Source organism: Diplotaxodon limnothrissa, linkage group LG5, assembly GCF_057381915.1.
Source record: "Diplotaxodon limnothrissa isolate DT_005_m linkage group LG5, D_limnothrissa_male_GT1.1, whole genome shotgun sequence".
NCBI classification, from domain to species: Eukaryota; Metazoa; Chordata; class Actinopteri; order Cichliformes; family Cichlidae; genus Diplotaxodon; species Diplotaxodon limnothrissa.
The window spans coordinates 33,437,197-33,509,285 of NC_140600.1; the positions used below are offsets into that span (position 1 = coordinate 33,437,197).

Consider the following 72,089-nt stretch of genomic DNA (forward strand, 5'->3'; position numbering starts at 1 on the left):
TCATGTGATTCTGGTGAAAGTGTCATTCTTATCTTACTCGATTTAACTGCTGCATCTGACACCGTAAACCAGGAAATTTCAATCTCACGTTTGGAGCAGTGTGTATAACAGGTGTGGCTCTGAAATGGTTCAGGTCTTACTTAACAGATTGAACCTTTTCAGTTCGCTTAGTGAGTCCTCCTGTGCTCCGTTGCCCTATCCTGTTTTCGCTTTATTTACTTTCCTTGGGCTCAATTATTAGGAGACATGGACTCTCTTTTCACCGTTATGCGGATAACTGCCAGTTTTATGTTCCTCTTAAAAAGAAAGATGGGTTGCCTGTAAATCGCCTGCAAACATGTCTGGAGGACATCAAGTCGTGGTTGGCGCTAAACTTTCTTTGTTTTAATGATTCTAAAGCTGAAGTAATGGTGTTCAGACCTGCCACCACTGGTGTTCCATGTGTTGATTTGCAATCCCTGAAATCATTCTGTAAACCAGAGATTGTAAATCTGGGTTTTAAAATGGATCTTGAACTTAAGCTTGAAAGCCAGATCTGGTCGGTTGTAAGGTCTAGTTTCTTTCATCTGAGGCAGCTGGTCAAAATTAAGCACTTTCTTGCATGACAGCAGTTTGAAACAGTAATCCATGCCTTTCTAACTGTTCGGCTGGATTACTGTAATTCTCTTTATTATGGGGTGAGGCGGTCTTCTGCTTTTCGACTGCAGCTAGTTCAGAATGCTGCTGCACGTCTTTTAACTGGCACTCGTAGATGCGAGCATATCACCCCAGTTATATATTCACTTCATTGGCTCCCCGTGCATTTTAGGATCCATTTTAAGCTGCTTTTATTTGTTTTTAAATGTTTGTCCAATGCTGCCCCTCTGTACCTCTCTGAGCTTCTTCATCCATACATACCTTCCCGGTCCCTCAGGTCGGCAGACCAGCTCCTCCTGAGTGTGCCCAGGACTAATCGTAAGCTCAGAGGGGATCGGGCATTTGCTGTGGCAGCACCAAAATTGTGGAATGAGTTGGCTTTACATGTTAGACAGGCACCTTCCTTATCTGTTTTTAAATCATGTCTTAAAGCATCTTTATTTACCTTGGCTTTCAGCACAGCAGGACTTGTTGATGTCTCTTAATCTGTTTGTTATTAATCATATTAATTTTTTCTTTTTAAGGTATTCTATATGTAATTTAACTGTTTTCTCTTGTTTTATATTTGTAGCACTTTGGCCAACATTGTTGGATGTAAACTGCGTTATAAATAAAGATGCTATGCTATGCTATTCGACTTTTAAATATGCTAGGAACCACAAGTAAGCCTGCAGTGTAAGAGCTCTAATGAGGTGATGTGGTACTATAAGGTCATTAAGGTAAGATGGGGCCTGGTTATTCAAGACCTTGTATGTGAGGAGCAGGATTTTAAATTAGATTCTGCATTGAGCCAATCAAGAGAAGCCAAATTAGGAGAAATATGCTATCTCTTTCTAGTAAACACATTAAATTAGGAAACCCATTCTATATAGAGTTCTGCACACTGTTCTTAAACTAATCTGAAGGCCACACAAAGTTTGGAGGTCTGTAGCAATTGACTTGGTAGGAAATTGATGCCGGAGCATCAGCGCTGTGATTTTTTGTGGCCATTTCCTGACTGAGTTGCTGCTGTTCTCAATAGAATCCACTTTGTTATATTACCACTAACAGCTGACTGTTATTCAACTTAAAAAATAGATTAATTGTTGCCTCTGAAATCCAGTTTTTGCAAGCATCTGCAGAGACAGGTCAGACAGAACAGACAGCATGCTAACCCAAAGCTAGAAAGCTGAGTTCATGCTGGCCCTAGCCCAGCAGCCAGAGCATGATGTTCAACAGGTAACGGAGTAAGTGATGAGAGGTTAGGTTTGCATTTCTACTAATACATGTTTGTGCAGAAGAATCATTGTGAAGTCCTTTTAGGCTGGTTATCAACTTTGTTTTGTGTTTTAACACCATAGAAAGATTGCATGTATGTCCTCATTATGATATGGATTTGCATTTCAGTTTGTTCTACGGAGTAATGAGAAAGCAATGTATCAAGTAGTGTAACAAATCACTTTACTATCCATTACTATCAAAACACTTTGATAGTAATGTAATGTACTGTCATGTAAGTGATACTTTTAAGGAAAAAAGTAATGGCTAATACACAACTTTTTAAACGAACAACCCCATCACCATACCATTATGAAGCCTACACCTGAACATTTTATATACTGTCACATTGGTGTTTTGATGAGCAAAGGGTCAGTGTGATTATGAAGGTTTAAAATGAAATGTATAATTAAGAATTGCTCTTTTACGGTGTTGGTTATGAAAGAAATTGTTTGAAGTTGTTTGATCAACTAACAGAGGACTGAACTCAAAGACACCCTGAAAACGAAAGTGAAAACCAGACAAGATGGTAAATGCTTTGCTGACATTTTATTGCAGCAATTCAAAATTGTATTCAGTAGTTTGCATGGCTCATGCCTGCTTGTATGCATTCCTGATAAATGTCCTTATGAGACAATGGAAGGTGTCCTGGGGGATTGCCTCCCACTTCTGGACTGAGCTTCTGGACAGTCTAACCTTACAGCATAGACGGAATCATCCCAGAGGTGTTGTACTGGATTTAGGTCAGGAAAGCGTGGTGGCCTAAATCCAATACAACACGTCTGAGATGTGGTATCAATTTCTTCATTCTCCAGGAACGGTCCCCATACTCTCGCCACAAGAGGCTGGGTATTGTTGCACACTAGGAAGAACCAAGGACCCACTGCAGCACTGTAGGGCCAGACAATGGGTCTAAGGATTAAATTGTGATACCTAATGGCAGTCAGGGTTTTGTTGCCTAGCACATAGAGGCCTATGTCTCTGTTCATGGTAATGTCTCATCAGATTATCATTGATCCACCCCCAAATGTGATGAGCAATGTTACTGGCATCTCTGAACTATGAAAAGCACATGGTACCATTGGTGAACCTGCCAATTCTGGTATTCTATGGCAATGCCAGTTGGGTTCCACAGTGCTAGACAGTGTGCACAGGGCCAACTTAGGGAGTTGGGTCCTTAGGCCACAGTGCATGGAGGAGGAATCTCTGGCAATGGCACACATTGATATGCCAGGCTGGAGGAGTTGGACTAACTGTGCAACCTCTGTAGGATCCAAGTATCGCCTGATGTTGCCAATAGTGAAACCAACACTAGCCAAATACAAAACCAGTGAAAAAAAAAAAAAAAACAGACAGAGAAGATGAGGAGGGAAAAAATGCCAGCGACCTCCCCTTGTAAAACCAGTCCTGTTTTCATGGTTGTCTCATTGCTGCCCCTCAAATGAACCTGTTGTTAATTTCATTTCATCTTCTCACTGCAGCTAATGTATTTTGCAAAAACTTTAGGCCTGCCTGAAGAATTTAAAGGCCTTGATACACTTCCACTAAAGCATGTCCATTGTGTTCTTTCTCATTAATAGCTCTTACACTTCTATAATGAAATGATTACATAACGTTCCACACCAAATCACCTTAAATCAGTTGGGTTTTGCACAAAGTCAGCATCAGGCATGTCCCTGCAGGTCCAAGTAATTTACAGGCTGCACAGCACCTTGGCAGGCTGCCAGTTTGCAGTAGATCTCTAGGAAGTGTCTACAGATCTACTGCGTAGCTCGGTGAATAAATCTCTCTATTTTTAAGAAGTAGTCACTAAATAAGCCCATACACTAATAATGAGGCTTCGGGATGCTTCATTTTTCCAATGTGAAATTCGTTTTTCAGCTTACTAAGCTCCCACACAGTTGAAAGACAACTGACTTTGTATTCATGACAGTATGAAGCAAATTCATGCAACAAAGATTACACTGAGGCCAACTACAGGGGTTTATTGACACTGCTAAGACAACTTAGGTGGGTCATTGGCACCTGTTTACAGTAAGGACACCTGCACAATCATTAGTCATATCAAGATCATCATGGACCGATTGTGGCTTTGTGTTTGACATTTAGTCTGTTAGTTTCTTTTAGCTCATTGTCTTTCAACCATGAGAATATTGTTCTAGAGCCAAGGAAAAAAGCAAACGCTAGTTAGAGAAACTGCCATGCAAATTTTGCTCATGGAATGGATGTGGGCAAAGCCAAAAGCAAACAAATATTTTTCTTCCTGCAAATCTCCAATCATTTCCATTTAATGAAAGAATTTTTTTAAAATGTTATCTTTTAGAATAATGTTGCAAATTTAACTTCAACTATAAGCCAGTTTTTAATTAGTAAAATGCAGCTTTGTATTATCGTGTGCATACACAGGTTTGCACTCGTATACTAGGTAATTAAATGCACGTTTGCACATTTATGCCCATGCACAAATGCACATGTTCCTATTTAGTTTCAAAGTGAGCTGTCTTATGAATGGTGGCTGTCATCTCTCACAGTTTGATTTGGTGTGTCTACAAACACTTGGTTGCTGAGAAGCCTTGACGCCGTTTGTGCACACCCTCTCCATATCTCACAATCAATCCATTCAAACTGTTTGGCTCACCATATCAAACTCAGAGCTCTTGCATTCTGAATCAAAGAATAGAAAATGTGTTCGGGGATTGAAAAAGAACAGAAATCTTTAGAATTTCCTGGGTGCTATCAGAGGACGGGCCATTTAGCGACGATAAATTAAAAGCAAGATTAGTTGGGAAAGATTAGATATAAAGTAGTACTTTTATTGTTGTGGGTTACCACTGTTCTGCTAATAACAAGCTTTCATTGAATGCCCTTTCACAAACACCTGTTTCTATGGTTTTGACAGATCCACATTGTTCAAACAGGCTAAAATTACACAAAACACTCCTCCAGCAGAAAGAGGTTTTATTTTTAATTACAGTCACTTTGCAGTTAAAGCAAACACAATTACACAAAGAGTTTTCTGAATTTTGGTTGAGATTCACAGATTCTAAATAAATTAAGTGCATGTTTAAAAGCAGCGATATGGTGCTTCAGGTAAGTACAGTTTGGGAATATATGTTTGTTTTCTGCAATTGTTATCGATGTTCATAATATCACTTTGTTGTCTATGTTGCTGCAAACCCTTTTCTGTGTGAAATGTCTATATTTCATATTTCTCTGACAATATTTTGGGAGCCTTTTCGGGTCAAGGTACAACAAGTGTGCTAATATTATTTTCAAGCCAGGATTTGCATAAGAAATCATAAAATACTCATATTAGTGCAAAGTATTATGTAAAAGCTTAATAAAACCTGTGCAATGTTAACACTTAACACATAGCTGTCAAGTAATCAAAATAGGAATTATTTGGGGGATTGTTTCACCTTGTGTTTTTTCTATGCATGAACTATAAAAACAGAGTCCATGCAGTCATCCATATGAAAACATTTTATTTATTTTTTATTTGTTTATCTTGTCTGTGCAGTAGGAAACAAAAGTGGACTAACTTCACCAGGTTATTTATTTGTTCAGAGAAGTTGTTGATGTTGCTATTCAGCAGTATGTAGTGAATGCAATGTAGTGTCACTTCAAATTGTGAAATGGATAATTTAATGCACTGATTTGTGTTCATGAAAAAAAAAAGGATCTCAGTTTGAACTTAAATATAGTGTTTATGGAGTTCCCTGGGTCATGATTTACATCTGGGACTGTCATAAAATACAAAAATATGATTGCTCCATATGTAGCTACTTAGTGAATTTTAAGGCCTGCACTACTCTGGGCCAGCAGTAGTTCAATTACTTGGAATTGTTAGTCTGTCATTGATCCCGCTTATCGGTTCCACTTGCACCTGCGCACAGCTGATTTCAGTTCTTGTGGCAGTCTGCAGAGTGGATATGGACACTTTTATTACTTTTATTTTTATTGCACAAAAGGAAGAGAGTGGGGTGGTTAAGTGCAAACTGCATCCAGGACAGAAACAATCACTTTATGTTGCTAACACAACTTCAGCTCTTTGCAAGCACCTGCACAGACAGCATGCTAATGTTAAGCCATCCAAGAAGCCAAAGTAATGCCAAACCTGAGTGAATGCCGACCCCTGCCCAGCAGCCAGACCCTGAACCTCAACAGGTAACAAATTGATAAGCAGTCAGGCTGCAGCCGCTTTTTCTACCTGTTCATGTTTCTAAAGCAGAATCACTGTGGTGAGCGCCAAGAAGCCTCTTTGTGCTGGTTTCCATCTTTGCTTTGTGCTGTCGGCTTCATCCCTAAATACTAAGAGAAAGATCATATGTGTACCTCATTGGGATAGGAATTTGTGTTGACCAGTGGGATTGTAGCTTATATGTTTATATTGTTTAATGGTAATAATGAGACAATACATTGTCAATTAATGTAAAGAGTAGTTACTTTCTCCTGGGAGTAATTAATTACTCCAGTACTTTTAAGAAAACTGTTCTGTGTAGTATGTGCAATGCATTACTTTGTACATGCAGTTAATTTGCATGAATGTAATGTCTGACATGCTCCTTAGCGATGGTGGTGGCTTTCAAAGTGGAGGCAATGCAAACCCAATGAGAATCGATAAGTGATATTGATAATAGAATTGAAATTGCTAAATTCTTATTAATTACCATCCCTACTTGGTATGAGCTCTTTGTGGTGCATTTTCATCTGCATTTTGGTTATTTCTACCCAAAGGACATTTTACAGAAACCTTGTAGTTTATTCTGATGCAACTATGCACACCAAAGCTGTGCTGTCATGTTCTTTAGAGAGAGAAAACGCTTTCTTCTGACAGCCTCTCCAAACAACTCATACTTGTTCAGTCTTTTTCTGATTGTACTGTCTTTAACATTTAGCAAGTGAGTCCTGCAGATTCTGAGATATAGCTCTTGGGCTTTTTGCAGTTTCTCTGATTGTTGCATGATCTGATCTTGAGTTAAATTTGCTTTTACGTCCAAACCTGGGAAGAGAGTCATGTGATTTGATTCTTTTCCACTTGCGAATAATCTCTCTCAGTGCAGAATGACGGAGGTCAAATTGTTTGGAAATTACCTTCTTGGATTGATGGGAAGTAACAGATGTTTGTTTATGCTCACTGCTAAAACCTTTCCCCCTCAGCACTGTGTTAACAGACATCTGAATGTCCCACACCAGCAAACTGCCAACATTTCTGCTTTTATGGAGGTGCTCACACTTGCTGATCGTCAGTTAATCATGTGAATGTGATTATCAGCAACTGGCTGCTACTTACCCTCTTAATTCTAATGGAAGCAGTAAGGCTTTACTGAGGCTTTTACTAACTGCTTTTGTATTTTAGCTTAGTCTTTGTTAAATAAGACAGTTTAGTATGTCATATGTCGTAGTTCCTCTAAGGTTTTACCTAATGTAAGAAATAAAACAGGTGTACCTTCTTTTTCAAGTGACTGTACTTTGGTGATTGCCATTTAATAATATAATAATAAGGGGAAAAAACGTGATGGTAATGATAAACAGTGTTCAGCAGTTAAAAAATGACCTCCAGCTCTGTCGGTTATATTGTGAAAGCCCGGCACACCCACACAGGTGTTATGAATTATTTGGGTTTCATGATATCTAAGCTGAGAAACCACTGTTGAAACTAAGCACATTATCACAAAGGAATAATAAGTAAATTGTTAAGAAAAACAAAGTTTAACTGGATTATAAATTACAACATGGCATTAAAGAAGAAGAATGACTTGCAAATAAACTCGGGTGAGTAAGAGTGATGTCATGTCCACGCAACAATGGTGTTAATGTGCAGAATCTTTAAATTGCTGCTTATGGGGGCAGTAATAATAATACAAAGTAAATCTGCTTTTGAGAGGTTATTCTCAACAGGTTCGTATTTTTTAGGTGCAACCCTCCCATATGACAGCTAAAACCACTTTAATTATTCATTCCTTTTAAACAAGCCACAAGAAGACCCTGTCTCAAAGAAAGTAGGTTTTGGGAGGAAAGCATCAGTAATTTTTTGCAAATAGTTGTTCAAATGGAAAAACCAGACATGTAGTGAAGAGCAGTCTGAGTTAGACAAATGCGTAAGCCAGAATTATTTTACTATTCAATATCTCCCTTTTTGCAGCTCAGTGGAGAAACACAAGCAAACACTAACTGTAGGTAATATTAAATTTCATTCTGCTGAAGCATCATATTACTTCAGTGGATGCCTGTGCAAATATTCTTAACACAGAAAAGAGTCTATGGTTTCTCTTGGGGTTCTTACACGGAAATCCTTTTAGAAGCAAAATGAAATATTACACCAGCTTTGTATGTGAGCACACCGGAACGCTAACATGTTAACATCAAACTGTGACTTTAATGGTATATACAAACATTATTATCTTAAGTGTTTAGTAATTAATGTTTTTGTTTAAACAGCATCTCCTTCCATGTTCTTGAGTAGACAGTGATGGAAATACGCAGATTAGTGGTTTACGTTAAAGTGACACACATTTAAAATCTCACTTAATTCGTGGTGACTAACATATTAGATTAAAAATGTTCTTACAGCATAACCAATAACAGCAGTGCTGTAGAAAACAATGAGTCATTAAGTATGGCATTATTAGATTTTTGAGAAGAAGCAGCTGTTTATTATCATCCATACTGGGGACAGGGGTTTGCTAATATACTTTATATCAAAGATCGGCATAGCTACCATGTTCTGCAAAGTCTGGTTTTGAAACCTAGAGCCCAGTATTTTTCCTCTCATTGTCATTGCTGTTTAAAACTAGATGTCACAAGTGAGGCGTGAATCTGCATGGTGCACTTATGTTGGTGACTTATCACTTACCTCCAACTCTAACTTCCTTGTGATGACAATCAGGACTACAATGTACAAAATGAACAGCATGTTGTTTTCAGTCAGCCTTTGAGCTTGCATTCAGGAAAGTGCTCATTAAAGTCATGGGTAACAGAAGCCAATGACTGTTTATATTTATAGACTTCACTACAAATGGACATGTTTTGAAGCTACATTTATCATTTAAACTCTGTGAGTTTGAGGGATAAATTTGATCTGTTACATCCACTTTTTTTTAGCACTATGTGAGAAGTTACTACTCACAGCTCAGACATCAATAATAATATGTTTCCTATTTTTAACATAAACGGCATAAAAATGGTACGTTTGTAATTATAGTCTTCAAATGGTAGTGAAGTAAAAAGTAGGAGTACAAACAAAAACCAGCAACACATGGAAACGTGATAAGAAAAGTATTCCTAACTAAAATTTTGTATTTGGCTACATAATCACTTACTTTAAACAGCAATTTTTATTTATTTAATCTGATCGCTTTGAATTCTCTCTCACCTAAACACTAAGGTTGGCTTGCAGTGTTTGAGGAGGTCTGAGCTAATCAGCAAAGACACACACACACACACACACACACACACACACACACACACAGAGAGAGAGAGAGGGAGAGCGAGAGAGAGAGAGAGAGAGAGAGTTGTCTGCATAAGTAAACATGGCTGCCTTATAAATATAAATTGCAGTCAATGGAGGTGGAATTCCTTTGCACTCACTCACCCAGCCACTAGTCCTCTTGGCTTCACTTTGAACACACCCGTAGCAGGTGCTTCCACTTGAACTAAGTGTGCAGTTGTGTTTTAGTCTGTGACTTTCAGGTTAAGTATAATTCTGCCAAAACCAAAAACCAACCAACCAAACAAACAAAAAAGCCTGAGAAGATTTGAGGAGACCTGGGTTTGGGGCTCAGTGACAGTCACCAGCAAGAAGCCGACTGAAGGTTGCCCGCTGCCTGTTGCGCCTCACCTTCAGGCAGCAACCGGCCACTGGCTGGAAACAACACTGCATCTGCCAGCATCCAGTCAAGTCATTGACTCAAGAACATCAGAGCATCATTGCTGGGGTAAGACGTTGCTCTCTGTTAAACAGGGTCTTGGATGTTTCTGTAGCACAATCTTATTATAGGCCCATTATTTATAGGACATAAGCTGTATATCTGAGATATATATGTGTGTGTGTCTATAGTTTTCTTAGTAGTCTTGAACAGGTCGTGTAACCTAATTAGTGAAGTCCAGAGATTTTGACTCTGTTAAAAAGCAACAGTTATTAAAGGGAAAGGTTTAATTATTAAATACATTCCCTGTTCATAATATGAAAGTTAAGAGTAAAAATATTAAAAAGAAACATTCAAACATTCCTGAACCAACTGCAGGTTAGATTAAGCAAATAAATAAATACCCAGTCAAATATAAAAGGAAAAAAGAGACTGAGACCTGTTCTTCTTCTTTCATAAATCTCATGCAAATCTGAAAGTTTCCATTCAGAAAGGAAATATGCAAAATGTGGTCAGATAAAATGCTGTTGTCAGTTAGATGCCATAAACCACAGCAATAGACTGACTTTGAAACAAACACAAAAAACCCAACAGATTTCTTTCTGCTGTCACTGCGGGATGAGACGGGGGATTTCACTGTGGTTTTACTCAAAGGTGGAAATCAAATACGACTGCAACTACCTGAGACAGAAAGAAGAGAAATTCCAAAGAGGAATAACAGAAGGATTGTCTGCTCTGTTTCTTCCAAGGGTACAGGTGCATTTATATTCCTTTTCATGCCAAGCTAATCGATTATTTCTCAGAGGCCTTGTGACCTTGTTAGTATAGAAGTGTATGAAATTATTTTTGTCTCTGTTTAAAGCCACAGTTTAAATGTAGAATCTATATAAATCTTAACATCTCTTTTTAATTCATGGCACAGATAACAAGATAGCACAGATAATCACACGTAATAACATTGTACAAACAGTGGGGTAAGAAAAACAGAAAAGACCTTTCTATTCCCCCCCCAAAATTTGCTATTCTCCCTTTATCAAAATATATAAACCACATCTCCTGATAATTTCATGCAATACTTGGTTACTTGATTCAGGAGGTTTGGTGTGAAATACTGGGGCAGGTTTTTACACAATCAAATAGTAGTTCTTTCCTGGTTGTCAGACCAGGTCTGAAGTCAAAAGTGTTTTTAAAGCTTTGAAACAGATATCATATCATATAAACACAGAAATAATGGCACGCAATTTCATAGCTTTGCAATCAGTACACGTGAAAGGTAACAGTGATGATTGTGTAAAGAGTGAACAAACCCTAGCTCCTTTTTCACTTCCATTGAGGAGGGTGAGACTTGACTTCTCATGAACAATCTGCTGCCTCTGATCGCTCGGGAGACTGAAAATGATCCGGGATTCTCTTCTAAAGAAGCACGCTGACAGTTTGCTGACAGCTATTTCAGATTTGCAATAAGTTTCAAACCCACACAAGTTTAAAAATTACATTAAATAAACAAAAAGTAAAAGATTCATGTTTCCATGAACTGGTCATATGCAAATATGAACTAGTTGCATCTAGTTGCATCTAGAAAAAACAAGTTGATGGTTCAACCAAATCCTCTACATATGCCCTGTTATACATAGAGATTTGTTCCTTGTTCCTTCTTACATGTTTTTCTCTTCAGTGGCTTCACAGCCCATTTCCCTCAGACTTGCAGGATTTCAGTTATGTTGGGTCAAGTGCGAAATTGTCCGATAGATTCTGTATTTTTTTCTTTGTTTGTTTTGTTTTTAATTTTTATTTCTAGCATTTAAAGGTTAACCAGAGTGCCTGTTTGCCAGTGTGTGCTATGATCTGATAAAGTTATGAGTTGTGAATTGTGTCTCAAATAACATATATCATCACACTTTGTAAGGCAGCTGATGAAAAGGGTCATCCTTGTGTTTAAAATTTAAAAAACTGTTGTTTTTTTTGCTTATTTGGGTTTTTTTTTTCTTTCTTTAATCTTGTGATGATTTACAATTTAAACCCAGCGCTCAAGAAAACGCCCGAGGCCACGTCACGGCTGCCCTTATATCTGTCTTTGCTAGAACAGTGACAGGTTTATTTTTTTATCCCATTTTCAAGTTTTCCAATCTTTAGGTCCAACCCCAATTAAATGAGGTTTATTACCAGCATAATTAGCTCTAAGTAGACTCTTTGTCAAGATTAATTTAGACCAACATCAAAGCCATTTTCCTTTGATATTGGCTTAATGCCTGCACACCTGACTAACAGCAGATATGAATCACCATACATCCCCTAGCAGTGTTGGTGGTTGGAAAAATTTGTTAAAAACAGAGTTTAATGGGATCAGTATTATAAGGCAATGTAAGTACAAGCACGCGAAATAAACCTTTATTGCATTTCATAAAATAAGCACATAAACTGAAGCTAATTTATAACGTGAACAGAGCACCTGCACATGTCACTGCTGCAATAAAAAATCCCCTAAGGGAGCAATCTGCAGATCTAAATCTCCTCTTCCAACCAGCAGGCGTTTCTTTCAGAGCAACAGTCATATTAAGTAAGAAGAAGATGAAATTCCTTCCGTTTTTCTCTGAACAATGACTTCATGAGCAGGACCAAATTTCCCATGAGGAACAGGGAAAAAAAAAAAAAAAAAAGGGGGGGGGGGGGGTGTCACATGGCAAACAGTCACTCTTGGCTGTATACGCTTCTTTAATACCAGACTGAAACGCTACCAGCATAACACTCAGTGTGTTTTGATTATGCCTTGATAGATGGCATCAGATCTAATCGCTGACCTTTTCTCTTTTTTTGATGCTTGAATGGATTCATCCAAGTTAAACAAGACCGGACATTTAGAGTTGTTTTAATCACTACTCATTAACTATAAATTAAACACTTACCTGTCTTCTTTCACAAAACTGTTCAACAATGCTGAATTGGCTCGCAGGTTAATATTTAGCTAGATTGGCTCCACTGGTTTGGAAATTTCACCACTTTCATTTTAGGAAAAGAATTTTTCCACATAAAAATAGGGCAATTTGGATAAAAAAAACAAAAATCTCTTTGCGCAGCTATAACCATACAAAACTTAAGACAGTGATACAAACTTCACCTCACATAATCATCGTATTTATGTTAAATAAGACCAAGCAGGTGGAAAAAATATGGTTCCCAGGGAGGGCGCCAGCATGGATGGAGTCCCATTCCTTCTGATTCCAAGGCTGACTTTGCTGAGTAAATGGAGCAAACTAATGCTCCTGAAATGAATATCAGCGTCTTGACCAAACTCATTTAGAGATCAGTCAGGGCCTTAATCCCTCTCTGCAGGGGTGGGTGTTTGTGTCTTTCTCTGGTGTCCCCGCTTCCTTTTGGAAGAAGGTAATATGGCTAAATTTGCTTTGCTAATGGGCTTAGCGCAAGCTGTTACAGAGCAGAGTTGACACACAGCAGCAGGCTTGGATACCAGTGGCTTTTAATCTGACAGACTGATGGAGTAAAAGGCATTGTGGGTGATATTTACGAGAAGTTTAGAGATAAAAAGAAGACTGTGGAGGCTATTTATCAATGGCATGCTGAGGTCCAAGAGCTAGAAGGGGGTTTTGTTTTCTTTTTGCAGTTGAAATTTCATTTAGTTGTGTTTGGCAATAGTGGAAATACAGTTTTAGCTTGTTCAGATTTTACATTTCTTTTTAGGTGAATATAGCCACGCAATCCAGGTTTTCCTATTGCAGGCTGATGCGCCTGACCTCAATAGGAGACCTGTTCATACAGCAGCTTCAGGTAGTGTGTAATCTGAAATCCCACATAACAGACAATAATTCTCCACTGAGTTGGTTTATTTTGATAATGGAAGGAGAGAATAGTTTCTGAGCTCGTATTGTGTGTGTGTGGTGATAAAATGACGACAGGTTAAACTGGGAAAACCTTACACGGAACAACAAAAATCTATTTAAAATAAGAGAACTGATAATGCCAAGTAAAAGCATTTTAACAAGAACAAGAGCAGGAAAAAAATCAAAGGTACAAACAGCATAAACAACATAACAGATAAGACCGCGGTCAGTGCAGCACGGCTGAGAAATTCACGTTTGTTAAAGCTTTGCAAACTAATGGATTCTTTTTCTTTCGAGAGCTCTCATGTCTTTGTGGTTTATTTCAAAGTTACCCTTATTGTTGGTTTTGACTCGGTGGATGCCATATATCACTTTTGCAAATTTTACGAGACTTTAATTGTTTGCACTTTGACAATTTACATGGTGACTCTCCCTGAACATGTACTCTGTGGGAGTTTACTTCCTTTACTGTGGCATCAGCCACAGCTGCTGATAACCTGCTGCTATGTCCTCCCATTTACCAGCTGTGGCAGGTAAGCATTATGGGTGTCATAATCAAGATTACACTTGTGCTACAGCTTACAAACCTTCATAGGTGTACACTTTTAAAGGCCACCTCCTATTAAAGGGCTGTTTTCATAAAGCCTGCTCTTCATAAAACAGACATTTTGGCTGGGCAGATTTTATGCACGCTCTTCTCTCCACATTATCTAACTTCGATTTGATTAAAATCTCCAGCTGACAGTGGAGACAGAGGGCTGCAGAGACGGCACCTTGAAAGCCCGGGCAGACAGCAGAGCTGTTTCGGGTCTCAATACAAGTCACCTACCCCCATGAAACGAATCATTCTGGGCCAGTGACCCTCAAATAAGACTCAGTCAGATCCATTTTGCCCCACGCCTGTCAGCGCTGTGTGTGTTTTAACTGTTTTGAGGGTCAGTATCTCCATTAGACTTATAGAGCTTCTTATAGAGCCTACACCAGCACAGTCTAACCTCGGTTCTCTGCACATTCATGCACAACTCTGATGGAGATCATTGCAAAACTAAAGCAGCTGTCATTTTAGTATCTTGAGAAACAAAGGAGAGGAACTGTTTGAAAAGGTAACCATGACTTAAATCGTGATTTTTTTTTGCATATTTTTTTGATTAAATTACTTAAAATGAACTAATGTCTGCTGCAGATTTAAGTGGCATGCACACCTGTTACCATGGGCTTATGTGACAGAGAGATCTTTCAGATTTTATGCTGCGCCGAATAGTTACAAACTTTTAAATCACGTCTCACTTCATTTGCAGTTCACAGGATAGAAGTTTAATGTGGCTTTTTGTGTTTCTTTTTCTCTCTCTCTCTCAGGACCAGTTATGTCAAACCCAGTGGGCAGCGTACCAGAAACCACATCGTATGGGTCTCGGATTGGGATGACAGAGGACTCCCTCTCCATCCTGGAGCAAAGCAGAGGCTGCGAAGACCCCTGGGAGATGGGGGAAACCAAACCAAATGTGGAAGCCCTGGAGCGGGGCATGCCAGGCGTCTACCTCTCCTGCTTCGACATGCTCCTCACAGAAGATGCTACTTGGCTGGTGAAAGTTTCAGAGGCCTCTTCAGCACTGGCTTTACCCATGAACCGCGTAGAACCCCGGGAGGAACCGGAGCAGTGCCCGGTCATTGATAGCCAGGAACAGGGGATCTCTCCTGGCCTGGAGGGGCAGGAGGAGGAGCGATCCCTGGAGCAGGTGCAGAGCATGGTTGTGGGAGAAGTACTGAAGGACATTGAAACAGCCTGCAAACTGCTCAACATCACCCCAGGTAGGCTGCTTTCCAGCACACCTGCAGCTGTGGCGAGTGTATTACAGCATATAACTGACAAAGAAACTGACGTTAAACAAAACATATTTCATCTCCCCAAAATGCTGAAGTGTTTCTCTGTATTTGCAAATATAGAAGTATTGATTCAGATACTTAAGCTACTGGATCTTACTCGCAAAATCAACACATATTTGTGTGGACACAAGATGACAGAACTCCTAAATCATATCCTTACTGACGCAAAGCTGTGTTTGCCTGCTCCAGGATCTGTTTAATCCTGACCTTTGCAAAGGTACTCCTGGATTGTAATAGTGATGGTTCTTGCCTGCCAGTAGACGTGTACACAGTCTTAAGGGCGAGGCCTCTCCTGCTCATAAAGCAAACAGAGGAAGCGTTTTTCATGTATTGTATGGCTTCTAGCTGTTATAAACCTATGCAATCCCCAATCGTCTGTTCTACTGATTAAAACTGTTGTGGCATAAAAGCTTGATTATCTTGTGGTTTCAGCAGATTTATTATGAGTCAAAGGCAAACAAAATACAGACAGGGTAAAGGTGAAAACAATATTGATATATAAATGACTTATCTTGATCCATATGACATTAGTGTCACTAAAGAAATGGTCCAAGATAAGGTCATTTATTGCATTGGCAGCTGGAAGTTTTCTCACTGATTTCATATCTATTTCCGCCTGCAGATCCGATAGAGTGGAACACTGGGAATGTCCAGAAGTGGCTGCTCTGGACTGAACATCTCTACAGATTGCCCCATGCGGGAAAGGCCTTCCAGGAGCTGACGGGAAAGGATCTGTGCGCCATGAGCGAGGAGGAGTTTCACCAGCGTTCCCCGCAGTGTGGAGACACGCTGCACGCACACCTGGACATATGGAAGTCAGGTAATATTTATTTAACACGTTCAACATGTGCAACCTGCTGCACCCCCTGTGATGATTTTATTATCGGATATTTGGCTGCTGTGAACTTTTGAGCGGGTGCAAATTTTATTACTGCGTTCATGTGTGTTTGGGTGGGATTATTTGAAGTTCTAGCCTTTTCTTAGCTTGAACTTCTGCATCTGTTTACTTTCCAGCTGCATGGATGAAAGAGCGGTTTTCCATTGGAGACACTAAAACTACAGGTAAGATTCTTATGTTTGCATTAGCTGTCATGCAAGTTGCATTCACACAAAAAATCCAACGCACAGTATAATTTTAACACTGTATTTTACATAGACGCCAATAACTATATGCTGCAGAATTTCAGTGAAAAATCAGGCTTTTGCATTGTGTATTTTCAGTGTCCTGATTAAAGGGCTCCTTGATCTTTTGGTCCCTCACGGTACAGAGCTTTTTCATTGAAACAATGCACAATGACCCTAAGGACTGAATGGTTTTGTTTTGCTGTGCAGGCAGTGAGGAGCTTTGGTCTGAGGCAGATTCATCTTGCTCAGGTCAACCTATTCATCTGTGGCAGTTTCTCAGAGAGCTCCTGCTCAAACCCCACAACTATGGACGTTGCATTCGCTGGCTCAATAAAGAAAAGGGTACTTTCATTTTCATTTCAGTTATTCTTTATTTGCTCTATTTAGTCCTTGAGCACATGAATAAAACTTAATTTACCTGGTGTTTTTAAATAAAAGCAGAAGAATGTGTATGACATTGTGCTATTACAATTTAAGTGATTTCTTCTTTTATTCTTCAGCTTAAAACAAAATGTATTTTTTTTACATTTCAATTTTTGTCGCAACTGCTTTTATCTCTTATTAGTTCATCTACTGTTTTATGGGCTCATCATACTGCTTTGAAGCTCCAAAATCATGACACATTAATTTTAAAAAATCAAAAAACAAACAGGAAATTTTGAATGAGAGTAAAGTTTTTCAATAAATTTGCATTATTACAATTTAAAAGTAATAATTGTAGGACAACACTATATAAAGGGGCCATGTGTATGCAAAATTAGTAAATAGAACAAATATAGTTATTTCATTCACTGTTCTTATTTTAAGGCAGATTTAAATCAGAACCTAAGAGTGTGCGCGCCTCCCTCCTTTTTTTCACACCCTGTAGTGCAATGGTACAAATTGGTACAAACACTACACAATAAAAATCAGCCACACACAATAAGAATACACCGTTAAAACGTATTTAAAGTGAAACCGCAATGGAATGAATGCCGGATGTATGTCAGGGTTTCGCTTATTGGGTTTGTTAATGCCTGAAAGGCAAAAAGCATGCCAAATGAAATATGAGTCCAAGTGGCGGACTTTTTATGTGTGCACATAAAGTGTAATCATCCACTGTTTTGCACGTGTTGTGTTGTGTGGTAATAACTGCTTTTGATTCCCACCAGGTATTTTCAAAATCGAAGACTCTGCTCACGTGGCGAGACTGTGGGGACAACGAAAGAATCGACCTGCAATGAACTACGACAAGCTGAGCCGTTCCATACGTCAGTACTACAAGAAAGGCATCATCCGCAAGCCCGACGTGTCTCAGAGACTGGTCTACCAGTTTGTTCACCCAGTATGAGACTGCAAGCAAAGTGGGAGGAGAAGACAGAGGATGATGAGATGGGAACTCGGAAAATTACAAAGACAAATTGTGTCACCATGCACCTGAACACCTAATTCCTGAGACGAAAAGGTGACATGGAACATGTGCACTGAATTACCCCGATGGTACACACCTGACTGCCAACACTGAAGTAACAGCTGGCAGCTGCTGCAGTCTTATCTGTGCAAAGCCAGCCAGGAAGAGACAAAAACAGTGTAGCTGTTGAGGCTTTTTCCTGCTGCAAAATTAAAAAGAGAACAGAATAAAAAAACAAAGACAAAGCAAAACAGAAAAACAGTACATGAACTGCCTTATTATTTGCATGATCTGCCTGTTTATGTTTCCCTATTGTGATTTCCAAATATCTTGAGCTCAAATCAAAGCATTCCAACTGATGGCTCTTCGGTAAAAGCGTCTACAGCTGCACTGGCTTTGTCTGAACAGGAAACTCTTCTTATCTCATCTTGAAGCACCTGAGAAATGGACTTCCTCTTTTTAGGAATTGCCTCAAATCCTGCTGTGGAAGTGTAATAGGGACCCTTGTATATATGTTTGTTTTCTAATGTATAACTTCTGAAGTGTGATGCATTCCTCTTCGAATACCTTTATATAGTTTACCCTGCCTGGTCCATTTACACAGCCGTATACTGCAATTAATGCTGTGAGTCTTTGAAACCCAAAGTTTTCAAAATTTAATAAACCAAAAAGACTTGAAATGAATAATCATATACAAATGGAGACAAAATATGCAATAAAAATAAAGTTTTACCTGAGAATTGACGTGACATGTTGCACAAATTCATCATTCCTGGAATATGAAATGATTTTTTTCAGTCATTGCACTAGTTGGCAACTTGAAACACGGGATAAATTATTAAAACTTTTTTTTTCTCCATTCTGTTTTATTAGTTGTTTATGCAACTTTGGATGGCAGAGGGCTGGAGCTCCCAGCTGTCATAGGATCAGAGAACACCCTGGACAGGTTGCCAGTCTGTCACCAACTAGTCATACTCATTCACACCTGCAGCCAAGTTAGGATCACCAGTTAACTCAGTAGTATATCCTCAAACACAGAGCCTCTTTAGCTGAGACCTAGACTAGCAGGGCAAAAATATGAAGTGAAAAATAAGCTGAATGAACATTTTGCTGGTTCTATTATGATAACCCATGATGCACTTTTAATAAGTTGGGTTTTTTTTACTTATAAAGTTAGGCAAGTACAGGGCGAACATGCAAATGAAACACAGAGAGGTCCCAGGCAACTACTAGAAACCGCTGCGAGTCACGGGTTAACTTTTGTTTTTAAATGCTCAATTGTCAAACGATGTCACGATCTCAGTGTCAACTTACTGCTGCACCTGTTAAACAATCAAAAAAGTCAAGATAAAAAATAATTCAACTGCACCATGACAACAAAACTGTAGGTAAACTTTTGAAATGAAAATTTCAAAAGTTTAGCATGTCATTCTTGCCATAAAGTCTGGACACAGAGTTTAATAATCTCACATAATCTCACTGGAGTTTTAGTAGCGGTTTGTTCTGTTGTTGCGGACGGCAGCAGGGTGAAAAGATTGTGGCTGTGGCGAGTATTTCTTTATAGGGTCCATTGGGATCTGCACAAAAACCTAACCTTCAAAACGGTCCTGGGAAGCCGATCTCTACAAACTAATGTGGCACAAAGAATACATTTGTGAAGGACAAGATGCGGCTTGAGCTAAAGCTGCGCATGGTCCCAAAGTATTGATGCAGCTGTTTTTTGTTTTTCTTGTATTCTTACACCACTCTCTCCCCTTTTATGTCCCAATAACTGTAAAAACAGTTAACTGCTCTTCCACAGATTGGCAGTGTTTTGAGCCAAAGGTGCCTTGTGACTCACATGTTGACTTTGCAAACAGGAGCAAATTACACTAGAGCCAAGAGAGAAAAACAAAATGTGCAATACAATAGGACACCGGGTCACCCTGCTCATGCCAGATGCTTTCTGTTGCTCCTGAGGGAACAAGAATGTAGCACATGAACTTACGGTGTGTTCACACCGAACGCGATGGACGCGAATAGAGCGTCAGGTTTACATGTAAAGTCAATGGAAAGGCGCGAAGACGCGCGATTGCGGGTCCCGCGAAAATTCGGAAGCAGATTTGCGTCGCGAAAACGCCAAAACGCGTGAAACGCGCGTCAGTGTAGCGCGTCTGGCGCGTTTGACTCGCGAATAAAACCACGCGCGTGAGTTTTTGTGTTGCATTTTGTGCATACGCGCGTTTCGCGTCTACCGCTCAAGTTGGAAAAATCTGAACTCCAGCGTCAAATCGCGCCGCGACAACCAATCAGGAGCCTGGTGACGTGGCTGTTACCTAGGTCAAAGGGGCAGATCCAGCCAAAGCCTTTCATACTTCAATGGAGGGGAAGGCTAATCAATGCGGTAGCAAACAACTCGGAGCTGTACAACACCAGCTGCTTTCAGTACCGAGACAGGAATAAAAAGGACCGAGCTTGGAGGAAGATATGTGAAGAGATCGGGCAACCTGGTAAGTTCATTCATTTCTCTTTTGAAAGTTTTCACTGACCCGGGAAGCCGCACAAAAGCTAGCAAGCCACCGCTATTTTCCCACTGACGTACAAATACCGTTCTGCTTTTATGCATGTTGTCATTTAGGAATATATTTTATTGTTTATTAATAAACAGCACACAGTGGTCCCGCTGTTCATCCGTCACTGCTTTGCTTTTTCGCTGATTTTTTATTGCAGAGTACAGCATTGCATTCTGCAGCCTGATTGACAAATCTCCTGCGCTTGCCAAATTTATCACGTTTGGTTTTGATAACCATCGCGTCCAATAGAAAAAACAGCACAAAAACACCCATAACTATGAGCCTCATTCGGAAATAGACACCTGCACCGTGAGGGAAAAAGGCGCACGAAAGTGGCGGGCAGATGAAGACAAACCGCGGCATAATAATACTTTTACGTTGTGCAATCTACAAAGGTTTGCACTTTGAGAATCAATTGTGAGAACTGTGACCAGGGGCTAGTTATTCTGAGAACCCCTGCAATAAATGAGGGACCACTGTCTACTCTACGATTATTATATCCAACCTGTTAACATTTAATACTGTATTGATAGAACGAACTGATTCTGCAGCAGAGCATCCCCAGTCCCTGAGCTCCTGCTGCTGCACCCACAGATATGTACAGCAAGCACTGATACCTTTTTAGTCGGTGGGATTCCCTTGTGATCACCTTTACTAAATATCTACAACCAATCTGATTATATCCTGTTATTGTTTTTTTTTTTTTTCAATGTTGAAATTAAAATCTAGTAGCAGCCTTCTCATTTCTTTGTGTTTTGTGCTGTTTTACAGGCCCACAGAGGAGGACGGCTCCGAGGCAGATGAGGGACGGGTCCCAGGACGGTCCATCGGCGGTGGAGCTGGCCATCCTGGAGTCCCTGAAGAGGCCACACCAGTCTCCAATGGAGCATTTCCTCCTCAGCCTTGTTCCTGCTCTGGAGAGCAGCTGGTCCTTTTTATTCCTGTCTCTCTGTAAATTCTTATATTTTATATATTTATGTTTAATGTTTTTCTGTTTGAGACTTTTAATATTATTTCAAATAAATGTTTATAATGACTAATGTCTCAGTTCTACTACACAGCAAATGTTGGCACACAACTTGACACATGTAGAATTTATTTCATATTATACTAATGACAAAATATACTGATACAGTGGGATGCAGAAGTTTGGGCAACCTTGTTAATAGACATTATTTTCCTGTATAAATCGTTGGTTGTTACAATAAAAAATGTCAGTTAAATATCATACAGGAGACACACACAGTGATATTTGAGAAGTGAAAAGAAGTTTACTGGATTTACAGAAAGTGCAATAATTGTTTAAACAAAATCAAGCAGGTGCATCAATTTGGGCACCACAAAAAAGAAATGAAATGAATATTTAGTGTATATCAATGTGTGTGTCTCCTATATGATATATGGGGTGCCTTTGTCTGGATGTGCTTCCCATCCAGAGCTGCACAGCACAGAGGAAAGTTCCAGCGCTCCTGGAATCCCTCTGTGATGGACCGCCAGTCTCCAGGTGAAGGCACAGCCATGAAGTCGTCCACTAGACAGTCCCAGATGGACGTCGCTGCCTGGGGGGTGATCTGGCTCACCGTGGACACACCGACTCTGAAACTGAACGCGATGGTCCTGAAGGAGTCCCCGGTGACAAGGAACCTGGACAAAATTGTTCAAAATCAGTATTATGTGTACTGCAGTTACAAAATACATTATTCAAATTCCAAAATACTTTTGTGATGTCAGATATAAATCACAAAACTTAAATCTTACATAAAACATTTTGTAATTATAAGGATAATTACAAAATGTATATTAGATAATATCTAAAACAGTTGTGTTTTGTTTTAACTTTAACATATCATAATTTGATTGGTAGCAACTTTCACAACTACAGTGAGCCAATCACTCATAATTCCTAAACATGTCAATCAGGTAGGAATGAAGTAAGACATTAATAGAAATAAAGAGTTGTGTGTTGACATGTAGCCCTTTCCTTGCTTAAATCATTAATATTTTTGAAAAATTAATCTGTGATAAGACAGCTTATCAAGATAGAACCATGTAACTAGAGATGAACCAAACTGTTCACAGTTTTATCTAACTCTGTTTTAATAAAGGCTGGTGACCCCTGCTATAGAGTCTGACAGCTGCAGGGATTATATACAAACATTCAACTATCCCAGAATTAAACCAGGTCTAAATAAAAAGGAGTGAGTATCACTACAAAGGTTAACTCAGTGGTCCTAATGCTACAGTTTGATATCAGCAAACACCGAGCGCATACATTGATGTGACACCACAGCCATGCTATCATTCAAACACTGATAACAGCATAAATCGAATTAAATCGGGACTTGATGAGAGCTTCTGAGTATCACTAGAAATATTATAAAGAGTCGTCTCTGTACCACAGTTTGCTTTCAGTAAACACCGACAGCATTCACTGTTAGCATAGCACATCCATGTTAGCAGTGTATAACTGGATGGATTAGCATATTAGCACAGATATCAATAAAGGACTACCGTATTAAATAGTTTTACTAACCTCAGGCAGACGGACAGGCGCTCTGCAGGTGGGATTGAGCGTCTGTAGTTGGTGTCTAGGCGGGCGATGCTGGGACCGACGAGGGAAAGCAGGTCCTCAAACTGGCCGACGGTGATAGCGCTGGAATCGGCCGTCATCCAGGTGCAGCTCCTGGAGCAAGTGGTGAAACTCACCAAACTGCTCATGCCTCTGGAGGACCTGATGGACCCAGGTACGGCGAGGACGTCTTTTACGCTGCTGCTCTGCTCTCCACAGTACATAGAGAAGGGAGACTCTCTCTTCAAGCGCTAGCTCGATAGCTGCCATCTTGCAAAGATACCGGTCTGGCACAACTCCCTCCCACATTCCTCCTACATTTCCGGTTCACGCGCGTCAAAATTTTGACGCGCGATGGATTTTTCTTGGACACGCGTTGAGACGCGAATGTACACGCGTCAAATTAGGGGCATTTGGGGCGTTTTATTCGCGTCCATCGCGTTCGGTGTGAACACACCGTTAGCCTTCCTTAGAGCACTTAAAAAAACAATGTGTAATTTTTCTGAGTTTTCTTTACCAGAACATAGATGTGTGATGACTGGCCAAATGGTTGATAAAAACCAAGGCTAGGCCCATGGCAGCAGATATGGTGCAGGCCTGCTTTTGTTTAATCTACAAATGAATTTGCCAGGCATTACATTTACACAGCTCTCGTGGTTTCCACCAGCAACAATCACTAATTGGGAAACACCTGCTAATGAGTCTCACTTTGCTTGTATCATGTTTCCTTTTTTCACAAAAGCGATGTAAAAATGTCTTATATTATAAACTATAATGAAAGCTGTCACCAACACCAGACATAAATAATTAATTTACACTTAAGTAAAACACTAGTAGAACACTAAAAAGGCCAAGCAACTCCCCCATACGATTTCATACTTGGTCTCTGCCAGAACCTTTCAATGATGTTCAAACCCCCAGAGACACAATGTCCATATGTCATAACACAGATGATTCATTTTGCACACATAACCTATGCAAATGTGCTTGCATGTGGTGATCAATGACATTCCTGTTGCCAATATTGTGTTTTTCTGAAAGTGCAATATCGCCTAAATAAGAAGCAGTAATGACATACCGTTTATTTACAGGCAGCTTCTGTATTAGTCATCAGCTTTGGTAGGCCTTTACCCAATAAGCATATCCTTGATTATCCTCCTCACTGACTCTGAGAATGATCGGGCATTGCAAGATAAATTTCATATTTTATTCAGCAGGATGTGAAACTAGTGACTGAACCCAGATTGTTACGAGAAAAGGTTTTGGTTTTTTTTAGTTTTTTTTTATTAAGGTCAACCAAAGAACTCGCCCTTTGATGACTTCACTTTTCAGACTTGAATTTGATTTGATTTCTTTTTCATTCAGTGGGAGGGGATACAAATCCCTGGGTGGCTGGGGGAGGGGTGGGGGGGGGTTGCACCAGGAACCGTGTCAAAATCTACCAAATCAAATATTTGGAGCTACATACCACGATGACCCCTTGTGACTCGATGAGCAGCCGAAAGCAATTTTTTACTGTAGAAAAAAGAACAAATTGTTTTGAAACGGCCTTACAAGCCCTCCCAAATTGATCGACAGCAACGATATCTGCTCTGACATCATTCTTGATGTCTCTCCTCCTCTGCGTTGTGTTAGCACACACATACCTGTAAACTCTAGAGGGCACACATCACATCTGTCTGATACAAATTCACAGGAGACTAAAAGCTGCTCCACCCCACAACTATGTTCATGTGAACATTACTTGAAGTTTATGTTAGTTCCATGTACTCTGATTTAGCTCTTTCACACCAGTTTAACACATCTAGTTCCCAAACGTTTTTTGCTGGGCCCCCCTTTGTTTTACAAGAAAAATATTCCCCCCCCCCCCCCCCCCCCCCCCCCCCCTCCGCGCGCACGCACAAACACATCCTCTAACCACACACACCCATATTTTGCTCCATTGCGGCTTATTTCACACCTCAAACATTTAATAAACAATTAAGCAAATACAAGTAATCTGCAGGTAGTAATAAAATAAACTACTAAGTCTTTTACGCTGCGTCCCCACGTACACGGGTGATTTTGAAAACGCAGCTGTTTCGTCCACACGTAAACGGCGTTTGGAATCACCGAAAACTGAGATTTTTTAAAACTCCTTTTGGGGGTTTATGTGTGGAGAGGAATACAGAGTTCATCACACAATGTTAAAGGTGCCTTTTTCCACGTCACGCTGTGCGCCACGTTATTGTTTACATGAGAGGAATTGCAGAATGGCAGATAGTCAGATTAACAGTATTTTGTCTCTATCTTCAGGTTTTACACGCTTACATTTACACGCAGTTACTGTCCCTCTATTTAGAAAGGCAGAGGCGTCATGGTGTAATTATTTTACATGTAGTTGTTTTTTCCCTGTGTAATAATATTCAACATTGCTATCAATACATTTTTCAAAAAATGCCTCTCTGTGCAAAATGGGTTTAAAAACACTAACAACTGTGGGATACTGTTTGTCCGTGATTTGAACCGAGGGAACAAATCCTGGCAGGATCAGCCTGATATTATTTGTATCCCACTGTAACTTTACTGCAAGGCTGGAACTGGGACAAAAAATCGGCCCGGGCATTTTGACTAGAGACGGCCCACCAGGATAAAGATTGAATATGTGACGTCATTCAGGGGTAAAACCGCAAAGGATTCTGGGAACTTGTGGCAAGAGGTACTAAAAAGAAACCCAAAAAATGGCAAGACGCTGTTGTATTATTAACTGCAATAGCCGGTCGCATGACAGCCACGGGAAGCCGACGGGTAAAGAGATCGTTTTGTTTTTTTATCCGATTACGTCGTTGAAGAGAAATTTTTTAAGCCATGTTTCCGAAGTAAGAGCCGACGGATGGTCTGGATATACCAAATATAACGTCTCAGAACACTCCAGCTCACAGGTTAGTCTGCTCCAAGCATTCCCACAAAGGTCAGAGTTTTGTAGTAGTTAATGCGTCATTTTTCTTAACATAATTGGTGATATAGGTTACAAGCAAGTCTGACGCTGAACAGAAATTGTCGCGCTATGCTCCTTTATTTATTGTACATAAATAGTAAATTGTCCTGACACAATATTACGTTTCGCTTCTGTTATTACCATGGTACACTGACAAAAACATATATTTTTATTCACAGGATAAAAAAGTTGTTTTGTATCACTAATTGTCCAGTGCGATTACAACATACAATATTATTGTTACTGCTACATTTCTGTAATGCTACCAGAAATTATTTCCACTACTAATTAATTACGGTTGAGCTCAAAGGTCCTATTAATAAACGGTTAACGGATGTGTATTTATGACGACGATATGTGAGACTGGTAAACTTACCTTTGTTCATACGATGGTCTTTCGTTCTACACGGTGCATTTCAAGGTCCTGTACCCATCCGTCGGTAAACTGTACCTGGGCTTGTTGCAGTGACCTGAAGTTACTAAACTTCATGAGTGTATGCGCTCACTCCAAGAACCGTGAAAGTTGGGCAGCACGCTAACGTCTTTTGTCCACTCTGTGTGCTAGTAAGGGTCTGACCCTTTCACTCCTTTGATTTTTTCCTCGTATCTTTTCTTTGTCTTTTCGTCGAGTCTGTCTTTGTACGGACCAGCATTGTTCTCCTTTTGTTTTGTACATTCCTTTTTTGTGCGGCAAAGAAAAACAAGAAGGTATTGGAACCGGAGAATGAACGTTTTGCGGTGCTGCAAATTCTTGCATTTGATGCAGTACTTGGATTGTTTTGCCACGAGTTCCCGGCATGCCTTGCGCGAAAATCACGTGATTGCTAAACAAGGGGGAGGGTGCATCCGGCCTCCTCGGCTGTAATAGGTCCAGCCCAGAGTCGATCATGACCAATTGGCCAATCCAACACCTTTTATTATATATACCCTTCCTAAAAAAAAACCCAAATCCATCGGCCCATAAAAACAAAAAATCGCCAGCGGCCCACCGGGCAAATGCCCGGTATGCCCGATGGCCAGTCTAGCTATGCTTTACTGTATAAAGAGCTAATATTTCCAAAATGTCAGGAGTAGTTATTTATTACAACAAGTGTTTGTGAACTAAAATCAAGAATGTGGGATACTGTTTGTCAGTGATTTGAAGAGCCCAGCACCTGCAGGGAAAACCAATTCTGCAGGGGAGACCTACCTTGGCACTTGTGCAGGTGAAGCCAAAGGGAAGATATGCTTCACCATATTTTCTAGTCTTTGGCTTAGAATGAAGTTGGTTTGGAAACATATTCAGCGATGCTTCATCTCCTGCTTTGCGTTTGTGTGGGCGCCCCGTGCTAGCAGTGTCCAAGCGTTGTTTTTTCCCTTTTCATGCCCCCCGCAATGACTCTGCGCCCCCCTTAGGGGGCGGGCCCCACACTTTGGGAAGATCTGGTCTAAGCAAACATCTGTGGGATCAGAACTCTTTGTTCAAACCTTTTTTTTGTTGTTGACTGGATCTGTTTGCTGTGTCTAAGTAAATGAAGTGAATGTAAAATCAGCTTTGTGACGTTCCTAAAAGGCTCAACTCTTATCATCTAATTACTTTTTATGTATATTCTTTTCCGGTTCATGTCCTTAGTGTCATGTTAACTTTTCCCACCTCCAACTGTGCTCTCGAGAAGTCCAACAGGTTTTGAGAGATTTCACAATTGCACTCAATCTTGCAGCGAGTCAGAGGGAGAACATCTGCCAAAACGAGGTGGCCCGGAGCTATGCGGACCAGTTTACTGTTGTAGATGAAAAGCGGTTCTTTTGATGAATAAGAGGTGAGCCTCTTGATCCATGTTTCCCTCTGGGTAGTTTGACACATAGGGACACATGTTTTAAAAGGCTTAAGTGGAATTACGATGTCATCCTTTCAGTCAAAAGCTATGACTGTGTGATATCTGTGATTACTTTAGTCATCTTCACCATGCTGAAGTGACAGATAGGTAATGTAAAGCTTCAGAAAATTACAGTATTTGTTTTTTTAACCCTTCTGACAAGATATAAGATCAAATACAAGATAAACCTATGTTTGGTAGGTGTTAGGACTACCAATAAGATGTGCTGTTGTCTGTTTAGAAACATCCACCCAACCACAAAAGACAGAGACTAGTTTTGTAGCAGGTTTTTTTCCATTGCTGAATTTCCCTGTAAGTCATGTGACAACTGTAATGTGAAAAAGCATAACCACAAATTTGATCAGTAGCTCCATCAGCGAACTGACTTCGGCGCAGTGGTTAGCACCTTTGCCTGACATTAAGAGGGCTCTGTGTTTGAATGTTCTCATCTCCTGTCCCTTCTGTGTGGAGTCTGCATTGATTTCCTCTGGGCACTCCGAGCTCTCCCCACAGTGATATAGATTACTTTAGGTTAACTGGTGATTCGGACTTGGCCATAGGTTTAATGCAAGGTGGATGAAGAGTTTAATAACACAGACAAAAGTGCTGCATGAATATATATGAAAAGGCCAAATATGGCTTGGAGCATAATGTTGTCAGTAAGACTAGAAAGTGCTGTATAAGTGATTGCAGAATAAACAAGCGACAAACAACTACTTTCCTCTACATCATGAATCACTTGGCTTGGAAGTGCTGTTTTACTTTTTGTTTTTTTCACTGCTGCTTTTGTTGGGTATATGAAAATTAGAATATATGTTCTATGACTATTTGTTGGAACATCTTTAGTGAGTCTTGGGTTATGCTGCCCTCTTGTGGCAGGCTGCAGATTTTTTGTGAAATCATATTAAATGATGAAAATCATTATTAAATACACTGCTAGTTGCGGTTTATAAACGAGCCCCTCTCATTAAAGATATTTAGATTTTTTTCCCCTTTTGGTTTGGATTTTTTTTTATTACCGTGTGTCAACAATGCAAAAGCAGAAAACTAATCCCACTTTGTTCATCACAGCTGACCACACTGTGGTCACAAAGGGTTTGACGTGGTCGGCAACAATACCCAGGTACACTGCATGCCACGAAAATAAAGTATTTGTGATGACTGATCATAAATGGTTTGAGCATCTCCCAAAACAAATAATTGGTGTGAAGCCAACCTGTAATTTTGTCCTCCCCTTAATTCATCTGACAGCCAGATAGAGTATAAAAACATGACGCTTTAACACCAACATATAATTTTTGTTCAAAGTGGCTAAACTTTAATTTCCACATTCACAGTAATCAATCTCTTTATGCTAACAGAGGCCATTTTTCTGCACACTAGACAATTTAACCTTTATACCTCTCTATAATGCCACGTCACTTTGAATGCTGGACCTTTCCCTGCAGGGTATTTCCGCTTTCTCATTCATATCAAATTGCACCATAATATCCATGTTTATGTGCAGCATCACTTGTTTTGGTCCGGCGATGAATCTAACCTTTGCGATTAATCTTTGACTCAGACTCTGTGTGTGCCTCAGTTTTCCGATGACATCTTTTATTTTTGCTTGAACAGGCACTACAGTTGGAAAATTACAGCACTATGCTAAATGAAAAAAGAAAAAATCAAGAAAGCCCTCTAATTCGCAGCATGAGCACTAAACAGAGAGACAAAAAGAGGAGTTGGAGGTGCTTGAGCGTTTTAAAATATGCTTTCCCATCCTTCAGGAGTTTCACAGTGGATGCTGCATCTGTAGCTTTTCCTTTTTCCTTTTCATTAAACTTGTAAATAGTCCCATTCAGCTTCAAATATAAAGATACATTGAGACAGTAAAGATGCTGTAGTGTTTAAATTTATATAATCTTCAATCAGTCAAAGAGCGTCTGTGTGTCATGTTGGTGTAAAGTGATCTTCATAAGCTGGAGTCAGATTCTCTGGTGATGAGCTCTCTTTCACTTCATTGAAGGCGGCGGCTGAGAGTTTTTGGAGTGGCAAGATGGTAGATTTTGGTAAGGCAGTACATATTTCACTCTGAATCCAGTGTTAACAGAGGCAACGCTTAAAAAAATAGTACACAGAGGCATTAATACGACAACAAGAGACATTTCCCTTCTGGATCCCGTGGAAATGAATTTAGTTCATGCAGCAGAAAAGGCGACTGTCTCATCAATATTTCAGAGACGGATCCTCTTTCCGCTTTTCACATTGGAGCTTTCTCTAGCTGCATCAGTAAAAGAACACCTGCCTTCCTCACTGACAAGAGAGCAGTCTTCACCAGTAGTAAAGCAATCAAAACCACGTATCGCGGGGCCACACACACACTCTGAATTCAAAATATTTAAACAGAAAGACACAAAACTGAATACAGTCTGCACAGGTGCTAATAATGCCCACAGCCTAGGAGTATTAATTTAATCAAAATTCAGTTGATAATTTGGTGGAAACTCATAAAGGCCATGCACTGCTTCAGTTCAGACAAGATGAGCAAGCAGTGTGTGAGAGCATCAGCATGCACCTAATCACGGAGCTGATAATGCCAAAACACTCACATTCACTCAAATCTCCGCACAAAACAGCTGCAGCTTTATATCTCCAGACAGGTTTTAGCTCGTGCTGTTGACGTTATTAACACACGTAGATGAAGAGAAACTTGGTGGAAGGTAAAAGTCTTAAACAGACACACTGCTGTTGAAGGGCGGGACAGCGGAGGTTAATGTAAACAATCCTCGCAGTGTCTGGTAGAGCACATATTTCCATTTCAAAGACAAGCTCGGCTTAGAGTGGCTGTGGTGTGCATGTGTGTTTTTGTACTGATGGGGAGCAGTCTTTTATCTGGTTTCAAAATGCTAATTCAGAGACATGCTGCAGAGTGGAGCACGAAAACAAGTCAAGGCATTAAAGAATCAGTTCAGCATTCTGGGAAAATATGCTTCTCGCTTTCTTGCAAACAGTAAGATGAGAAGATTGACACATCTCTCGTGTTTGTATTCTACATTAACTCAAAACCTCTAAATAACCTCTTGTGCTATTGCAGCTGGTTTGATTCCAGCCAGAGAAACAAATCCTCTTCGAGGTTGCGTAAAATCTGCCAAATCATGCTTACAGAGCAGCCTGCTGTGGCGACCCCTTGTGACAAGCCAGCCGAAAGTAGCTTTTACTTTTTTTGTCTGTGGTTTGAGGAACTGGACGTATTGCATGTATAAGCTGTGTGTTAAACCATTGTAAACTTTCACGGGTGAAATATGAAGCCACTGCTTCTATATTGCTCAAGCCTTTAAATCATATAAGGGCTTAAATTCATACTATCCAGCTGTTTGTTAGGTGGCATCTCTTGGTGCCTTTTGGAGCATTTAATGAAATTATCTGTTGAACATGGCTCACTATGTGGTTAAGTGCACTAATAGCCTGTCGAAGAAGACTGGATTCTAGTTTTTCTCAGGTTTTTATAGGTAAGCAACAGGTTAACCTGCCAACCAAGGTAGCTAGTGTTAATTCCAGGAGAGCAGTAACCACTGAAACAGCCATTAGTATGTTGTTAAAAAGCACTAAGCTGAGATGAACACTTTATGTTTGTAGCCTTCACTTTGTTCCAACTTAAAAAGATGCAATTTGGAAGAACTAACTTCCACCAGAGAAGAGAGTATTTGTGGAGTAAAGGGGCAAAGGTTGACAGAGTGGTTGCAATTGCTGACAGTTGCCAAGGGTTCAGTCACACTAGAGTAAAAACAGGACAGCAACCTACTTTTCACTAGGAAAAAGCAGTGGTTGCCTGGTGGTTGCATTTCATTTTTCAGGTGTCAGAAACCAACTGAAAGTACAGTGACCAACTGGTTGTATGCAACGCCGCCAACTCCAGTAGCTGGCCACTTTCGATTGCATGTAGACTGCACAGGTTGAATGGTGGAGGCAACCTGACTTCACAGTCAGACTCAGACTGACTGCAGTCACTCTGAGAAAGTTTAGTGAATTTTACAAATAACTATCATCTAATTAATAAATCCAGCCACACTGCAACAATGTTGCAATCAATCTGAATCTGGTCTTTAAAACAACCACTTCAAAGGCGACAAGATCACAAGTTCACTGCAGTCGCAAAACCTTTTGGGAGGCTTAAACCACTGCTTTCCCTAGTGTGACTGTAACATAACTATATATCTAATTTGCTGAGATTTTAGCCAAAAGATATACCTATCTTTTTTGAGTTTGAACAACGAGCTGTTTTCAGACTCACATTCAAGCAGCATAAATCTTCTCATCTTGTCAGTCAGGACGAAAGCGAACATGCGCATTTCCCAAAATGTCAAATTATTCCTCAAAGGCTAAATGTGTAAATACTGAGAATGAAAACACTGTACTCAGTGAGGAAAAAAACTGTACAAGCATCCCAACTGTTAAAAAAATATACACATGAAATGCGCAACGCACAGCTCATTCTCGCTATCCAGGCACAGCTGACGTTACCACATCAATAATACAATGAGAGAACATCTTGTATGGCGTGTTAGCGTCACAACCGGTGTCAAACACAGCTACACACGAAAGACACAATAATATTTTGCTTCAGTTGCAGTATCTGGAGGTGAAGTGATCCTGAACAGATTGAGCTGTCAGTCTTCTCCACCATGAGTGCAGAGATGAAGACAGCTCACTGTGCCTGACAGGAAGAGAAGGCTTTGATTTGATTTCAGGTCTCTGGCAATGTGCAGTTATGACCGGACGGTTCAGTCTGGGTTTGATGAGGAAACGTCCTCAGCTGGAACTTCTAAATTGTCTCCACGTAATTGGCTGGGTAAAGACCGAGCTTGCCGTTGTCCAGGCGACCTTTACACCAGCCCTGATCATCCTCATCCTCCAGTTTCGTCAGCTCATCACCTTTAACAGAGGAAGAGAGTCTGAGAAACAACGCCAAAGTGCAATAAAATTACATAAACACTGCTGATCTCAGATAAAATAAAAACTTGCGGCGTCACGCAGGATCCTCAAAAGCTTTTCCAGTGGTTTTCATAACATTAACCATTTTGTCTCACTCACCAACTCTGAAGCTGAGCTCGTCCTGCTCTTGGCCATCATAGTCATACAGCGCTCTCACTCTCACACCTGTGCCCACATCTTCATCGAAGGGGTTCATCCCTCCGTTGGTGTCGTTGCCTGAGTTCGGGGCTGTCTGGTCCTCATCTGACCACTCTGTGGAGGCTGTGTACGGCTGGTTTTTATCGTAGCTGCTTACACTGAAAGAAATTTTTTTCACAAACAATACAAAAGGCACTCAGAGGATGATGTGGATTAGGATATGCATTAAAGCACTGATAACTGGTAAGCTGTTACCTTCCTCGGTCTACAGCGTGGTCTCCTGCTGTTGTAACATGAGTTAGCATGACTACATCATTTCCTTTCTTTGACTTTTCTTTCTTAGAGATGTTATGGACAAGGTCTGGGTTGTATTCCTGCAAAAAAACAAAACAGAAAAAGATGGAAAAACGGTTTAGATTTGGATGTAATAGATTTAGAGTTGGATTTCATATTAATCATATACATCTTTTTTATTATACAATCTCATATATATTCAGGGATATGCTGAATATAAACATAACTATATATAGTATTGTTTTTTCTAATATGTAATAAATATTTAACACCCTGCTTCATCCATATACCGGTACTGCTTTATAAATCGTTATTTCTCTGTAATGGTCCACCCGCACACGTGCAGCCTGTTCTAGTGTTTAATTACCTCAAACTGTGGCCAGTTCATGTGCATGCCGGGGCCGTGAGCGTTGCTGAACCACTTCAGATCTTCTTGTGGGCTGGCTGATGTGATGGTGCGTTCAAGCTCTCTGTACACTGTAGCATAACTGTGAACAGAGAGTGGGGATTTGGTGAATGGGTAATGTTTACATGATTGCTGTCTTGTTATCGTAACACTTTCAGTCATGTCAGACCTTTGGTTCTCTGTGAGGTTGAGGTGGCGTTTGACATCCAGCAGCACCTCCCTGAGGAAACTCAGCCTCTTCTCTTCAAACTGCTGGCACTGGTCGAACACCTGCTCCATGTTCTCCATGTATGAAGGGGTGCATTTACTCAGCTCATCCAGAGCCTTCTCATACTTCTCCTTAGCCTGTGTTGCAACACACACGGACATTACATGATTAAAGAATCATTCCAGAAGCAAAGCTCTTCACGGTCTCATGCTTCCATGTATAAACCTCTGGCATTAATATGCTAATCGTTGCAAAGTACCCTTGGCACCGCTGAACCATGGCATCAGACTGCCAGATGACCTGAGAGCAGCTGGAAGTGTTAAAATGTTTAAACTTACCTCATCACCTTATTTCATGTACTGTTTTTATTTGATCTAATTTGTACTTTTATTCTTATTTCTTGATTCAAGTATTTATGCCTCTTAATTTTTACTTTTTAGTTTTACTAAAAATCCATCCATCCATTTCTCCATTTATCCTGTGTGTTTAGCCTGTGGTTTCAACTTGCCTGCTTTTTAATTGTTGTTAATTTTATCATATCGTATCACACTCTCTGCAATGTTTTGGTTTTAGGTTAAATTGCTTATCTGTGTCTATTATCTGCTTGTTTTATTATATTTTCCTGTCCTCAGTCACTTCTGAAGCACATTTAGCAACGTTACCTAGCATGAGGTTCAGGCAAGGTTACAAATAAAATTTGACTGATCAGAAATTGCTTCTTGTCATGGACAAATAACCAAAAAGAACAAAGAAAGCATCCTGCTTATTGTAGTTGATTAATTTTGGCTTATATGTCTGTGGCATACTACTCTACTGATGTCCAAAAACAGTTAAAAAAAATCATATCCCTATTGACATTGCTCCCTTACAATCACCACCAGAGGTGGGACCAAGTCATTGTTTTGCAAGTCTCAAGTAAGTCTCAAGTCTTTATCCTCAAGTCTCAAGTCAAGTCTCAAGTAATGTCAGGCAAGTCAGAGTCGAGTCTCAAGTCACTGGTGTAAAAGTCCGAGTCAAGTCACAAGTCTGAAACTTTGAATTTCAAGTCCTTTCGAGTCTTTAAAAAAAAAAAACGAAAAAAGAATGTTGCAGTTATGCTAAATGTAAATATTAGACCATGTAATTTTAAAATCTGTGTTTTTCTCAACACATGACAAAATAGTGAACTTAGAAAATATACACAAATTGTGAAATTGCACCTCTTTAAAATGCAGCTCAATTAAACCTAGCTCCAAGAATAATTTTCACCGACAGTTCTGAGATAAGCTGCATGTTATTCTTGGATGCGGTTGTAGGACCAGCTTTAAAATCGCATGACAAAAATATCATACACATTAAAAAAAACTGTATCACCAACGTAGCCTGGACAACATTTGCTAGTTAGATGAAGTCAGCTATCTCATCTTAGCATATTTATATGCATATTTATAATTATACGGTTCTTGGAGTGAGTGCATACACTCATGAAGTTTAGTAACTTCAGGTCACTGCAACAAGCCCAGGTACAGTTTACCGACGGATGGGTGCAGGACCTTGAAATGCACCGTGTAGAACGAAAGACCATCGTACGTATCATAAGTTTACCAGTCTCACAAATTGTCGTCATAAATACACATTCCTTAACCGTTTATTAATAGGACCTTTGAGCTCAACGGTAATTAATTAGTAGTGGAAATAATTTCTGGTAGCGTTACAGAAATGTAGCAGTGACAACAATATTGTATGCTGTAATCACCGCGCGGATAGGAGGCGGCTGGCTTGACCGCGGCTCACAAATGACGGCTCACTTTACCGCAGTCTGTAATCGCACTGGGCAATTAGTGATACAAAAAACCTGTTTTATCCTGTGAATAAAAGTATATGTTTTTGTCAATGTACCATAATAACAGAAGCGAAACGCAATATTGTGTCAGGACAATTCACTATTTATGCACAATAAATAAAGGAGCATAGCGCGACAATTTCTGTTCAGCGCCAGACTTGCTTGTAACCTATATCACTAATTATGTTATGAAAATGACGTATTAACTACTAAAAAACACTGACCTTCGTGGAAATGCTTGGAGCAGACTAACCTGTGAGCTGGAGGGTTCTGGGACGTTATATTTGGTCTTTGAATGGCTGCAATCCAGGCCATCCATCGCGTCTTTGTTACTTCGGAAACATGGCTTGAACAATTTCTCTTCAATGACGTAATCCGATAACAACCGATCTCTTTACCCGTCGGCTTCCCGTGGCTGTCATGCGACCGGCTATTGCAGTTAATAATACAACGGCTTCTTGACATTTTTGTGTTTCTTTTTATCGCTGTATAACTGATTTTAATTGAAAGCCTGCTGCGCTAGTACCGCTTGCCACGAGTTCCCAGAATCCTTTGCGGTTCTACCCGTGAATGACCTCACATTTTCAATCTCTATATAATATGCATGTTAAATTTTATATTTGGGGTAAAATATCAAGTCTTTTCAAGTAAACCGGTTCAAGTCCAATTCAAGTCCCAAGTCATTGGTGTAAAAGTCCAAGTCAAGTCACAAGTCTTAGAACATTTTTTCAAGTCAAGTCTAAAGTCATAAAATTAATGACTCGAGTCTGACTCGAGTCCAAGTCATGTGACTCGAGTCCACACCTCTGATCACCACACACACAATTGGCTGCTTTATCACGGCACCTGAACCATTATATGAATGGAAGTAGTGGCTGGTACCACGAGAAGAACGCTGCATCTGTAAATTACCCTGTGAATGTTTTGATGCAGCACCTCCTAGAGGCAGTTATATCAGTGTTTCAAACTTTAGGTCCAGCCATTTTTGAGCACTGGCATTAGCCTATTTGTTAGTTGAAATTAATAACACTGGTCCTAGATTAGTGGTACAATGTCAGTTTAATTCTGTTTAACTGAAATGGTTCTGCTCCAGAAGTTCTTCTACTTCTGGTGCCAAAGAACCAGTCTCTAACTAATGTCAGCTTTCTCCTGTCTCCTGTTTTAAGCTCCACCCCCCAAAAAGAAAAAAACCACCAAAAAAACCCCAGATAATGTGACTGAGCTGCTTTTAAAAAATGATTACAATTATTTATATTTCAGTCTGTAATAAGATCAAAATGGCTTGGGGTGACCATTGTTTTAGTTTTAATAACACACGTATTCCACGTGTTCATATAAGTTTCATTTATGGAGTCAATTTGAAACGGACTAATCTTGAGAGAACAGTATCAAATGTTCCAGCACTGAGGCAGTAAAATGAGACTAGAGTCCATGTCAAGAGCAGTGAATGAGAGTTACTGACTGAAGGAGTGGCATACTGTCACATATTAACAATGCTGCACTGGCTCCAATCAGACAACCTTAAAATAGCCTTATTTGCCTTTGGCATTATTGCAGAAAATATCTTTTGCATAATGATGCTGGAGCAGCGGCAGCTGATGTTCTCACCTTCTGTGAGTCCTGTTTACATTTGTCCACTTTCTCATGGAGTTTCTTCTGCTGATCAGCTGCCACAGATGACTCTCCCTTGATGTTGGCCTCTCTGGTGGTAGCCAGCTTCTCCTCTTTGCAGGCCATGTGGTATGTTTTCTTGGCAGCCTCGAGCTGAAGAAGGAAATTCAACATAAACAGAAGAAAGCAGTATGTAATCAAACTTTGAAGATTTAAAACGAGTCCTGGTAAAGTCCACACTCCCTCACCTCTTTCAGCTTTTTGGCCCATGGTTTCTGAGCCTTCTTGAAGCCTTCCTCTGCCTCTTTGGTTTCCTTGAATCCACCCATCATTTGTTTGTGGTACGAGTCTTTCTGCCAGTTCTTCACTTTCTCAAAGTCCTCATTGATCAGGTAGTTCTTTATGTCCTGATGGAGCTCGCTCACGTTCTCGGCCTCTGTCATCATCGCCATCCAAGCTCGTTCTACTGTGCCGTACTGAGGCCCTAGTGAAAGAAGGAAGTGTGGGTAAAGTATCAAAACTTTATTTGACATGGACTCAGATCTGGGGGGTGAAAGACGACACTGAGAGCAGAAGCCTAGAGGAAGGATCGGTCTATTCCCTAAAATCTATAAATGGGTATTGAGGAAAACTGTTCCCATATTAAATGCAAAAGATGTCTTTCTGTTTACTGCACTTTGAAGGCAATTTGTAAATAAAGACTAGTAATGTATCTCCATGTTAATATGAAATACAAACCCAACCCTGAAAAAGTTGGGACTCTGTGTAAAATGTCAATTAAAACATAATGCAATGACAATGATTTTAAAATTTCATAAGCCCATATTTTATTCACAATAGAACAAAAAATATCAAAAGCTTAAACTGCAACATTTCACTATTTCATGAATAATAATAGCTGATTTTGAATTTGTTGGCAACAATTTGTCTCTGGAAAGGTATCTGGTACTAAAAAAACAGTTGGAGTAACTAACAGCAGATCATTAACATGAGTATAAATGGGTTTTATTAATGGAAATAAAAAAAATACCTCTGCAAGGCAGAGTTTCATAGAATTAAAGATTGGCATCGATTCATCAGTTTGCAAAAAACTACATTCACAAATTATGAAACAAAGTCAGAATAATGGCCCTCAACATAAAATCGCAAAGATTTTGAATATCTCCCGTTTACAGTACATAATATCATTTTATATAAAATCAGATATTATCAAAATGCACATTTTATCAATTTAAACACTTGATACGTTTTCTGTGCTCTGTCTTAAATAAAATATGGCTTCATCAGAACTGCAAATCTTTGCATTCTGTTTTTATTTTTACAAAGTATCCAATGTTTTTTGGAATTGGGTAAAATGATCTCTCACCTTTGTCTACCAGCTGCTTCCATCTCTTGGACCACTCGGTCAGTTGCTGTGCGTAGGATTTCTCAATTTTGGCACGCTCTTGGATGCAGTTCATCAGATCATTGCAGAGCCGATGACCATCATCAATCCGCTTCACCGTGCGTTTGTAGTTCCCAACCTTATATAAAAACAAATAAACATCACAGTGACATTCAGGTTACTCACCCAGTATTTATACACAACCAAATCCCAACTGTTGCCTGATGGCATTTAATTTTGTTGTAACAGAGCAAGTACTTGATGGCAGTGGGAAGGAAAAACTATTTTTTTGAACAGGAAGAAGTGGGCTCGGGGAGGAACAGCCATCTGCTGTGGGGATCACTAATGATTATGTTCTTAAAATATTCGTGTTCTGCCTCATCGAGGTTCTTGGAAGAAAATTCATCACCTAAGGCTTTGAGCTGTGAGATTTAGTTAATTTATAATCAGTTCAGACCAACAGCTTTCTATGAAAAGCTGCTAGTCAAAAAAGGCTGCAGACATCTTTTAGGTATCACAATAAATAGACTGTTAGTCCAATAATCCTTTTTACACAAACTTGTCAGTTAACCGCATAGCAAGTGACACAAACTGTTTGCTGGCTTAAAACATCCTCAGTCAAGCTTGTTTGTCCACCTCAGTTTACTGATTTGGTTCACTGATTAGACTATCTGAAGTGAGCCTGAAGTGGATGATGACAAACACAGCTGATCAAGGACGGTCCAGTGGCCTTGAGCATAGTAACCCCACACACGTCCCAGCCAATCGGACAAAAGTTGACTTAAAGGGAGGGGAGCTAAAATAGCTTGTTTCAGTCACAAGGTGAACTGAAGGGCTGCACAAAGGCCAATTATATGATAAATAAAGATTATTCTAAACTGCATTTTATGCAAAGTCACTCTGGTAGGGTCCAAGAATAAAAACGTGTTTGAAATTTGCACAGTAAGTCTCCTTTAACTTAAATGTGTCCTAAAATGTTCAAATCAGGACATCAGAATTCCCATAGCATCACTGGGTTATTAGGACCCATACTGTGATTTCAGATAGTTTTCAGATACCCCCTTTGTTTGTAAAAACTACTTTTCACTAAAACTACTTGCAACTGTGGACCAATGTCACACGGTTATCTGCTGTCATGTCAACTGTACACATTTGAATAAATGCCTAAATATATATATATTACAAAACAAGAAAAAAAATTGTCTCAGACTATCTCCTAAAATATGGGTCTTTTCTGGTTCTAGCTAAAGCTATATAAAGGATTGGTATTAAAGTGATAATGGATTTACATGACCTGTGTACTTCTACTGTTATTTGGTGCACCTTGAAAAAAAAACCCCAAAAGCCTGTCGGTGAAGCAGGAAGGATCAGCAGGGAAATGGCTGCTGCTGCTGTGCAAAGTTATGCAATGAAAGCAGGGGATGGGTTAATGTCATATAATGTACAACTCTCCATGGATGCAGGAGCAGCAACCTCATGGAGAGCTCTGCCGAGAGACAGAGCCCCTGTGAGAGAGAGAGAGCTACACAGAGGCTGAACCCCAGTTTACTGGCTTCATTTTACACTTTTAGCAGGACTGCATCTTTGCTGAACAGGCACTAGATGTTTACACTTAATACACCTTGAAAGCAACACCCAACAAGCCTAAAATCGGAACTAAATGAAAGCAGCTGGGGGGAGCAAATGATTGCATTCCAGACCAGGCCTCTGCTGGAGCAGCAGTGAGCTGAGTCAGCGATCAGCAGGCAGCACTGCAGCAGCTCCACAGCAGTAATGCAGTGGCTGACTGTGATAAAGTGACTATGTGCTGGAAGCAAATACCTCTGCCCCTCCACCTGACTCCCGAACATGAAGAGACATGATGAGGATAAAACTGAACCGAGTCTGAGAGGAGATCGAATATAAAAAACCCGAATGTATGAAGTCTTCTGTCTAAAGCGCCTCCTGAGTACATTCATCAAACAAACTCCTGCATCTGAACATAAAGCAACAGGACAGTCTGTACTGATGAGGTGAATAATTTCAACAGCAAATTGCTACCTTACCACCTCACCTGAGTCACCACCTCTCATATATAATGAATGAGCTTCTTGGCACTAGTTTCTCAAATTACTCAGGGCTGTTTTTGCTCAGGAAAGGTTGCAGCTGATGTAATCTTGTGGGAAAAACCCAGAACAACAAATTGCAATTGAAACAACAGACAAGCAGAAACCATTAATATTTACGCAGAAAATCGCCTACTTCCAGCATTTCAGTTTTGACAAAATGGTGCAATCCTTCAACTTAGCAGATGGTACACTGAAAATCTTTGATCTGACAGACAGATGAAATAAGCAACAAACAGACCATAGGAAGTTGTGCTGGAAATTTCCTATTTTTCATATACAGAAAACAACAGATTAATCAAACAAAGTAAGACTGATCTACAGTGATAAACTATCAACCTGTTGGGACCAATAAACACAGTACCTTTTTCACTGGCATGATCTGGAATAAGGTGATTTGTCCCACAGATAACTCATCCTCATCCCATCTCTATTAATCCATCGTTTGGACTGCCTTTGTCTATACTGGTGCCAAATTCAGAGATTATAAAATCTTACTCTGACTTGGCTGATAGACATGGACGATGAGCCAATCACGGCTTGGAATGCTACCATTTAGAAAAAGCCCCCTGAAATAGTGTTTTCTGAACTCAGCGTAACCCTCCTGTTATTTCCGATTCTGCCCTGCATTAACCGCAGTTTGTTCATCTGATATCCCACACCCACTGACTCACCTTTTCCTCTTCCCTCATCAGCTTCTTTATAAATATGCTGGTCAAATTCCACTTGCATTGACAGGTCGTCCAAGATTAATGTACAGTGCCAGGGAGCTTTTATCTTTTCACCCCTCATCTAACCCCTTCATTGCTCTTGTTTGCAACATTTTATGGTAAAGTGAACTGTATTTACCTTTAATTTGTGTTTATTAGTCCAAAGAGTCAGTGTAGGTAGGTACTCATTCATTACTGTGTGTACATGCTCTTGCTATGTTTCATGTGAAAAAGGCCCATTTATTTTCCATTTAACAAAGATAACCACAACTCAACAAACTGTCCCCTCATGCCCTAAGTGCCTGGGCTGATCAAACCTTTGAGGCCTGCGGCAGGCTCTGCCTGCACCCCGGAGGTTTTGCTCTTTCTGTGGATTGTTTTAAAAGGCAGCTAAAGACACATTTGGTTTATAAGCTAAGCATTTTTATTTTAGTTCTTGTGCTGATTTTATTTGTATTTTTTTCCTTCATTTTCTGATGAGCATTTTAATATATGGTGACACATTTCAGCTTGATGTCTCATCAGGATCACAGTTTAGCAATCAAACGGGTAAATGGGCTGGCATTTATGCACCACTTTTCTAGTCTAATGGACCACTCGAAGTGGTTCAAGAGCACTCTCGCGTGCACAGTGGAGGAGTTGGGTTTGAAACACCTGATTAATGGCGGACTCGGTCTACCTCCTGAGGAACAGCTTTTTAAGGTGACTTGTCCACAAAGATACACAGGACAAAAAAAAAAAGACTACTGGTGAGGAGTTCTTACACTTTGAGAGCACAGGTTGGGCCAACAATGAAATATTTCTGTTTTTCCTTTCATTTTAACTGTGCCATAATACAAGATGTGGCTTGATAAATCGAGTCAATCAGAAATAATGGCACCAACATAGAGTAATTTGTCATGCTGAGGAAATGTGTGCGTCATTTTCTGATCTGAGTTTGAGGCACCCGCAGCTCAGTGATCCATTCCAGTCGATAAATCTGTTGCTATGCGCAGTGGCAAGTACTTGCCTGATTTACGTGCAAATCTCCAAACGGCTGACAAATGAGGCCCTGTATCTTTCTCTCAGATAAAGTAGGTTTACTGAGAGTTCATTACTAGGTCGTGTCACTTCCCAGCTAAGTTTAATCTGTCAAATGTTGCTCCTAGCTGTCTCACCTCCCAGAAACTGTCTGTGGTCTCCTCCAGACTGGCGGACTCATCGTAGGCTCCAGACATGGTCCCCGATTTGGCAGGGTGGCTTTAGGCTGTGGTAGTCTGCAGCAAAATAACTCTCCTTATGCACTGTAAGACAAGACAAGCGCAGAGGAATGTAAAACCCTCTGATGTGTGAGACACATAAAAACTCAGTTCACAACTCTTTTAGAATTTATAAATCCGATTAGAACAAATCCAGCATCTGCAGTGAGATTCACTAAAAAACATTGTTTAAAGCAAAACCAATTAGTAATAGTAGCATAATATCTTGGTAACAATATGATAACCTGCTAGAAATAAGAAGGTAATGTCTGTGATTTTATAGTTATAGTTATATTTGGGACCGTGTACTTATTAACTTAAACCATATCCTATTAGCTTATTTGACTAACAGAATAAAAACTAAGGTTGCATAAAAGTAAGGTTTCTCAAAATAGCTGACAATTATTGAAAATACTGATAAAGAACTAGATGTGGTTAGTTATACTGTTACTTAAAGTATTCACCCAAAAATTAAGCACTCCAGTTTCAACAGTTTAGGCGAGAGTGTTAGAGGTGTGGTGTACTCAGAATATAGCTATCCATCCCTAGTGAATTTTGCTGTGGTTTATTTCTAATAATACACATTAAATATTCAAATGTGTTCCAATATACTATTTTGGGCAGAAAAGAAAAAAAGATAAATTAATTATTTTACTGTATACACAAATTATAATAGTGGATTTTTTCTTTTTTTTTTCTTTTTAATAAGGCAATCCGTATCTCTGAAATGGTTGCTCAAAGACCTGCCAATTACATCATGCTTGCTTTAACATTATTCTTCTTTCAAAACTTCTCATTTACAGTATGCAAGTGGGCAGTCTGATGCTACTTGCTGCAAGAGAGGCTGGATCTTTGGACGGTTAGAGATCAGTGAAGAAGACGGCGCAGCCCCCCTACAAACCTGAATTGGATAAGCGGGAGAACATGGATGAGATCCTATTTTTGTATACTGGACATTTGAAATATGCATTCCATGATCACTTTCCTTCCTACCTGAAATATTTTTACCATGTTACGTGTTGTCATCCAGATATAAAATATGCTGTGAAAGGTGGTCCTGTTCATTAAGTTTGTTTTAAAAGGTTGTTAACATGGAGTAACAGGTGGGTTTGAATTTTGCAGCATAATATTTACATTATTGCTTTTAAAACCAGCAGGGTGTTGGGAATCTATGGTAGAATAAATTCAATAAATATAATATAGTAATACTATCCAATATGCAAAAAAATTGGTCAAAATTACATTATTATTACGAGGTTATTACAATTTAAACTCTGTATAAAAATGTGAAGATTACCTTCTTATTTCTAGCAGGTTATCATGTTGTTACCAAGGTATTACCCTACTATTACTAATTACTATTACTAAACTATTACTATCACTCGGATGCCTTTATTTCCACATCATTACCCCCCCTTATTATCCAGTTACATCAGTTTGAGTAAGGGGTGGGCGATATAAACGATATACGATAGAAACTATATAAATTTGGCCAACGATAGAGATTTTGACTATACCGCTCTACCCCGATAGCGCATGTTGATGATGTCATCAAGCTGCGCCTGTTTTGGCCGAAAGTGTCGCAGCGGCTACAACCATTATCATCTGCAAATTATGCCGGGCAACAGTCATAGCAAAGAGATGAAGCACTTTTGAAATACGGGGAAAGCCAAAAACTGCGCTTCCTCCACTTCCGTAACATTGATTCATTAATGTTGAATTCTCTCGCAGCTGTTCTATTCCCATGTTGTTGCAGTATATTAATAACTAACCTCGTATTGTGGATGAATAATCTCAGTTGTTCTCCTGACTGAAGTTTGCCCCGTGTATAGCATCCTGCTATGCGATTGCATTTGTCCCTGACCTGTCATGTTTAGGTGGAAACCAGCGAGCTAACTTCCTGTTAACTTCTAACTTCGGTTAAATTTAATAAATTCTGTTTTCATGGATGCATGGATGTTAAACTTAATTGTTACACTTGGTAAAGCAGCAACGCTGATGATTTTATTAAAGATGAAAGAATTTAGACAGTTTTTAACTCTCAGTGTTCGTTTGACTTTGGGACCTAAAGCGGACAAAGTTTTGGACCCAGATTACTGGGTCCAAATTATTACAAAGCTCCTCACTACGGCAGCTGTAATGCTCTGACAATCCATCAAGCAGTGCGGCTTACCAAAGTTGTACTAAAACATTTTTTAGCAGATTTCTGCATGCCAAAATCGGTTTGAGGTCAGTAAGCACAACCAGAATTCATAGGCACACTCTCGATTTTTGAGAAAATTAAAGGATTTTAAGTGTGCCTTACAGTGTCGAAAATACATTATACAGAAGAAAAGAATATATCGCGATATATATCGTTACTGCACGTACTTCAAATTATACCGCAATATGGATTTTAGGCCATATCGCCCAGCCCTAGTTTGAGTGTAATATTACTCAACTGTAACCACTGTTGCTACCATGATATTGCTTGATATTAACTGTTATTACTTTGTAATTGCATTGTAATAACTCAGAAATTACCACATTATTATGTAATTTTTTCTGCTTTGTTACTCAGCTACTACTGTAATAAAAGGTGCTGCCACAAAAACTACAATAATATGCTAATAAACTTTATTACAACGTACAAACCAAAGGAAAATAGAGACTGGCATCAAGGGACATCAAAGGTTAGTCAATCAAGCAGGTTACTTTATACATGCTGATATCAGGTGAACTCAAATGCAGTCTTACCCTTATAGCCTGAATGCTTCCAGCTATTTTCTACCTGCTCTCGTGAGATTACTCTGTCAATAGATTTAATGACTAGCTATTAATTTTCAGTGGCATAGACTCAGGCGGCTATTATCAGAACACTGCTGTAAAATTGCAGGGTAATCTTCACTCATTATGGTCACTTAATATTATCCCACGGCCTTACTGGAACACCTGCTGCAGAAGTTAATCAGTTGTGGCTACTAGTGATGGCACAAGATTTTCTATTTGTCTGAAAATATCTAATATTTATATCTATATTCACCAGATTACAAAACCTCAGCATAATTACTAAGCACACAGACTGCCTAACGATATTTAAACTCATGCCTCACGCCCACCAGGTTCAGTACACAATACAAATTGCAGTTTCAGAAAGACTACACTGTCAAACTGCCACACAGCATACCACTGGATGGAATTAAAGTCGTGAACCAGCAATATAAGTAAGTAAATAATATTAACTTCTATAGCACCTTTCAAGAAAAAAAAAACAAACATCAAGTGTTTCACAAAAAAAATACCAACGCATAGATTAGTGAGAGATTACCTAGGGAAAACTTCAATATCCCCCGATAATAATAAACGTTCACACTGCAGGCGCAAGTGCATCAAATCCGACTTTTTCGACCCTATGCGACCCATATCCAATCATGGTATGACAGTGTGAACGGCACAAATCTGATATTTTCAAATCCGATCTTGGTCACTTTCGTATGGTATGTGAGGATTTTGAGAAAAACTCTGAGAATCTATGGCTTCAGGTAATGAACCATACTAAGGTTATAGATCAATTTCAGCCAGAAACACATATTTCAGATTATCAGTTGGATTAAGACTTATGGCTTTTATCTACAATGTTTTGTCACTTCTACACGACAGAAAGTGCTTTTTTCATTGTGCACAAGCAGAACCGGCCATCTAGTCTGCAAAATCTGGAGAGCCTACAGGTGTAAGTCATGATATGAGTAATGTGAAATGTATTTAAAATGCTCAGATAGACATTTTGTGGGTGCAATGACTGCCTATGAAATGGGGAAAAGAGTGTCGATGTGTGGTGACGTGTTGAAAGGGGCAAGAAAACAGAACACAGGGAGATGCAGGAGAGTGCATCTGGTTGTGGCATAAACATTAATTACTCCCCAACTAAAGTGCAAGAAAGGCTTGACGACAAAAAGCTCTTAACTGGGCATGATGTATACACACTGTTTAAACTGTACATATATTTTTATGCTACATTGTTGTTGTTTCAGTGCTTTGTAATTTTTTTGTGTTTACTGTAGTTTCCTATGTTGCACTGTGGTGTGTGACTACTGCAGTACATTTAAAGAATATCCACTTTTATTAGTCAGGAAATATGAAAGGCAATACTTTTAGGGAATTAAAAGACAATGAACACACTTCCTTTCATGCAAACTAAAAAACATGACTATTTGATGGTGAAAGGAACTTGTTGTTTTGTTGTTAAACTGAAGGTCTGGGGCATTTATTAGGTTAATTAGAGTGTTTTGCAGCAGCTACCTCTATCTCGTTTTGGAAATATATCTTTAATATTTCAATAAATGTGCCTGAGAACTACTCAGTTTACTTTTGTTGTCAGGGTCCTGTGTCTCCTGATCCAGCGTTTTTAGTTCTTTGTGATTTTTTGTATTATTGTACTTGTGAGTTATTCTATCGTTTCTAGTTTTGATCCCTTGCCCTTCATGTTTCTCTGTGCCCCCTCTGTTCTGTGTAAGTGTGTGTCTTTGCATGTTTGAGTTTCTTGTTTTCTGTCACTCTGCAGTGTGCATTATGTTCTTATGGTTGGTCTTTTGTTACTCCCTCAAGTCTAGTTTCTTGTGTTCCAAGCTTAGTATTTCCCTCTGTGTATTTTGGTTCTTAGACCTCTGCCTTATGGTTTATGTCTCTGTGTTTCTTAGTTGCTGTCTCCACTGTGTCAAGTTCGCGTCTCTGTGTGATACTTCCTGTTTTACCTTGAAGGTCCGTGTCTTATGTGAATGCGTCCTGCTTTGCTTGCCTCGTCAGTCCTGATTTCTCCCAGCTGTGCCCTCCTTCTGTGTCTCATTCCCCTCGTTACTTCCCAGTGTATTTAAACCCTGTGTTTCTCTGAGTCAGTGTCGTGTTGTCCCTCAAGCTGTGTGTTTCCTCGTGTGCCTCTCTGTAAAGTGTGAGTTTATATTTTCCCAGTTTAGTTTTGTATGCTCGTTTTCTGTGACCAACAAATAAAGCTGTAATTTTGAGTTCATCCCCTGAGTCTCTGAGTCCTACATTTTGGGTCCAACTCCTGCCTGCCGCACAGCGATTCATGACATTTGTAATACTTCTACACTACTATACTTATACACTTGTGTGGCTACAACTGTAGCTTGCCTCCACCAGTGTGTGAATGTGAGAGTGAATGAATAGTGGAATTGTACAGCGCTTTGAGGGCCCCGAAAAGCGCTATATAAATGCAATCCATTATTATTATTATTATTACTTGTACACTGACAGCTTGTGTAATGAGAAATTCCCATGTTTGAGAAGGTACCAACAAAAATGACATCGCTTTGCTGTTTTTTTTGGGTAGGTTGCCAAACACAAACTCATCAGTCCTGATTGGCACTCTTTTAGCCTTCTTGTAATTGTAACCGCATAGGGTTGGGAATTTGGTAAGTTTCAGTTTTACAGACAATCGTTTAAAACACTTCAGTCTGAACAAAAGGAAGCGCATAAAACAGAATCCTGGATTAGCCGTTGTAGCAATAACTGCAGGATAATCTCCTCTGGGAGAAACCAGACTGCTTGCGTAGGCATAGGCTGCTAGTTTGTTCCACTGCATATTGATCAAAACATTCCAAACTTAATTTTCTTTAGATATTTGCAAGCATCAGAGACACAGGGGCTTCCTTTTTAATAAATATATGTAGCAAGATGTGAATGTCTGCATATGAAACAAGACCTACAAACAACATTTACAAACAAACCACAATATTTGGAATGCTGATCAAGATAAAATGCAAATGATATGAACATGAAATGCAAGTAAAATGTCATCTACAGCCACCGTGGGAAGACAAAACATCCCCAGACAAGTCATGTTACAGTCAGAGAATCTAATTTCCTCTGTGACACTGTATTGATGTTAAATATGGAGCAATTTATTTTTACATGTATTTTGTAGGGACTAACCAGGAATGCAGAGAAATGGACCAGTGAATCTGTCAGGAATGACAAACTTTGTATGTTAAACCAACATTTTGAGAAATATTCTCTTTCTTTCTCTGAGTTATATATACATAGATCTATATGGATCTATATGGATATAAATCAACGCTGCTTTAATGACTCTTGCTAAACATAAATCTAATGACTTGGCTTTGCGAAGTAGATTGGAAACCGGGTGAAACAGTGCAAAAGGGAAAATCCATAGCTAACTTTGGCTCCATCTAAAACAAATTCTATTATGTTTTTTTAAGGTTATTGTTTCACGAGGGGGCTGTGTGCCAGGTAAAAAGCAAAGAAACAGTCCTACCTCTAACTCTGCATGAAACCACAGCTTGTAATATTTACATTTTGCCTTGTAAGGATTACACAAACCTGATATATTATGTGGATGGCTAATGTGTTTTGGCAAGAGCAGGCTGGCTGTTTCCACCTGCTTCCAGTGTTTATGCAAATCTAAATGGTTACTGATCACAGACAAATGAGAGTAGCAACATGTAATGATTGGCAAGACATAGCACTTTTCTTGACATGTTAAATTATTTACATCATTTTGTTCCACACACCACGCACTGTGAATATGGAAACCAAATTAAAATCTGTTTTGGGAAAGCTCAATATATTAGCAGACAGATTACTGTTGCATTAAACAACAAAAACGATACAAAAGCTATTAAGAGCAAAATGTTTGATGCCTCAGAGAAGAATATGAAACAATGGAAAGAGAAGCACCAGTGATGTGTTTTGATAAGAAGTCAGGGGGAGGGGCAGAAGCTGCGTGGTTATTTGGGTCAACCATGGAGAAAAGGATGGAGTGACACCTTTGACAATAAAAAGCCGAGATGAAGTGAGGGAGGAAATTGGTTGGACACCCCCACCCCCCCCCCAGAGCTTACTACTCCATAAATAAACAAATAATCAAGGGGAATTTCTGCTATGATGTAACCTGGCAAATCTGGGCAAAACAAACTGGGCAGCAATGCAGCGTGGGGAGTGGGGTAAAGAAGTGGGTGTTTATCATGCCTGGTTAATCCATTAGCTACATGCCGAGAGGGGCTTTTGTTGTGGATAGCCCTTTGCTTCGCGTGCATAAAGGCAGATCGCAGTGCGGGAAAACAACCGCTGAACAGCTTCTCCCACTTTTCATTAAAGTCAAGTAACGATAAAGGCGACACAGACACTATTATATAAATATGACTGTATCTAAATTGAAGTAAAATGATGCAATGAGTTATTCATTGTGAGCAGAAACAATGCATTCATACCAACCCGCACATGCATATACAACCTCAAACAGTGGCGGCAACCTCCAAAATGAATTACCATCACGCTGCTTTGTTTAACTCTTGACTTTTTCCCAAGTATAACCTGCAATCTTGGATCCGCATCCTCAAAAAACAAGGAAGAGCATCAGGAATTCCTATCCCTCCACTGCAAGTGCATAAGCATCAAAAAGCATTACAATTTCCAGGGTGAAAGGCCAGTGGCATCAACGCATCAAAAGAGTAAAACCCCCAGACAAAGGCTGTCAAAAGACCGCAAGAGTACGAGAGCACAGCCCACCAAGAAGCAACAAAAGCTTACCCCGAGTCCTCCATCAACAGCGGCTAATGGCTAGGAGAAAAAAAAGACACGTGGGCTTCTCCAGAAGGCAGCCCCTCTCTTCCTCTCCACCCCTCGTATCTGTTTATTATTGCTCAGTGCTGCCTGCCGTCCTCTCTGTCTGACAAAGCCACGGTGCATCAGTGTGCATAGCAGGAAAACAGGAGCCGAGAACTCAAATCTCTGATATGATCAGCAAACTTTACGTGTGTGCCTGCTTCACTGAGAGAGAGATAATCCTATGGTGTTGTGCCTGAATGGCTCAGACAGAGTAGCAGAGGACAGAGAAGAGGAAGAGAAAACGCAGGGTGGGGGGAGACAAGCTGCAGGGCTGAGCACTGGGGATGCTTTACTTTGGTGTGTGAGGTGTTCAGTGATCATATTGTTAAATAAAATGCATACAAAGATTGTGTTTAGGTAACCTTTGACTGGTCATGTTAAAATAAGACTATTCAGCAAAAGAGAGACATCTATATGATTGTATAAAAGCATGAAACGACTATAAAATAATTATTGAAGTTGATAATTGGACTTTTTCAGATTTAGTACAGGCAGAAACTTAAAGTCACATTTCTTTAGACCAATACTGGAGGAGCTTTGTAGTGTGGCATAAGTCAAGCTTACGAAGCTTACAAAGTCAACTTCTACAGCAAATGTGGCAGATCACTTGATCTCCCCGCCAGCCCCCATCAACTGAAACCCTTCAGAAAATGCAACCAAGCTCCACCACAGTTCTCAGGGCTTGCAAAATTGCTAGCCCGACGTCCCGGGGCTAGCGATTTTTCCAGTCGGGCTACCAAAATCCACCTCAGCCTTGCCCGTCGGGCTATCATAGGAAGGAAGGATATGTCAATGCTTTTGCATTCTTTCGCAAATGTAGCTGAGTAATTATGTCATCGGCATCAATGAGCCACTGTCAATATGTGACACATTGAAATCGCGTTTAAATTTGTGCTTGTTTTTTGCTTTCACTTTCACTTTGCGATGGCACAAACTGTGTATAAAGAACAGCAGCACTGATTGGTAAGTCACAGATTAATTGCGCACCAATTCCTCTGGCATCGTCTTATCAATCGTTAGCTTACTATCAAACATGACAAGTGAAATCTCCTGCAGCAAGCTTAAACATGTGAGAGGTTGATTGCGCAGAGAATTGCTGATTGTTATGTAAGTATGTGTGTAAAAGCAGATGGATTTACGCAGGTATTTTAGTTCTTTAGAGCCAAACAAGACAGGTCAGGGTGAAGAAGGGACAGCCAAAGAAAAGCTTACCACAAAACGGAAAAGTTATGACAAATCAGACTACGAGGCAAAAGGAAAGCGCAGCTTTTTTGGTTTAATGGACAAAAGAATTTATGTGGCTGGAATATGACGAGCTAAATAACATAATGTTCTGCCGGGTGTGTTGTGAGTTTCCCTCGATTTCTGAGTCGACAACCGCCTTTGTTACTGGGACCAGTCATTTTAAGAAAGACCCCATCAGAACCCATGAGAAATGCAAGAAATGCATTATTGCTCAGTCTGCAGTATCTTTCCTAGAACAAACACCAATTGCAAATACCATACTAAAAATAAACCTGAAAATCAGTTTAAAACAGCGTACTATGTTGCAAAGAGTGAACTACCATTGGCAAAATTTAGCAGTCTTTGCAAACTTCAAAAAGCAAATGTCCTAGATCTTGGTTCCACTTGCCTCTTACCTGTGATTTCAGTGGAAATTTCAAATTCAGGATCTGACATTCATATTCTACACAGTTCTTGCAAGTTCATAGAAATTTCTGTTCAATTAGGACCAAATATTTGAGTTGATGATTGTAATTTGTTGTTGTAATTTGTGTTTTGAATATTTTTAGATTGATGTTTTGTTTCCATGTATAATATTGTAAAGGAAACAAAACATCAATCAAAAAATTGTCCTCTTTTTTTTATTCGGGCTAAATAAATTATTTTGGGCTACCAAAAACTGAAGAGTGCCTGCTCGAAGGGCTATCAGGGATTTTGAAATTTTGCGAGCCCTGGTTCTACATGGTTTAATCATATATATCATAATCATATATGATTTAATCACTGTTAATACAGACACTGTTACTCTCAGGTTCTATCAGATGGTGTTGAGGTCTTGGGTCTTTAAGTGGACCTAGCTTGTTTAGATTGTCCCAGATACGTATGCATATCGATACGATTTCAGTGACACCAATGCAATTATCAGGTCTACAAGTCTGATTCTTTATTGATTTCTGATCAGTTTTCTGTGTAAAAGAAAAAAAATGTTCACCTACGGAGGTCTTCAGCATCGTGTTGTTAAGCGAGTCTGTACACAGTGTAGAAACAGAAAAAAAGATTCAGGTACGCAAAAGTGCAACTGCTATGACTGTGATGCTACTGACTCTCAATGTCCAATTGTAAGAAAAACCTGTGTCTAACTAACAAGGTTGCAAGGGGAGGATGCAAATACAGGGCAAGGAGAGGGAAAGCATAGTCAAAAATCTGAGCACACAGTGGTCATCCACAGAAATGGAAGTAAGGCAAAAGGCAACGTCTATAAATCAGTCTAAAAGCATATATTTTTACAGGATATACTAACACTAAATTAACAGAGAAGGAGATCAATATATACCAAGGAACCTGAAAAGCTCGACTAAACACACAGGATGATTAAAGGTCTGTACAAGGACGCTTCTTACTTGAGTACTTCACTGTAACTTATAAGGCAGACAAAGGAGCTTAGAAAAGCATCTGGACTTCTTTAAGTTACTTGAAGACGTTTCACCTCTCATCCGAGAAGCTTCTTCAGTTCTAAGGTCAAATGGTGGAGAGTCCCAGATATAAACCTAGTGGGAGTAACCCCCCACAGAGGGACAAAAGGACCCCCTGATGATCCTCTAATCGCCTGAGCCAAGGTGTGAAACTGGGTGTGGGTCCCAATCAGCCAGAGTTTCGGGTGAGTTCATTGTGAAACCTGGCCCCACCTTATCATGCAAATTCCTGAGATCAGATGGCCCAGGATGTGAGTGGGCGTTAAGGCATCTGGGAAGGGATCTCAAAACTGGATTATAGATGGCAGAGAGTTGGTGTCGTAAACCACCGCCTCTGTTCAAAGATGGTCGCTCACAGTGGACATAGATGGCTTATTTCACTCCTCTTTCAAACCATCTGTCCTCTCTGTCCAAAATGTGAACATTGGCATCCTCGAAAGAGTGTCCTTTATCCTTAAGATGCAGATGGACTGCTGAGTCTTGTCCTGTGGAGGTGGCTCTTCTGTGTTGTGCCATGCGCTTGTGAAGTGGCTGTTTGATCTCTCCAATGTAGAGGTCTGAGCATTCCTCGCTGCACTGTACAGCATACACCACATTGTTAAGTCTGTGTTTTGGCGTTTTGTCTTTCGGGTGAACCAGTTTTTGTCTGAGCGTCTTGCTGGGTCTGAAATGCACCGGGATGTCGTGCTTGGAGAAAACTCTCCTGAGTTTTTCTGATACACCGGCTACATGGGGGATGACAATGTTGTTGCGTCTGTCTTTCTTATCCTCCCTCGCTGGTGTCTGATCTTCTTTTCTGTGCCTCTTTGCTGACTTTAAGAACGCCCATTTAGGATAGCCGCACGTTTTGAGTGCTTCCTTTACATGTGTGTGTTCCTTCTTTTTTCCTTCAGGCTTAGAGGGAACATGTTCTGCCCGGTGGTGTAGGGTCCTTTTGTCCCTCTGTGGGGGGATACTCCCACTAGGTTTATATCTGGGACTCTCCACCATTTGACCTTAGAACTGAAGAAGCTTCTCGGATGAGAGGTGAAACGTCTTCAAGTAACTTAAAGAAGTCCAGACGCTTTTCTTTGCAAGCTCCTTTGACTACGATGACCTGGATGACTGAGAACCTTCACAGACTTATAAGGCAGACCCAACCCGTTCCCGATCAAGTTGTGTTCAAGATAAGAGATTAACAGGTATGAAATTGCAACCTACAGATGAATCAATGTTTTTCTGTTTCTGTATTTGAATAAATGGACTTATATTAAAAAAAATGATTAAATCACAGTTCATAACGCTACTCCTACGCTAGTTCAGCAAGGCATTAATCATAAATTGTCCGTGTGATCTGTTGTTGACATTTAAAATGGGTGATCACAGTACGCTCCACGACCCACACAAAGGCTTCATAGCTTCACAAAGGCTGAGAAGATGATGCAACGTCAAAGTTAGTTCTGATTTCTAAACAAAAGGAGGGAGGGAAGATCAGAAGGAAAAGCTACAGAACTAGGAAGGACCAAACTCTTTCAAGATTTAAAACAAATCCTTCAGAAGTAAAAAAGAAAAAAAGCTTAATTTTATTACGGCATTAATTCCTTCAGTAGACTGCCGTAAAAGGCAAGTATTGATTATGTCATAGGGAGATTACAATGATACTAAGTGTGTAGGTGACCCTGAGATAAACTGACGTAAGCTGCTGGGAATTTGTATGATGGCCAGAGAGCATTCCTCTGCTACTAACAGGGCAGCTATAAAATATTTAATAATTAACAAGGAATTCAGAACAAAAGTTAAGCATATAACTGAACATTAATTATTATTTTTTTGTTTATCAGCTGCTGGGTGGTTACAGTTAGAGATGGCAGGCTAGTGAGCCCCAGCTGCAAAAGAGCTGCCTAATTGGTGTTTGCTGTTAATTGGATTGCACTGTGTTATTCTGGCACTGGGGTTGGAAGGGCAGTTTGTTCACTTCTTCATATTTCTGCTAATTGATTGCTTAGTTATTCTTTACAATAGTCTTACTTAATCCCCCGAATGTCTTGCTAGCTCATTTCTGTTGATGCTGGAACTCAGTTTTTAAGTTTTGTAGTCATTTTAATTTTTTATTAGGGGTGCAACGATACACAAAATTCACGGTTCGGTTCGGTTCGATACTTTGGTGTCACGGTTCGATATTTTTTCGATACAAAAAAAAATGTTCATGCCTTTTTAATTTGTCATTTATTAAAATTATAAATATATATTTTAACACAAAAGTACAGTTTTTAAATTTAACCCTAACCCTTGTGCGTGTTGTTTTTTAGCTCGTCATATTGCAGCCACAGAAATTCTTTTGTCCATGAAACCATAAAGCTGCACTTTCTTTTTGCCTTATAGTCTGATTTGTCATAACTTCTCCGTTTTGTGGTAAGCTTTTCTTTGGCTGTCACTTCTTCACCCTGACCTGTCTTATTTGGCTCAGCAGAACTAAAATATATATCTGTCTGTGAAGGTTCTCAATCATCCAGGTCATCGTAGTGAAATATATATCCTGCCGCACTCACATAAGCTCAGCGATTCTCTGCGCGATCAACCTCTCACATGTTTAAGCTGCGGGAGATTTCACTTGTCATGTTTGCATAGTAAGCTAACAATTAATAAGACGATGTCAGAGGAATTGGTGCACAAATTATCATCACTCACAGATCAGTGCTGTCGCTCTCTATACACAGTTCGCGCGATTGCAAAGTGAAAGCAAAAAAACAAGCGCAAATTCAAACACGATTTCAATATGTCACATATTGACAGTGGCTCACCGATGCCAATGACATAATTACCCAGCTACATTTCTGAAAGAATGCAAAAGCATTGACATATATTTTTCCTTCCTACAATAGCCCGACAGGCAGGGGAGAGATAGCCCCGGGACGTCGGGCTAGCGATATTGCGAGCCCTGTATCTGATTGAGGAATCACTCATCTTTGGAAAAGAGAGTTTATTACAGAGAAATGTCTCTTTCCAAAATAAAAGCTATACTATCCGCTTCTTCTGGGCTATATTCTCAGCAGCATATTAAACATATCAGGTCTCCATAAGGAGAATCCTGTGCTAACAGCTGTCTAAATGACTCGGCTAAAGTTTGTAGCATGCATGCTTGTTGTTTTTGTCTTTGCACTAGGATGATGTCGGTGTAAATGTGCAGTCATATTCGTTGTGTTCCCACTAGTGCTTTCAGGTTAATCTCGTTGAAATAACCTTAACGCCACAACACGGCAAATCTCCGTTAACGAGCTACCCTATACAGAGGGGCTAGACGGCCAACACGTTAACGAGCTAACTGCGCTAACACACTAGCTCCCACCCATGTAATTGAGCATTGCATGGCACATCCAACATACTGTTTTACTTTAGTCCATGACTCGCTTACCTTCAGGGTCATACGTCACATGAAAACCAAAATAATTCCAAACGCCAGATCTGAATGAGGGTGGGGAGGTCCACTTCTGTCTCGCTAGCTTGCCCTGCGCTCTTCCTTCTGACCATCCTGTCTGTGTTGAGTGCTCAGTGAATCTGCGTTCGACTACTCCGCCTAGGCTGCACTCTCGAGCCTAGGCGGAGTAGTCAAATGCAGATTCACTGAGCGCTCAACACAGACAGCATCGTCAGAAGGAAAGTTGATAAAATAAATTACAAATTTTGTATTGTTCTTTTTTTTTTCTCCCCTTTGGTTTTCTTTCTTTCTCTCCCCCTCTTTCTTTCATTCTTTCCCCCTGTCCTATCCCACAGTCATGTCTGTCCCGTTTGCAACTGAAAATAAAATAAATTCATAATTATAATAAAGGTCAATCAAATGGACCAATATGATGATCCACTTAAAATAAATCCTCTTGGCATCTTTCTTGGCCTCAAGACAACAATTCTGATGGCTATAGATCCAAACGGGACACAAAAAAAAAAAAAAAAAAAAAAAAAATTGAAAAAAAAAAAATTGAAAAAAATTGTATTGTTCGATACATATGCGTACCGAACCGAAAGCACTGTATCGAACGGTTCAATATCGATACGAATATCGTTGCACCCCTATTTTTTATGTATATAAAAATATGTGTGTAATATGTAATGTAGGCCAACAACTCAGTTCCTCACAGTCTGTATATGTGAGACTCTTGATTTGTTACAAAAAGCTGACAAAATTAACGAAAGAAAGCTGACAAAAGATTAGCAACACTGCACCTTGCCTTATGAAGCCAGTTAGACAAAGATCAAATAATGATGTCCACTATGTGAAATTTTAATACACTCTAACACAGCGGTCCCCAACCTTTTTTGCGCCACGGACCGGTTTATGCCCGACATTATTTTCACGGACCGGCCTTAAGGTGTCACGGATAAATACAACAAAATAAAACTAGTACCGGTACCGAAAAAAAGAAGATTTATTCATAACACACATGAAAAGACCCAGGAAAACCGAGTTAACGATAAAAACGATAACAAAAAAACGCTGAAAACCGATAAAAACCCTGAAAACCATACATTTCACACCTGAGCCTCAACTCTCGCGGCCCGGTACCAAACGACTCACGGACCGGTACCGGTCCGAGGACCGGGGGTTGGTGACCACTGCTCTAACACACATCCTCTGCCCCTCTCAGCTTGTGTACAGTCCACATTATTCAAATTCAACTCTTTTTCTTCCCTCAGAACCAACCTGTTCATGCTGCCCTCATCACATTCAAGTCCTATAAATAGAAACACATTCATCAATTATTCACACTGCTGTGTAAACAGTTAGACGAGATGAACAACCCCACCTCACGTGGAGAAACTCTGTGATCTCACATCACTGTAAAGACAAAAAGATCAATATAATACAGGTGCACTCCAACGGGCCTACACATAACATTTACATGTAAAAGTATTTTACATCTTGAAGAAAGTTAGATTTGAATCCTAGTACAAACTTTATTCTACAAACAACATGACTCCAGCTCTGCAAAATACTCTGGAATCACAGCCGATGTCTCAGCTGAAAACACAAAGTCTGCAAGTAAATAAAATGTGTATGATCAAAGAGAATCTGGATGCCTCTTGCCTCCCTTAACAGCTGCTGTTATAACAAAATAAGCCTTGACGAGAGGCACTTCTCCTGAGTGACTGTTTTACCATTCCCCGGTACAAATATGTTACAAAATTCTTTACTCAGTCAAACAAATGGAAAACAAAAACAGTGTTTATACCGTAGCAAAACAGACTCCAAACCTAAAGAGTTCTAAAAGAATGAACTTGAAATCAACGAGAACAAGGCAGTCTGTCAGCTCAAATCTTCTAGGCCTAGTTTTGAAGCCACATGCATTATGTTAATTTCTTCTATATTTTCATTCTTGGCCTGCACCAAACTTGTTTTTATGAAAATAATTCATAGCTATGTCATACTATTCTTTGTGAAGCCCCTCAGTTGAGCATCTGTCTAAAACAAGCAGTTCTATCTCCACTCTCTTTAAGGCTACCTTTCTTTTAAGCCAGTTTTCAGCTGACTGATGCCCTGGCCCAAACAGAAGATTGGAGCATCAGGTTTGAGAGCTCCTCTACTCAACCAGACCGGGGCATCCTAGATATTAAGGATTAACCATTTTAAGGATGTTAATTCACACTAACATCACACAGAGCCTAGAGCAGAAGAAAAAGAATGGTCCAGACCACCTAAAGCCTAAGCATTTGGTTTCATTATTCAAAATTCTAGCCATGTTTTATAGGACAAGCCACCCTTATAACAATATACATCACAGGAAATAAGGAAAAGAAAATTAGGTGTACATTTCAGGTATGATCAGTAGGATGCAAACAGATTGTTAGCAGTTAAACATCTAATTGACGAGTAGGAGAAAAAAGGTGTTTACTAACTCTAAGGTTACTTATCCACAAATGAAATATAGCTACAGATGGTCATCAACAGAGCCAGAAAATAAACAAAAGCAGACATGACTCATGTAGTAGCTGGAAACACCTTATTTGTGCTATTATTCTGTCTGTTCCCCTAATTTAATAATGAAATCGTCTGTGGTTATATCACTAAGAAGCCACTGTGAATACTTACAGTGGCACTACAGATCAAAGTCTAGCTGCAGGCATTATACAGAAAAAATTGCAGAGACTTTTGTGAATCCAGAGGTGACTGTGTGGAGTCTGAAATACCTGCAGCAGTTACACAGTCAGAAAAAAGGCAGCTTACCAGACACTTTGGCCATAGGTTACATTAGTCACAGGTACCAAATAGTAATAAACGTATGAACAAAATGTTGGTAGTTGAATTGCATAATGTATGAAGTATGAACATTTATTTAAAACTGTTGTCTGACAACGTCACAGGTTACATTGGTCTTTAATGCTACTAATAAAATGGTATTTGAAGGCATGCAAAGTAATGCCCATTCATAATTAAAGTGTGGCACAGGATCAGTCATAAAAAACCACAAAACAAAACCCTCCACTGCAATTTCACATTAAATACACACACACAGCAGACTAAAAGCAGACATTCAGACACATCAGTGCAGATCATAGTGGCTACTGAACCTGGTTTATCGTCTTTGTGGCCTCTCAGTCCTCGACAGCGTTGCCTCGAGAAATTCTGACAGAACTGACACCTGACACTGAGAGACAGTGTCTGTTTACCTGCAACTCTGACACATCCTGCAGTCTACCACGCCTTTTACAAACACACACTGCAAGAGTGAACTTTGACGTATGCCTGAGAAGACACATTACGCCATCAATAATTAGCTGAACGCGAGAGAGGGTGGAGACTGTCGTTCCTTAAAAGGCACCTTGTAACCAGGCACAACTGTTACTGCATATCTAAAGGAAGGCCGACTGATAGAGGGAAGGCGTAAAATTACTCGTCACAGGGATTAAAACGGGCAGAAAGGACAAAGGGAGGAGACAGTCACACGGGTGGTCAGATAAAGCCTGATCTGTGGAGCACAGACAGGGATGAGTCAACATCAGGGTAACATTTCAGCTGCGCTGCATCCACTCAATCAATACAGATTTGCTGATGCGAACGCTGCAGTCTGAGCCATAACATTTCTTTTAGAATGGTGCATGAAAAAAACTGAATGATAATGAGTGCCGCAACACATTTTAGGAAAATTCTAAATAGCTCTTCTGTTATTTAGCGTGATGCTGTGAATAAGAGGACTCAGAGCAAGCAGGTGTGCTTCAACAACAGACAGAGCAGTGTTAAAACATCAGCCATAAACAGCAGCAGATAACAACATGCAGGGACCCCAGAATCAAAGAAAGCTAACTGCCTATCCACACAGACAGGCACTCATCTCCTCTGTACGTGCCATCTGTGGGTCATCTACTTGTGCTTTTCCCAGGGGGCGACTGCTCTGTTTGACCCCAGTGTTATATCCCATAATTGCAAAAAGTAATTTATGACCAGTGTGCTGGCAAATAAAAACGGAAAGGGCAAGAGGTCTGGCTCTATGCCCCTGTACAAAAAACACAATCTTGTAATGCAGTCTTTTTTTCCTGCTGTGATTTGACAATTTCTGTTTTATTATTGTGCTGGGGCATGGCCGTGTGTGAGGCACTGGTAAAACTCTTTGAATACTTTGGTTTTATTGATTCATTGAAGACATAAAAGCAGCCTAGTAAAGTCTGGCTAGAATGAAAGTCACAGTACATTTACTTTCATTATAATACCCACGAGCTAGTTCCTCTTTAATTCTGTATAATGTTTTGATGACAAGCGGTGAAAAATATTATGTCCAACCTTGTGGTTTTAAACGCCATTAAGTGTTCAGAGCTGAGCCAGTTTTCTTTCAAAGAATTCAATCAATAATCCAGGACAAGTTTTGAGGACCCCAGTGCTCTTCATGCCAGTGTTTTGCAATGAATAATCTTTTTTTTTCATCATCCACAGCACAGAGGCAGTGTGAGCTTTTTATTGAAGACCCCTGGTTCAGCTGCTGGGGTTAAAGTGTGAACCACACACACACACACTGAAGCCTGGACTGAGCAAAGCTGATGCTGGGCAGGAAAATGGAAGTTACTGATTCAGTGCAGCTGCTAAAAGCTATGAGATGCACACACAAAAGCCTCTGCTGTTGATCTCATGAATAAACGTTTCACGCAGCTAGAAGTGAGAGCAACTCAGAGGATACACCATCAGTGATACAATCAGGTGAGGGCAAACTATGCCGGCTGCTGTTCAACCGGCAACTTTGGGGCAGTCAAGTTGGAATCTTTTATATTCAAATTCGGTTCTGCAGTGCACATATGGTTTATGAACACAACGTGTAGGTTTAATTAATTAATTAACTTTTTCCATGCAGAAGAAAGAAACGTCCTTTTCAAACGCGCACAGTGCAGCGCATTGACACTTTATGACAAGCCGAAGAAACACTTAGGTTTAGAGTTAATCTAATAAAAATATTATCAGAAGACAGTTCATTACTGTTAAGCTTTCTCTATCATAAAACCCTTTTGACGCTGGAAAAACACTGAATTGAGTATTTCTGGGTCTTTCAGTAAGCCAGTTTAAAGCTCATTTTTGGCCTTGGAACATCTGACAATATCTTAGCTATTGTTCTGCTTTGATGATTTTACATGATGACCTACATCACTACAACAGGATGTTTATTATATGTAAATATGTGTTAGTGTTTGGACAAAACACCAATTCAGAGGCTTCATATATTTTTTTTAATGTAAACGTATCTTCTGACATTTTAAGTCATTAAATTAACTGGTGCAGTTCTAATCCATACAAACACGCATATATTTTCATACACAAACACAGACCCCATCTTTCACAAACCCAGTCACTATGGCAACATCAAGCCCTCTTCCTTCCTTCTCATTTGACTCTTAAGCTCTTCACTGATGCTATAAATCTGATGGCCGGAACCTCAGAGGACCGAAGCAAACCTCCAGCCAACAACCTCTAATAGCTTCTTCTTGTTCCCCTAAAGCTGTGAGGTCCTTTTGTAACGTAACACCTACAATAAAGATGCCCCAGAGATACGCACTGATATATTACACTCCAGTAAATAGAGGCATGCACATCACGTGACACATATCACATCAACTTATCCAAGTGCATTTGCTCAGTGAAGCTCTCACTGACACTCACAAAAACCTGAGTTGTGGTAAACTACAGCTAAAGAATGTCTTCTCGGGAAAAACACTGTGCCTGATGAAATTATTACATTTCAGAGGCATCTGACTGAAAGCCTGTACTGCCCTAATGGGTAAAAACAATTTGCGAATGAATTAGAATTTGAGGAAAAACAAGAAAAATAATTGCTTTTGTCTATAATTATTTTTAGATCCATTTAACTTGGGACAACTTTCAGGGCCCTGAGCCCCAGTTTGAAATACAGATTTTCATAAAGACTGCAACTAAGTATTATTTTCCTCATTGCCTTTTTAAATTAAATGTTTAGTCTTGGGCTGCATGTAATTAATTTTTTTCCCCATTAACTGTTTGGTCTGTAGCGCTTTAAACCTCTGGGGGGAAAGGCTGAGTCAGGTTAACAAAACATACACAAAAAACAGAATATAAACCTATGAAATCACCCATTTACCTTTAAAATACCTTTTCTCACAAAAGGAAAAAAAAAATCAAAACTGAGAAAAGGTAATGGCTACAATATTTTGCTTCTAACATGTCTGTTTATCAAGCACTTCTAGTTCCTGGTAATGAAAGAGCAGCTGAAGAACTGAATTTATATGAGTATAAATGTGATGTCTGGATTGTGCTAGGAGCTGATCTGCACTGCACAGTCACTGTCAGACTGTGCTGATTAAGAATCTAAAGGCACAGTGCAGTGAAGTCAGACAGTACCTAAACACAAGCAGTGGCTGGGCAGACAATTTTGAAACAGAAAATGAGTCATTAACATATTACCCATGTAAATAAATACAATAGATTTGGCTTTAATTACTGGTTTGCTTTTAAGGGGGATCTGAGAGGTTCATACCAAACCACATATGTACAGGCAGATGCTGCATTTAAAACATCTATTAAGCTGAACAGATTTGTTGACTGATTAGTCGGTCTACAGGAAAATCATGAACAAAGTCAGTTTTGACCAAAGCTCAAAACTTAGTCTTAAAAGAGATCCAGATAGCAGACACGAGCCTAATCATCTTACTATTGGAACAGCAGCAGAAAAAAACAAATTGTACTTTTCTGCAGATTCTTTTTCTACTCTTTTTCTGGTTGAAACCACACTACACGAAAACAACTGGATCACAAAACAACACAACTCATCTACAGGTATTTAAGGAGAAGCTAAGTGAAAACGACATCATTTCATGTGTCACTTCAGCTCTAAAGGATGGAGGATGCAAACCTTTAAGGGTTTGCAAAACAGCCCTGCTTTCTCTCACGATCCCCTGTGAGGATCCTATCTGAGACACCAATTACCTTCTAGTTCACAGCAGAATCGAAGGCCCTGCTCTCTCAACCGTTTACCTAAAAGCCTGAGCCACTAAAAATATATTGAGATAGCTATAAGTGGATCCCTTCCATTCAGCGACGGAAATTATTACCCGGAGAGTTTGTCCAAACACACAGCAGTTTTCAAAACATGCAGCAAAAGCACTCATCTGTTTTAATGTTGGGGTAATTCTCAGAGCAACTAAGATGAAATTAAAATTTTAATTGCATTCATCCAAAGCCAGACATAGATGGAGTAGCTTAGGATGTCTGAAGCCATATTCTAGGTTACAAAGGCTAAAGGGACACATAGAAAGAAATACTCAAGCCTAATTGCTTTCTTCCAATCGTCTAACATCGGCAGGGTGCACCAGATGTGACGTGCCAATCATGGAAAGTACAAATGACAACTGGAAGCAAACTGTTGTGTCTATTCCCACTGGGAATGACATATCCCTAATTATTCATACAAAAAGCAAAGACGGGCTAGGTTTTAGTCTAATTGATTACGTTAACAGTGATACTTCATCTGTCACCCTTCCTACAAAAATGGAGAGGGGCTGAACCACCAGCAGCAAATCAAATGAGTGTCACTAATTTTTCAGATAAACTAATCCAAGCTGGCACTCAAATGAAAGCTCTTTAACATGTGTGCACTCAGGCCTCCCTCTTTAAGTTTGTGGTCCTCAAACTGTGGGGCAGACCCCACTGTTGTGGTGAAGCATCAATTCATGATATATTACACTTGCTGGCAACTTCATTAACTACACCTTGTTAGTACTCAATTGGATCTCATTTTGCCAGCAGAACTGCCTTAACTCTTCTTGGTATAGACCCAAAAAGGTGGTGGAAACATTCCTCAGACATTTTGATCCATATTGAGATGATAGCATCACACAGTTCGTGCAGTTTTGTTGGCTGCAAATAGACAATGAGGATCTTCCATTTCTCCAAATAGCAAAGGTGCTCTGTTGGGTTAAGATCTGGTGACTGTGGAGGCCATTTGATTGCAGTGAACTCATTGTCAAGTTCAAGAAATCAGTTTGAGATGATATGAGCTTTGTGACATGGCACATTATCCTGCTGGAAGCAGCAACCAGAAAATAGGTACACTCATAAAGAGCTATACATGGTCAGCATCAATATTCAGGCAGGCTGTGGCATTTAAATGATGCTCAATTGGTACTAAAGGGTTGGGATCAAAGTGTGCTGAGAATCCCCCCACATCATTTCACCACCACTATCAGCCTAATCTGATGATATAAACTAGGGTGGATCCATGTTTTGATATTGTTTACACCAAATTCTGACCCTAAAAATTAAGACTCATCAGATGAGACAAGGTTTTTCCAGTCTTCTGTTATCTGATGTTGGTGAGCCCATGCAAATTATAACCTTAATTTGCTGTTCTTATCCAACATCTGTGGCACCTAGCGTGGTCTTCTGCTTTGCAGCCCATCTGCTTCAAAGTTCAATGTGTCGTGCACTCAGAGACGCTCTTCTGCATACCTTGGTTATAATAAGTGCTCTCCTTTCAGCTTAAAGTTAAAGGTTGTGAAAAAATCCCAGTGTCTACATGCCTAAATGGACTGAGCTGCTATCATGTCTTTAGTATTTTCATTACTGCTCCAGTCATCGTAGCTGAATAAACCTTCCTAATATTCACATAATAAGTTTATAGACAATACACTTTATTTTTCCAAAATGTGGGAAATTTCCTTGGTACAACTGCTAGAAGAATAGAATAAAAAAGGACAAAATACACATCTTAATAAGAGAAAAGTAATTTCAAATAAAAAAGAATAAAGTTTGATGATGAGAAATGAGCTGCAAAGACTTCCTTATAGTAAACAACATGAGAGGCAAAGGATTTTGAATAAGCTTATAGACTCAAAGCAAAGCTCAGTCCACTGGATGGACAAGACTGTGCTTGGAAAATAATTAAGGTTTAATCTTTAAATGTTTATTTGTAAAAAACAAAAATAAAAAAAAAGCACAATTTCATCAATTCTCCAGAAACGTGTCACAAATGCGGTGTTTTATCCAACTTTTAGCTGTCAGATCTCAAGTGTTTACAATTATGGAGAAGATAAAACATCAGATCCTCAAATTGACAAATAATGTGAATAATTAATAAATAATTGACACTGTTGTCACCAAATTATTGGTTAATTAACTCACCAGGTTAACATATAGCAAAGGACATCTACCCACATGTACACAGTAAGCTTTCTGTAATGTAGAAGAAGTGTTTTTTTTTTTGTAAAAAATAAAATAAAAGTGACTTTAAAAGAGTATTTTGGGAAATAATTACTTCAGGAAGTTCAAAATCAAATTAGCAGTACACCCTCGACCTCTTTCAGGTAATGGATTAGAAGAGCTGCAGGCAACCCCAGTTGTCAGTTTAATACACAACTGTTCAGCCAGATATTAAAGCACATAGTAAATGGAGTGGTACTTCCACAGTGCCTTTCTACTCAATTCGGGCACTTCTCTACTTTTGGTAAGTCTCATTCAGCCAATCACGCACACGTTTATACAGCACTTTTATCCTTACAGTATGAACATGTTTATGTAACTGTTAGTCCTCCTGGTAAAATGACAGACTTTGGAGTTTGCAAGATCAAACTGAGAAGGTTTCTAATAGCTGCCTTCAGAACCACAGGAAGTGAAAAAAGGCAAAACTGTTCTTTGAGTGTTTCTTTTTTTAATTGCACATTAAATTGATGTATGATGCACATTTTAATCTATGGTTCTTACACAACTTTTTCCCTTTTGCATTCTAGATGCACAGTCTCCAGTGGTCTGATCTCTCACGGTCTGTCTGTACAGCAGAGCCTACCAAAGATCTGAGTTCAGAACCGTGGACAGAGCTCACTAACACTTAGAGATGAGAGACTCTGCTCAGGGGGAGGTCAGCAGCCCTGTCTGGCCTGATTTACCACCAGCTGATCTCCAGCGATAAATCAAAGAAATGTGCTGGTCTGGAGGAAGCACGGGCTTTTGCCCAGGGACAAGCTTTTTACTTCAGACGTCCCTCCCTGCCCTCTGCAGTAGCCCGCACAGGCTGCTGCCGGCCGGCTCTCCAATGCTTCATGCACTTTCTTCACAGAAACTCCTACTAAGGACTCAGATTGTAGATTTGCTGATCTTTGCTCATTTTTATATGAATAAGTGTCATGAAGCAGCAGAACAGAGCAGCGGTGTTAGATACAAACTGCGGGTTTTAGGCACAGATAAGGGAGGCAAATAATAACAAATCTTAGGCAGACTTGTATTTCTTTTATAAAAAAAATAACTTTTAAATCTGTGGACTTTAATTGAATCCCGTTGGCAATCGTCGCGGTCGCTTGCTGCCTCGTTATCGCCGACAGCAGTAATATTTGCTCTGAATTAAGCTACTTCATCATAAAAATCAACCGCCGGTGGCTAGCTGTTGATAGCAGACACACGGTTATGAAAGAAATCAAGAATAACTTACAAATTTATACGAATTGATAATCCAGCTTCCTTTGAGCTCTCAAAATGTAATAATTCCGTTCATCACCCGAGACTGCCTCCTTCTGTCGCCGGTAAACGCGCCGCTGAGAGGAGCCGCCAGATGGGGGAGGGTGAGACGGCTCAAATCAAACCAACCGTAACGGAGGGGTTGTTTTCCGGGAAGGTCTTTCAAAATAAATGCCCAATTTTCTTCTTCCTATTATTATTATTATCATCATTATTATTATCATTATTATTGTTATTGTTGTTGTTATTATTATTACAACGTTTCCAGGAAAATGTGTCAAATATGTATAAGATGAAATCCTTGTATTAGAGAAGCTGAAAGCACATGTTTTCTATTTTTCACTGTACTAAGAACAAGTATTTTTGGACAGTGGCAAATTGCTGTTATCTAAATAATCTTATTTTTATTTCTTCTTTGATTACTCACTCTTGCAGACATGACTGCCACAAAATTATCATTCATTTATACCAAGTTTTTTGATGTAACTCAACTGAAAAAAAATTCTAATTATTTGCTATATATTATACTGAATATACTTCATTGCCTGTGTGTTAACACACTGCGACTGTGTGTAGTCTGTGTAAAAATAAAGTAAAAATGGAGTAGAAATAGCCCATAATACTGTTTACTCTTAAAGGAAAAGTATGTATGTATGAAACACACCAAATGTATTTCGAGTCAGGTTGGGAAAATACCCAGAGATTTTTACTTCTTTATTCTGAAAGAAGCTTCCATGCAAATAAATGGACTGCATACAACACATTTCTTGGGGTTATTGTTTTGTTTTGATTTTTAAATGCCACATCCCTTCAGTAAAAAAAAGGTCTGTCTGCTCTTATGCATATTTAAAAATATTCCAGGTAGATATGAAGATTTTCTGCAGGAGTAACTTTCTTTTCTTGGAGGGCTGCATCTTGCTATCCAGGGTCCATGTTTCTGAAGCCTTTGAATCACTGCTGTGTAAAAAAAAATCACTGTATTTATTTATTTATTCATTATTTGTAATATTAATATTACAAATAAACAAAGTCATACAGAAGGAGAAGAAGCACCGAGCACTAGTGGATGATTTTGTTGAGTTTTGAAATGCCCTTCACGTCTTTTTTAAACTAAGAAGAAGTCGCTGATCAGCTCGTGCAGCTGGTTTTAAAGGATGACCCCAAACTTTGCAGCTCCATATTGAACACAGGATACGTTTCCCCTCCACACCAGCAGAGGGCGAGCCTTTCCAGCCGGCCCGCGCCACAGCATAAACCTTCCTGATCGAAGAGAAACTTTCCTTCCGGCTCCGGTCCCTTAACAAGTGGAAAGGTAAAGTGAGACTCGGCGCAATAATCCAAATATATCTTCACCATCTCAGATTTTGTGAAATAAAAATAATAGTTTTTTCATTGTTATTAAAATTATAAATGGAGACATATGCGTATTTTAGCCTTAAACGCCTCTCAGTCGTTGATATTCGGCTTAGAAGTAGAGAAGTAACCCCGGCTTCAGCGTTCACGAACGGTTGCCATTTTTCTCCTGTGACGCGGTCTTCAGATATTAGCTTTTAATTTCTATAAAACAGAGTGGCTGTTGATGTGAATGTGTCCAAAAATTCGTGATGTGTTGAATTATTAAAGCGTCCGCTGATTGTCTCTTCAGCGATTTGATTTTCATTACTAGATGTGTCTTAGCACGCTAGCCAGTTAGCATGCTATTATTGAGGCTGCTGTAAGTATGGGTTGAGTTCCAGGGATCTGATGCACGTTGTCTCTTAATGCAGATGCTGATGCCCAAGAAGAACCGCATTGCTATCTACGAGCTCCTCTTCAAGGAGGGAGTCATGGTGGCCAAGAAAGACGTCCACCTGGCCAAGCATCCTGAGCTTGCTGACAAGAATGTACCCAACCTTCACGTGATGAAAGCGATGCAGGTGAGAAAGAACGAAGGTCCAGCTTGTAAAGTTCTCACCAAGACTAGAATTAACTGAGATGTAGTGACTGTAAATGGGCTCGTGGGGAGAAGAAAGTGGGGGAATGTGACAAAGTGATCATGAATGTGTTTTGAGCATCACTTAGAAGTTCTGGGTTTGTGTTTTTAAGTGGGAAGATGTCATTTGTCAGTCCAGATATCAAGTCCTGGTTGTGTACCTGTAAAATTTGTTTAGTAGTTTAACAGTACTATGCTGTCTGGACAATGTCCCCCTTACATGTTTGGGTTAGAGAAAGTTAAGGGATGAGAATTATATTTCTTTTCAGCAGTTAATTCTGAAGTGAAGCTCCTCTGCATTAAAAGGAGCCAATTTAGATGGTTTGGGCATGTTGTTATTACACCTCTTAGGGAAGATTTTTGTTTAGGCGTGGTCCAGATTGGGGTGGCTAAACCCGAGGCAAATTCAGGATACTCTAATTTGGGACTCTCTTCCTATCCTCCCAGAAGAGCGGGAGTGAGTGCAGATTTAGACTTTTCTTTTTATATTTATAATATAGAGCCGTTAAGAAGAGAGGAAGTAAGGGAATGCATGCAGAAAAAAGGACTTTGCTTGAAGGCGAACCTAGGCTGCTGCATTTAGTTCTGTGGCATGTGGTCATCTGGTACACCTATGAGTCCTTGATTTTATTTTGAGTTTACTGTGTAATGTATACAAGTGGCTGATGCCATCGCCACCTTGTGCATGGCGCTCACATCCCAGTGTTTTATGCAATGCCTGCCATAATGTCAGGACCTGTCCCCTTTGTGTGTGCCCCACCACTTTTTAATAGACGGTTTGATTTGGTCCACTGTTGTATGTGGGGGAAAAATCAGCATGTATCTGTTTATTTTTTATTTATTTTTCTTTGGCTTTCACAGAGGATGTAACATTTAGCTGATTTTTACTGCCGTCACACTCATGGCAAATGGCATTTACAGTAGGATATTACTGATGTGTATCTTTTGTGCCCTTTCAGGTTTCGTAAAGTTGTGTGGCTGATTATTTGCTCTTTCAAACATTTTTCACATGGGTGTTGGTGTCGGCTCAGAATCTATTGCATCTGAGTTCATTTTATCTTTTGGAATGATTGTAGGGCAGTATGGTGTGTGGTGGTTAGCACTGTTGTGCACTTACTTGCTTTCTGTGCACTTACCTGAGCAAGAAGCCTAAAGATACTTTCTGCATAGTGCTGCCATACCAACCTAGATTTTGTACTGATTTATTGTGGTAGTCAGTATAATGTGGTAATTGTGCTTTTCCGTGCAGTCTCTGAAGTCCTGTGGGTACGTCAAGGAGCAATTTGCCTGGCGCCATTTCTACTGGTACCTCACCAATGAGGGCATCCAGTACCTGAGAGACTTCCTCCACCTTCCCCCTGAGATCGTGCCCGCCACCCTGCGCCGCCAGACCCGCCCTGAGACCGCAAGGCCCAGGCCCAAGGGTAAAACATCTATCATACATGCTTGTTTCTAATAAGTTTTGATTTTTCATTTCCTGAAGCCAGAAATACTAGTAATAGTATTTAATATGTTAATGCTTCCTGAGGTTATAAATGATATTGAAGCTGATTGTGAACTCAAAATCTGGTGCTCAAACACAGTTTTCCAGAAATCAAAGTTGCTAATCTAAACTTCAGCAGATTGTTTTAGATGTTCTGGATCCTGAGTGTGATCTGTTCTAAATAAGGTTTATTTTTTTCTCTTTATCAATGAAAGTTTTTTGATTGACTTCTGAACTAGATCGTAACAATCTCATTTCATAATTTCCTTGCCTTTCGTTGAAGCTGAAGTTGCTCTTTCAATTGGCATCTTCAATTGGATCTTATGAAAATATGCTAAAGAGGTTTCAGCAATTAAGTGCCACATAAAATGTTATGGTCTCCTCTTGCTGTTAGAGGGTGTTGTAAAGCATACAAATTTAAGTAGTTCATTAATAAACTCAAAAGAGGGACCTCAGAGTCCAAAGACTTATATTTAGTGAGAATTGTTAGCATTAAAATTAAAGAATTTTAAAGCCTATTGAATTTCCTCTTTTGGAAAGCCAGGAAAACTGGAGCTTAATGTTTTGTCATCTTTTTACCTGCAGGAGTGGAAGGAGAGAGGCCCGCCCGCCTTAACCGTGGGGAGGCTGACAGAGATGCTTACAGGCGATCTGCCGCGCCCCGTACGTATAACACCAACTACACTAGTCACATTATGAGTTGCTCATGTGGTCTTGTGATGTTTACATGAATGATGCAAACTAAAATGGTAATTTTGGATCATTAAATCATACGGTGGTGTTATTCATTAGTAAAATGTCTTGATTTTTCAGAGTGAAATGTGAAAATGCAGTGATGTGACCCATCACATGTTCCTATAGTTTGTCTACTCTTGTCTGAATGAGCACCTCAGTCCTCATTCTTATAGGCTGGTCACGCAGATATTAACACCAATAGTTGTAACCGCACAAAGCTCTGAAATGACCTGCCTCCAAAAAGTACAGGCATCTGCAGACATCCGAGCACCTCGATAAACTTTGAGTAGATTTGTATAAAATTTTAAAGTTGGAGGACCTCTAGTGGCTGTCTGAATCACTGCATGTAAAAACTTTACACTGGCTACGTCACCTTTAGATGGCGGTAGAAACCAATGCCCTGGAAAATGTTAAACGTTAATGGTAAATGTAATGTTGTAAAATGGTTTGTTTTAAGCCAAATCACAGCCTGTTTCCAAACCAGTAGTGCTTGTGCCAAAACAAAAGCAAATGACATGTTAAATATGTTCTTAGGTGAGAATCTAAATCATGTTTCCTTTAGAAAACTGATCACAATGATTCAGATGAAACATGTTATCAAATATATATTATTGAAAGGATTGAGCTTGTATGACAAAGACAAAAATCGATGTATGTGGAGGATTTGGATTTTAAAAATGAGGCATATGAAGCTCCCATCACATCATTCTGATGTTCAGAAGGCAATTTGCTGGTGTGAACTTTAAACTTGTTTATCAAAGAAAAACAACAGTAAAAATTATTATTACTGCCCCACCCCCCCTGTCTAATTTT

The 72,089-nt window shown here is 39.7% G+C and overlaps 4 protein-coding genes across 5 annotated transcripts in view; 2 read left to right on the forward strand and 2 right to left on the reverse strand.

Annotated features, from left to right (window-relative positions):
• The first annotated feature begins 14,961 nt into the window (after positions 1–14,961).
• spdef (SAM pointed domain containing ets transcription factor) lies at positions 14,962–17,936 on the forward strand. Its single transcript, XM_085354589.1, has 5 exons — positions 14,962–15,406; positions 16,104–16,301; positions 16,496–16,543; positions 16,814–16,948; positions 17,758–17,936. The coding sequence occupies exons 1-5, from the start codon at positions 14,962–14,964 to the stop codon at positions 17,934–17,936; spliced, it is 1,005 nt and encodes a 334-aa protein (XP_085210715.1).
• A 3,907-nt stretch (positions 17,937–21,843) lies between these two features.
• LOC146632681 (uncharacterized) lies at positions 21,844–23,218 on the reverse strand. The gene is made up of 2 exons (XM_085354590.1): positions 23,082–23,218; positions 21,844–22,192 (listed from the first exon to the last, which is right to left on the reverse strand). Exons 1-2 carry the CDS (start codon positions 23,216–23,218, stop codon positions 21,922–21,924), a joined length of 408 nt encoding a protein of 135 aa, XP_085210716.1. The 3' UTR covers positions 21,844–21,921.
• A 9,536-nt stretch (positions 23,219–32,754) lies between these two features.
• Positions 32,755–42,819, reverse strand: pacsin1b (protein kinase C and casein kinase substrate in neurons 1b). 2 transcript variants are annotated; one of them, XM_085354592.1, is made up of 9 exons: positions 42,760–42,819; positions 38,770–38,926; positions 37,652–37,887; positions 37,401–37,556; positions 33,932–34,107; positions 33,724–33,844; positions 33,318–33,436; positions 33,024–33,214; positions 32,755–32,864 (listed from the first exon to the last, which is right to left on the reverse strand). In XM_085354592.1, the coding sequence occupies exons 1-9, from the start codon at positions 42,817–42,819 to the stop codon at positions 32,755–32,757; spliced, it is 1,326 nt and encodes a 441-aa protein (XP_085210718.1). The 2 variants fall into 2 exon arrangements, with proteins under 2 accessions (XP_085210718.1, XP_085210717.1); XM_085354591.1 differs by having other exon boundaries at positions 33,024–33,220.
• A 25,538-nt stretch (positions 42,820–68,357) lies between these two features.
• rps10 (ribosomal protein S10) overlaps positions 68,358–72,089 on the forward strand; it is a 4,221-nt gene continuing 489 nt past the window's right edge. The window contains exons 1-4 of the mRNA XM_085354593.1: positions 68,358–68,398; positions 68,853–69,002; positions 70,308–70,482; positions 71,127–71,204. Of these exons, the coding sequence (XP_085210719.1) occupies positions 68,853–69,002; positions 70,308–70,482; positions 71,127–71,204 (403 nt within the window). The 5' untranslated portion in view covers positions 68,358–68,398. The remainder of the gene's footprint in view (positions 68,399–68,852; positions 69,003–70,307; positions 70,483–71,126; positions 71,205–72,089) is intronic.

Bases quoted from the DNA above. Each gene is read 5' to 3' on its own strand.
- spdef (XM_085354589.1), top strand. From the start codon at position 14,962: ATGTCAAACCCAGTGGGCAGCGTACCAGAAACCACATCGTATGGGTCT. The intron at 16,544-16,813 runs GTAAGATTCTTA...TTTGCTGTGCAG, and splicing joins TGGAGACACTAAAACTACAG to GCAGTGAGGAGCTTTGGTCT. The intron at 16,949-17,757 runs GTACTTTCATTT...GATTCCCACCAG, and splicing joins CTGGCTCAATAAAGAAAAGG to GTATTTTCAAAATCGAAGAC.
- LOC146632681 (XM_085354590.1), bottom strand. From the start codon at position 23,218: ATGACGGCCGATTCCAGCGCTATCACCGTCGGCCAGTTTGAGGACCTG. The intron at 22,193-23,081 runs GTTAGTAAAACT...AATTTTGTCCAG, and splicing joins CGCCTGTCCGTCTGCCTGAG to GTTCCTTGTCACCGGGGACT.
- pacsin1b (XM_085354591.1), bottom strand. From the start codon at position 42,819: ATGTCTGGAGCCTACGATGAGTCCGCCAGTCTGGAGGAGACCACAGAC. The intron at 37,888-38,769 runs GTGAGAGATCAT...TTCTTTCACTAG, and splicing joins GAAGCAGCTGGTAGACAAAG to GGCCTCAGTACGGCACAGTA. The intron at 37,557-37,651 runs GTGAGGGAGTGT...TTCCTTCTTCAG, and splicing joins GGGCCAAAAAGCTGAAAGAG to CTCGAGGCTGCCAAGAAAAC.